We start from the raw sequence: 72,089 nt of genomic DNA on the forward strand, positions 1-72,089 counted from the left end.
TTGGAATGAAAACTGACCTTTTCTAGTCCTGTGGTCACTTTTGAGTTTTCCAAATTTGCTGGCATATTGAGTGCAGCACTTTAACAGCATCATCTTTTAGGATTTGAAATAGCTCATTTGGAATTCCATCACCTTCACTAGTTTTGATCATAGTAATGCTTCCTAAGGCCCCCTTGACTTCACAGTGCAGGATGTCTGGCTCTAGGTGAGTGATCACACCATTGTTGTTATCTAGGTCATTAAAATCCTTTTTTTAAAGAGTTTGCCTGTGTATTCTTGCAATCTTTTCTTAATCTCTTCTGTTTCTGTTGGGTCCTTACTATTTCTGTTCTTTATCATGCTCATCCTTTCATGAATTGTTCCCTTGTTAGCTCTGATTTTCTGGAAGAGATCTGTAGTCTTTTCCATTTTGTTGTTTTCATCTATTTCTTTGCTTTGCTCACTGAAGAAGACCTTCTTATCTCTTCTTGCTGTTCTCTGAAATTCTGCATTCATTTGGGTATATCTTCCCCTTTCTCCTTTGCTTTTCACTTCTCTTCTTTCCTCAGCCATTTGTAAAGCCTCCTCAGACAACCACTTTGCTTTTTTGTATTTCTTTTCCTTTGAGTCATTTTTGGTCACTGCACCTGAATAATGTTATGGACCTCTGCCCATAGTTCTTCAGGCAATCTGTCTATCAGATCTAATTTCTTGAATCTATTCATCACCTCCACTGTATATTCATAAGGGATTTGATTTAGGTCATACCTGCATGGCCTAGTGATTTACTCTACTTTTTCAATTCAAGCCTGAATTTGGCAATAAGGAGTGCATGATCTGAAATACAGTCAGCAATTCTTGCTTTTGCTAACTGTATAGAACTTGTCCATCTTTGGCTACAAAGAATATAATCAATCTGATTTTGGTATTAACCTTTTGGTGATGCCCATGTGTAGAGTCCTCTGTTTTGTTGTTGGAAAATGGTGTTTGCTATGATCAGTGAGTTCTCTTGACAAAATCCTGTTAGCCTTTGCCCTGCTTTATTTTGTACTCCAAGGCCAAACTTGCCTGTTACTCTAGATATCTTCTGAATTCCTACTTTTTTATCCCAGTCTCCTAAGATGAAAAGGACATTGTGTGTGTGTGTGTGTGTGTGTGTGTGTGTGTGTGTGTGTTAGTTCTAGAAAGTCTTGTAGGTTTTCACATATTGCATAGTTTGCCCTGGAAACAAATTGAGATCATTCTGTTGTTTTTGAGATTACACTCAAGTACTGCATCTTGGATCCTTTTATGACTATGAGGGCTACTCTATTTCTTCTTTGGGATCCTTGCCCACAGTAGTAGAAATAATGGTCACTTGAATTAAATTCACCCATTCCAGTCCATTTAGGTTCACTGATTCCTAATATTAGGTAGTTAGAATAGGAAACAGGAGTCCAAAATGGTGATGGCTAAAAGACAAGGAAGGGAACAGCCTGCGAAAATAGAATAAAGGACGGTCAAAGGAAGGTCTGAGGACCGGAGTGAGGACCTCAGGTAGAACAAACAGCACTCCTGGCTAGCCCAATTTACATAGGGCAGGTCAAGGGGGGAGGAAAAACATATAAAAAGAGGAGCCAAAGGGCAAGGGCTCTCTCTTCTCTTCGCTTCTTTTGGGTCAGCATGCCCACACTCCTCGAGGATGTATTTTCCTTTATTTTCTAAATAAAACTGATCTGTCCAAGAACTATAACATGGACTGTCCGAGAGCTGTGATATGCTGAGGGCTTAAACATACATTACTTCAAATCTTTGCTGTGACGAGACAGAACCTAGGTGATTACACTCCCCTGACCCTAAGATATGTATGTTCACTCTTGCTGTATCCTGTTTGACCATGTCCAATTTCCCTTGATCATGGACCCAGTATTCCAGGTTCCTATGCAATATTGTTCTTTATAGCATTGGATTTTACTTTCACCACCAGGTATAACCACAAGTGAGTGTCATTTCCACTTTGGCCCAACTACTTCATTCTTTCTGGAACTATTTGTAATTGCCCTCCACTCTTCCATAGCAGCATATTGGACATCTTCTGACCTGGGGGATTCATCTTCTGGTGTCGTATCTTTTTGCCTTTCTGTACTGTTCATGAGGTTTTCATGGCAAGAATACTAGAGTGGTTTGCCTTTCCTCTCCAGTGGACCATGTTTTGTCAGAACTCTTCACTGTGACCTGTCCATCTTTGGGGGCCCTGCATGGCATGGCTCATAGATTCACTGAGTTACACAAGCCCCTTCACCACAACATGTGGTGTGATCCATGAAGGGTAACCTCCCTTTTACTAAGGGACTTTTCAGAAACTTGATGTTCAGTGTGGTCCTTTGTATGTGTGTGTATGTTAAATTGCTCAGTCGTGCTCAAGTCAAGCAGGAGGATTTAGATGAAGTAACTTGATGTGTGAGCATGTGCATGTAAGCACGCGCACGCACACACACACACACACACACACACACACACACACAGAGTACCAAAAAATCAAACCACCCCTGTGCAATAAACTAATTTATCTTTGTTATAAGATGCCAAAATATGACTGTAACAGCAGTCAGGAAAATCAAATCTGACTCCATGTCTGTCTCTTTTACTTTAATCTTTATATTCCCTTGCTTTTGCTACAAGTTAATTATTAAAGGATCAAGACCATCCCCATGGAAAAGAAATACAAAAAACCAAAATGGCTGTCTGAGGAGGCCTTACAAATACTGTGAAAAGAAGAGAAGCAAAAAGCAAAGGAGAAAAGGAAAGATATTCCCATTTGAATGCAGAGTTCCAAAGAATAGCAAGGAGAGATAAGAAAGCCTTCTTCAGTGATCAATGCAAAGAAATAGAGGAAAACAACAGAATGGGAGAGACTAGAGATCTCTTCAAGAAAATTGGAGTTACCAAGGGAACATTTCATGCAAAGATGGGCTCGATAAAGGACAGAAATGGTATGAACCTAACAGAAGCAGAAGATATTAAGAAGAGGTGGCAAGAATATACAGAAGAACTGTACAAAAAAGATCTTCACAACCCAGATAATCACGATGGTGTGATCACTCACCTAGAGCCAGACATCCTGGAATGTGAAGTCAAGTGGGCCTTAGAAAGCATCACTACGAACAAAGCTAGTGGAGGTGATAGAATTCCAGTGGAGCTATTTCAAATCCTGAAAGATGATGCTGTGAAAGTGCTGCACTCAATATGCCAGCAAATTTGGAAAACTCAGCAGTGGCCACAGGACTGGAAAAGGTCAGTTTTCATTCCAATCCCAAAAAAAGGCAATCCCAAAGAATGCTCAAACTACCACACAATTGCACTCATCTCACACGCTACTAAAGTAATGCTCAAAATTCTCCAGGTCAGACTTCAGCAATATGTGAACCGTGAACTTCCAGATGCTCAAACTGGTTTTAGAAAAGGCAGAGGAACCAGATATCAAATTGCCAACATCTGCTGGATCATCGAAAAAGCAAGAGAGTTCCAGAAAAACATCTATTTCTGCTTTATTGACCATGCCAAAACTTTTGACTGTGTGGATCACAATAAACTGTGGAAAATTCTGAAAGTGATGGGAATACCAGACCACCTGACCTGCCTCTTGAGAAACCTATATGCAGGTCAGGCAGCAACAGTTAGAACTGGACACGTAACAATAGACTGGTTCCAAATTGGGAAAGGAGTACGTCAAGGCTGTATACTGTCACCCTGCTTATTTAACTTATATGCAGAGTACATCATGAGAAACGCTGGGCTGGAAGAAGCACAAGCTGGAATCAAGATTGCTGGGAGAAATATCAATAATCTCAGATATGCAGATGACACTACCCTTATGGCAGAAAGTGAAGAGGAACTAAAAAGCCTCTTGATGAAACTGAAAGAGGAGAGTGAAAGAGTTGGCTTAAAGCTCAACATTCAGAAAATGAGGTTCATGGCATCCGGTCCCATCACTTCATGGGAAATAGATGGGGGACAGTGGAAACAGTGTCAGACTTTATTTTTCTGAGCTCCAAAATCACTACAGTTGGTGATTGAAGCCATGAAATTAAAAGACGCTTACTCCTTGGAAGGAAAGTTATGACCAACCTAGACAGCATATTAAAAAGCAGAGACATTACTTTGCCAACAAAGGTCCGTGTGGTCAAGGCTATGGTTTTTCCATTGGTCATGTATGGATGTGAGAGTTGGACTGTGAAGAAAGCTGAGCACCGAAGAATTGATGCTTTTGAACTGTGGTGTTGGAGAAGACTCTTGAGAGTCCCTTGGACTGCAAGCAGGTCCAACCAGTCCATCCTAAAGGAGATCAGTCCTGGGTGTTCATTGGAAGGACTGATGCTGAAGCTGAAACTCCAATACCTTGGCCACCTGATGCAAAGAGGTGACTCATTGGAAAAGACCTGATGCTGGGAACGATTGAGGGCAGGAGGAGAAGAGGACGACAGAGGATGAGGTGACTGGATGGCATCACTGACTCGATGGATATAAGTTTGAGTAAACTCCGGGAGTTGGTGATGGATAGGGAAGCCTGGCGTGCTGTGATTCATGGGGTCTCAGAGTCAGACATGACTGAGCAACTGAACTGACTATCTTTTACTTAACCTCTTTACCTCCTCCTCTTCATTCTATAAAAGAAACTAGCATCCCAAACCAGGGCGAGATGGTTCTTTGAGACACTGGCCCAACATCTTGATCCCTGCTTACTCTGTGAATAAGAGTATTAACTCGATTCCTTGCCCCAACAACTTACCTATATTTATTGGCCTGTTTTGTGTTGAGCACTACAAGCTTGGACTTGTTAACATAATTATAGTAGGCATAGTTATAAAAACCTACTAATTATTGAAAATCATGTTATCATATCAAATTTCACCAAGTACATCACTATATATAAGATGTTGTGCTGCATAATTTTAAAGCTACAAAAAATTATAATATTTGGTCTCTGACACCTAGAAGTTTCAACCAAATGTAAAGACAGAGCATATACATATTTACAAATAATTATAATAAAAAGTCAGATAGTAATAAATAGTATAGGAATCAGGGAGAAGATGGAGAAATTCTAGCAAGTCAAGGAGTCATTAAAGTGTCATAGAGATGCAAACTTTAAACTGGGCTTTGAAGAGTATATAGAAGTTACATAGATATTGATGTGGGTAGAAAGTTGTAAGTAGGAAGATGGCACATGCTAAATGATGAAGCAATGGCAATGGGAAAAGTCTGCTTAGGAGACGGATGTGACTGGAGTGAAAGTTCTCTGTGCAAAAGTAGGAAGGAAGTGGGTAAGATGATTGGTGAGCACTGAAATAGAGTCAGTCATTTAGACCTCGCTCCATTCAAGAAATGTTTGAATTATATTTTAGGAAAATTATTGGAGGAGGAAAGAGGCAATCCACTTCAGTATTTTTGCTGGGAAAAATCCCACAGATAGAGGAGCCTGGTAGGCCACAGTCCATAGGGTCACAAAGAGTAGGACATGACTGAGTGCACACACACACACACACACACACACACACAATTAGGTAAAGTAACCTGGGAGCTACATGCAGTATAAATTTGAAATGTGGTGAGGATTGGGGAAGGCAGTTGGAGTGAGGTCAGCAAGACCACCACATGCATTTATCCTGGTTGTGCACAGAGCATTTCTAGGGTACATTTATGTAGACTGCAACCTCTGTTCAATGACTTTTCAGATGAAAGGAAGATAACAAGTAAATAGTATCAAAATGGAGGACAGAAGGTAAAGAAATATAGGCCAGAAATGTTTGAATTAGTGCACAAAATTAGAGTCTTAATTAGCAAGGTCAAATTATTTTTCAGAAGAGGGAAATGGTTCAAGTTCAAAGAGAAGGAGGAAATGGGAGGCTGATTAAAGATAAGATGCACTTAAAAGAACTGGTTTCTAAATAGACTGGGAATAAAAGCCCAAATAGTGGATCTGGTCTTTGATAACATTCGTATACTTTCCCTTTGAACCTAAATAGAGGAAATAAAGATGGAAACAGATCATCATTTCATCATTATTTCTTCCAAGTACCACTATGAGCCACAGAGGTGATTAACAAAGCTATGAAATAAAATTACAGAAGTCAGGTGATTCTGGCATACCAACTGTTGCTATTCTTCCACCCGGGAAGGTTGAGAAAAGGATTTCATTTAATCTTGGGGCTAAGTGGTTGTACCTGTCACAATGTTGAATTTAACTATCTGGCATTTTAGGGCTTAAAAATAAACCCTAGTGTGTCCTCCAGACCATACAGGTCTCTATCAATATTTTCAGGGGGAGGAGTGAGGTGAAACATCTATTTTACTCAATAAAGTATTCAATGAAGATTTTGTTTATGCCTTATGTTTTTAGGTCAGTTAATATGATGATATATTTAATTACACAACCTCCATTTCATCAATTAAGGTTATGCTACAAATCAACAATTATTTACTTAACATTTTACAATAATCAAAATATTGAGCTGGCATTTAGAGGCTACATAGAGCTATAAGATTTCATTATTATCCTCAAGGAGGATACCATGTAATAGTTGGAAAGACCACACACATGTACACACACGAATAATAAATGTCAGTATAAAACTCACAAGGCCACAGAGTCAGACAGGACTTTGAAATAGGACAATAACAAAATAAAATATCAAATGGTTGGTAAAGCTAGCAATAATTGGGGATGCAGAGGAGAGATCAAATGATCACTGGGGGGCAAAGATTTACAGAAAAGCATGGCTGTCCTGTACCCTGTAAATTAAGTAGTGATACCTATTATACAATTTAATTTAAATGTGTGTTCTTGTTTAAAACCAAAGGGACAAAGTAATGCCAGGTACATTTACTGTAATTTGTACTGCATATTATATTCATGAGTCCTGTTTTATTCATAGCTGAATCATCACTTTGGACTGTCATAGCCTCTAACAATAGACATTTTTTTCCCCCTAAAGTAATGCACGATTACAGTAGGGATCCTGGAAAATATAAAGAAGTATACATATTAATATGATACACTGAAGTGTAGATAAAACATGATCCCACCAGAGATAAATACTATCAGCATATTGTCATGTCTTTTCAAGGCAGGAAGAATATTTTAATGTAGCCTTATCTTGGTCTGTCTTGCATTTCTTGACTAGATTCTTCTAACAGAATGTCTGTCCCCTAAGTTCAGTAACAGGAAATTCATCTTTTTATCTATTGAGCAAACCACCATTTTTTCACACATATGTGACAAGAAATAGAGATCACTGTCTGCTTTTCACAGTAGACCAGTAAATTCCTGCCTTTTATATTTAAATTTTATGTAAATAAATGTTTTGCCATTCACAACTTATGTTCAAACCTAAATCTGAAGAACATTTCTTATATGTATCTTATTACAGCTAAAAGACCTCTTAGGTAAAAATTTCTCCTCTTTATTATAAATGATGCTTAAAGATTAAATAATTTTTCTTTGTCCCCCTTCCTAAGTCCCCCTTCCTACCCTTTTCTCTAGGCCACATATGAGATGTTCTTTTTCAGAATTTTTTAGATTTCTGAGATACTGATTCATTCTGCAATCATGTGCTCTGCAATGGGATGAAATTCTGAGAAATTGTTGGCAGCTGATTTCTGTGTAAGAACGCTCTTAACTATAATAAGCACAGAATGATCTGTTCTAGTATTCTTTAATTCAAGTTTAAGAATCACAAACAAGATTTTGAACATAAAGTTGGACTTCCCAATAATTGAGTATTTGTTTTGTTGCCCGTGATTCAAGTTTAGTTTTTTAAGTTTTAGAGAAAGAAATTAGAAAACAAAAACAAAAAACTAGCATAGTGACATACCACAGGAAACTATGTTCAATGGCTTAGGCTTATGGGAACTTGCTAGACCTATTAATGGAAGTAGCTCAAATCTAAACAAAGAAGCATGATAGCTAGGACTATAACTATTTATTCCTTTAAATTTACTTTTAGAATATATTTATAACTGCATTTTTGTTGAAAAAAGTAATATGTGCACAAGGTAAAAAATTCATACTGTTCTATAGACCTGTCTATAATAGACCTTGAGTCTATTATTAGTTTTATTGTATATTCTTCTAGCAATTTTTTCATACACTCATGCATATTTAATCTATTTTTCCCATAGGTGGAAATAGAGTGTTCATACTGTTCCACAACATATTTATTATCTCTTACATCTCTTACTCTTACTTATCTCCTACTTCCATCTTTAAAAATGACTTGAATAGTATATCATAAAAATTAAGCTACATCAACTGTGTGCCAATGTATATGTGTTGTTTATTACTCTATATATTTTATATAGATATTCAATTTATTTATTCTGATACAGATGATTATTCAAGTTACTTCTGTAACTTCGGTATTTTAACACTCTTCCAACAAATATTCTTTTCTTATCTTCTCAGGTATGTGAAATAATAGCTCTAGAATAATGCTTGTAGATGCTACAGAAAAAGAAGACTAGGACACAAATTCATGACTTTTTGATTTGATACCAAGATGGGAAATCTTGGAGGTTTAACTCCAGATCATAGAAAATGAATTTAGCAACATTAAAAACTTCTTGATCAGAACATTTTGCTTAAGGAGAAAGAGCTGGTCAGCTGCTTGGGTTGTGGATAAAAAGCCTTTAGGGATAAAAGCTCTGGCTGTAGTTCAAGTACTTATGTATTTTGGGAGCTATCCCGAGTACTGAAGAGATGCTGCAGGAAGCAGTCTGTGCCACTGGACCAGAAACCACAGTCTTCAGATTTTATGTCCCTCCTGCTTTGAATCTTGCCCTTGAGATTTTAAACACTTCCTGTATCAGCTGTCACCCATCAGATTCTTCTTTCTCTGTCCTTAACTCACCCCATTCTCCATCTGTCTCAGTCCAAGCCTATTAGTTCTGTTTTCCCAACAAACCCAGCTATGACCCACTCCTAGCATTTGGTATTAGGATTCCAAGAGAAACAAACTAAAAATGCAGCAGTACCAGCACATGAATATGACTGGCTCCTAATAATAGTTTTAATTTTTACAGCTATATACAAGTATCCAATAGCCCTCAAACAACATGGGTTTAAAACTGTATATACAGGTCTGATTGGTCATGCATTTTTAAATAAATATAGTAAATATTGTATTTTTTATTTTACAGATATTTAAATAAACTAATGCTGGGAAAGATTGAAGGCAGGAGGTGAAGGGGACAACAGAGGATGAGATGGTTGGATGGCATCACTGACTCAGTGGACATGAGTCTGAGCAAGCTCCAAGAGTTGGTGATGGAAAGGGAAGCCTGGTGTGATGCAGTCCATAGGGTTGCAGAAAGTTGGACATGGCTGAGCAATTGAACTGAACTGAAATTAACTAAGTATGGGGAAAAGTTTGTGTTCAATTAGAGATCACAATATATGGGATTAAAAGAACTAGCATTTGAGTCTTGATTCAATACTAGCTAATTTTGGCTTCTTGCCCTCAGAGGAGTCACTTACAGTTCCTTCATTTTTGAGGCAGAGACATCAGTATGAGGATTTTCCACTGTGTGAAGAGGGGGTCATGTCCATGCCCCTAGGTACATCAGAAGCTAATGCCAAAGTATCTTGGAACTTACTATTGCTCATTTTTGCTCTCCTTTTCAATATAGAGAATGAATTTCCTAAAATAATTGAATAACTTATTTACTCACGTAAATCATAACTGTTTGCAAATTTCTTCTGAAGCAAAGATTTTTTTTTCCTTTCTGCTGAAGACAGCACAATGTATAACTTCAAAAAGCCAGTATTTTCTGTTTCAGTGTTACATTTACTTAGTTTTGATATATGAACCTCTTAATACATGGAAATATCAGAATTTCTAGAACTTTTCAGCTGGAAAATGTCAGAAAAGATATTTTTATGTATTTTTTTGTTTGTTTTACACATTGGAAATCCTCTCACTGAAGGACTCAGGTTATAAGGGATAAGAGAAGGGGAGGGTGTGGTATAGTTTCTTCTTCTGAATGTGAGACAGAGACAGGGAGAGTGAGGTTCTCAGAAGTATGAGAGTATAGTCAAAGTTGGCCTAAACAAAAGAAAGTTGTTAGTTAGTGTGAATGAACAATTTAAAAATGCAGCTTGATCCAGAGGCCTCAGTTACCCACATCACATCAGTTCTCTATTTTTGGCTCTGCTTCTTCTGTATTGACTTCCATCTCAAATATACGGTCCCTAGATGGTAGTATGGTGATTCTAGAAGTTTCAGTCCTCCCTACTCCCAGATTCAAATTCAACAAATCCCCTTTCCCAGTCACTCCAGCAAGAGCTTAAGATAAATTCTCATTGTTCTGATTAATTTTGTTTTTAATCACATTGTCTTTCTTCAAACAAGCATTATCCAGAGGCATGGAATTTGACAGTCATCCTTCCACCCTGGACCTGATACAAAAGTGGATTAGCCCACTTAGAGAAAATTCAGGGAATTCTTACCAAAAGAAATGGAATGAATAATAACAAAAGCAAAAATAAAATAAAATAGAAATTTAAAATATGTTATATAATATGAGAGAGGTGGGAAATATATATTTAAGGGGGAAACTAAGGAATAGCAATTATTTAAGAATAGTGTTTTTAAAATTAACATTTATTAATGATTATATATGAATGTGCCAATTGATTTTAATAAGAAACCTACTATATAGTAGGTAATATTTTATAATTTTGATAATTATATGTAATTATAAAAATTAGACTTTTAATAAGTGAAGAATTATATCTTATTCACAATTATCTCTCCCATTTCTCAAACTGAAGGATTTATTAAAGGGGGTAAAAACTCTTCTAGAATCTTATAAAACTTTATAAGTTTTAAATTCCACCTTTGACTATGCTTGGTCATTCATGATAAAAGAAGCAACCTACACATAATTCATTTTCAGGATGTTTGACATTTTATTTGCATTGTTTCCAAAGGTAACCTTTCCCTTCATATTACCCCTGGAATACAAAAACTGTCAATTCCTGCATGTGGCTCTTGGACGTCTGGTGCATACAGTAAGTTATTTTATATTACTTGTCTGTTCTTGATTCTCATTTATTTGTTCCTACTGTACTATTCTCATTCTTTTCTTGATATAACTCTGCAAACAATTCTCTTCTTTAGTTTCATAACACAACCAATAGGCTTAGGAATGATGCTTCAGAAAATTCTTATCCTTATTTCATAACACAGTGATAGTATTTTTGAGGTTGCTGATTGTCCAAAGTTTTCTTAATGTATCCTTTCCATTTCATTTATGGTGTACTGATGCTTAATATCTATCTAGCATCTATACTCATCCATTTCTTATCTATATAGCAGCTTTCAAGTTAAATAACTATTATTTCAATGAAAAACTCAAGCACTAATTTGGTTTGCCTGAGAAAAAAATGAGCCAAGATACAAAACTAATGATCAGCAATTAGAATGCTCATCTCTTTCTTTGAGTTATATTCTTAAACAATATGTATGTATTGCCCTTTTGTGATGTTTTCTAGACAGGCTCACAGACACTCAAGGGAGACCTTCAGTGGCAAGTAAAATTTTTCTGCTTATAGCTTTAAAATAAGTGAAAAGATAATGCGAATTTCCCAGTAACTTACACTGAGACTATATTGAATATATAGGAACTGATAAGGTCACCAAATTGTAGGCTATAATGCAACTGGAAGAGAAGAAACCTTTTGAATTCTTCTGAGAAGTGATTAGAGAGTTAGCAAGAGCTTATAGAACATATCTATAGTTCTTTAATTATTCCAAAGTTGTTAATCTTTATCTCTCCACAAATTTGCAGTTTCTTTGAATATTAGGGACCACAGAATTTGCCCTTTGAAATTTTAGTTTCTTTCAATGTGAATATTGAGCTTAATGAATTTTGAATACTAAGACTAGGAACATAGCCAGTCAAACTAAAAGAAATAGAAAATATCTATATCCATCCACCACAGGAAATCAAATTAGTCTCACCTATAGCCATTTAAATTGTTTATGTGACTGTGACAGGATAGCATTTATTAATATCCTCCTTTATCTGAATCATCAAAGAGAATCCTGCACTTCAAGACGCACCTTCAGAGGAAAGGACTGCGCTACGGGGGCAGTAGAACAGATCGGTTAATTACACAGGCTCTGGGGCCAGACTCCCTGGTTTAAAGTTCGGCTTTGTTGCTTACCCACTGTGGGAACTTGGACAATTTACTTAACCTCTTTATGCCTTTAAACCAGGGATAATAAAGGAATTACTCCTACAGGGTTATTTTGAGAATTAAATGAGTTAATATAGTAAACTGTATAGACTAGAGACTGAAAGATACAGAACATTAAATAATACGCAATGATTACAGGTAGGAAGAAGGAAAAGGCTTGGCAAAGACGTTAACATAATCTACAAAATAAATAACAGAGAAAGAGATAGAGGCAGAGGGAGCAGGAATTGAAGAAGACTGAAGATAAGGGGGAAATTTGGTGAATGATGAAATCTGAAGAATGTGGGGTTCTCCAGAGCAGAAAAGCAGACAAAGGAGAGGTAAGAGGTATGGAATTTCAGGATTGATCATGAATTATCCTCTCTTTAATATAATCTGAGAGCCATGAATAAAAAATGGGACTGCGTTTTATTTATTACTGGGAGGGAGAGGATTTGTGTAAATTGGATACCATTTTAGGACTAAGTCACATAATCTTCACTTTTATAGGTTTTATTCATGTGTTCCTTCATCTTCCGTCTTTTCTGCCCAACCCTTCTGGTTATTGAGTTAAAAGCATACTCCTAGACAAATATAAGTGAAGACAGAAATGCAAAGTTTATACTCCTAAGGTTCATGGTAGAGAGAGCACATGAAGACAAGGAACATCGTAGTCCCCTCAAGCTCATAAATGTCTAGCAAAGGGAATTATAGGCAGGTTTTACCATGATCACTTTCATTACAAGAAAAGCATCAGGCTCACCTGAATCTGAGGATGCTGAGAGTTGCTTTTTCAATTGTTTATGTTTGATACTGATTACCATAATTAGCAAAGAAAATCAATTTCAAAAAGGAGTGTAACTCAATACAGTGCTTATGAAAACACAAGTTTTTATGGCTTTTGGGAAAGTAAAATAACAATATATACCTTAAAATTAAAGATCCACATATACTTTGACCCACTGATCTGATATCTGGGGATCAACCCTAGAACAGTAAGAGCTCATTAGATAAGAATCTGAACACACATACATGCAAATAAGTTAGAAACATATTTGTGTATTTTATAGAATGTCCTTGATGTATCATTAAGTGAAAAACATTAACAGGAGCTTGTATGACCCCATTAGGAGCAGAGAGATAAAAAAACAAAACCTCTATCAAAATACAAGTATACAAGTATAATATTGAAACACAGAAACAAAAAATGAATCATATTACTAATGTTAATATGTTAAAAAATGAATATTCATTTGAAGGAATAATCAACAAAATGAAATGCAACCTACATAATGAGAAAAATAATTGCAATTCATACATCGTATAAGAGGTTAATACTCAAAATATATAAATAATTTATATAATTAATAGAAAAAACCCAAATAACTTGATTGAAAAATGGGCAAAGGACCTGAATAGACATTTTTCCAATTTTGGAAATATACATTTCCAAAAATGTCCTATAGACATTTTTCCAATAGACATTTTTCATTCATTCCAATGAAATGAATATCATTTTCATAGATATTCAAGAGAAGAGATACATGAAAAGGTGTTCAACATCACTAATAATTAGGAAAACACAAATCAAAATCACAATGATATATCACCACATGCCTAATAGAATAGCTATCATCAAAAATATATGAGATAGCAAATGCTAACAGGAATGCAGAGCAAAGAAAATCCTTGTGCACTGTTGGAGGGGAAGTAAATTGGTATAGCTTTATGGAGGGTCCTCAAAAAATTTAAAATAGAACTACCATATGATCCAGCAATTCTACTTCTGAGCATATACTCAGATGAAATGAGATAACTATTTTGAAGAAATATCCTCACCCCTATGTTCATTGCATCATTATTTACAACAGCTAAGACATGGAAGCAACCCAGGTATATGAAAACACACACATACACACACACACACACACAGTGGAATACTATTCAGCCATAAAAAGGAAATTCTGCCATTTGTGACAACAAGGATGGATCTTCAGAGCATTATTCTAAGTAAAATAATTCAGATAGAGAAAGACAAATCCTATATGATTTCACATATATGTAGAATCTAAAAAATGCCTAACTTACAAAAATAGAGATCATATTTGTGATTTTCAGAGGTATGGAGTAAGGGTGGAGGAACAGGATAAAAAAGTACAAGCTTCTTGTTAAACATGAATAAGTACTGGGGATGTAAGTACAATGGAATGACTATATTTAATACTGCTATATTGTGTATTTGAAGACTGCTAAAAGAACTGATCCTAAAAGTTCTCATCAAAGAATAAAATTATCTTTGTAACTATAGGAGGTAAGTGATGTTAACTGAACATACTGTGGCAATCATTTCACAATATACGTTTGTTACATCAGTATGCTGTATACTTTGCACAGGGCTCTATGTCAGTTATATCTCAATAAAACAACAAGATAAAAAAAGAATGACAGTAAAAAATTACTTTGAAATCTTAAAGATGTAAATTAACACAAGGTGAAAACTAATGAAAAATATTTTAAAAAGAAGCTAAGAAAGGAGGTGCAGCTAATAATTATGCAAGAATATTGCAAACTGGGACTGTCCCAGGCAAAGAAGAACTTACAGTCAAACTTCTTATAATTCACCCAAGTTTGCATGAGTATTCAAATCCCATATAATGACCAGGACCACTGAATTTTAGTTTCTTTGAGCATTTCAGAAAATCATTAAATCTGATAATTGGTAAGAAGCTGAAATATTTTCTAGTTGAGTTACACAAATCTATAGAAGAAAAAATGAGTTATCCATTGCCACACAATTTTTTGGCACTAAAGTTACCAAAATCACTGCAGATGGTGATTGCAGCCATGAAATTAAAAGATGCTTACTCCTTGGAAGGAAAGTTATGACCAACCTAGATAGCATATTAAAAAGCAGAGACATTACTTTGCCAACAAAGGTCCTTCTAAACAAGGCTATGGTTTTTCCAGTGGTCATGTATGGATGTGAGAATTGTGTGAAGAAAGCTGAGTGCTGAAAAATTGATGCTTTTAAACTGTGGTGTTGGAGAAGACTCTTGAGAGTCCCTTGGACTGCAAGGAGATCCAACCAGTCCATCCTAAAGGAGATCAGTCCTGGGTGTTCATTGGAAGGACTGGTGTTGAAGCTGAAACTCCAATACTTTGGCCACCTCATGTGAAGAGCTGACTCATTGGAAAAGACCCTGATGCTGGGAGGGATTTGGGGCAGGAGGAAAAGGGGACGACAGAGGGTGAGATGGCTGGATGGCATCACTGACTCGATGGACATGAGTTTGAGTAAAATCCGGGAGTTGGTGATGGACAGGGAGGCCTGGCGTGGTGCAGTTCATGGGGTCGCAAAGAGCCGGACACGACTGAGCAACTGAACTGAACTGAACTGAAAGTTATTTATAGAATCCTAGAATTTGACTCCCAGTGCAGAATTCTTGGGCTTCCCTGGTGGCTCAGCTGGTAAAGAATCTGCCTGCAATGTGGGAGACCTGAGTTCGATCCCTGGGTTGGGAAGATCCCCTGGAGAAGAGAATGGCATTTTTTCTACTATAACAATTCTATAAACAGTACAAATACTAGTATTTTCCTATCCAATAGGTTAGGTTTTCTTGCTTTGAGGCAAATGGTGTTTTCACATCAGGACTCAAGTAAAAATGCTTTTGTTAGAAAGTCATAAAGATCAAGCCAGAATAGAGTTCAATTATAAACCTGATTATGAAAATAGGACACATGAGTTTTTATCGTGGGTTATCCATCCTCTTATAAAACCTACATTTTTCCATTTGCACGTCAATATTAAACTCTGATTTAAATAGTACAATCTATAAAGTACCAGTAGTCAGTTCACACGGTTCCTACTGACTCAGACAATGTATGCTTATGTTCTAAAAGTATCACAAGAATATACAAACCAGGTGTCATGGAGACATTGGGTTCTTCTGGAGACACTGACTATGGCTCACTCAGGATCAGTCTAGAGGAAGCTTCCAGAGAGAAGGCTGTGGCTTGGGATGCCCAGAGTGTAAATGATTTAGCCTGGGTCCTAAGGGAACAGAGAAAGGAATAACATATTTTGGTGATCAGGAGTGCTGCAATTTTAAGGGGGTTAATCAGTGTAGGCCTGTTGAGAAGGTGACATCGTGGCAGTTTAGGAGAGGTGATGCAGGATAAAGGAGAGGGTGGAGGATGCAGGCTATTCTCCATGTCCTGTCATTTGACTTTGTGGGTGAGAGTGTGGGTTCTAGAACCAGATGGGCTGGGTTTGAGGTCTGAACCCACTGCTTCTAGACTGCATCGCTTCGGAAAACTTAAACCTTTGTGCCTAGTTGGCATCATCCATTAAATGGGGTATAATAATTTTCTTGTTTTTAGAAGTTTTTGTCCAGATGAGATAATACTTGCAGCATACTTAGAATAATGCCTAAAATGTAGTAAGCAGAGATTACATATTAGCTGTCACTATTACCGGGGTTCCCTGGTGGCTTGCGTTCAATACCAATTTCAGGCCAAGCAGCACGCCAGAGACGAGGACTGGGAAGGCTGGTATATGGGCTGCTTTCTCAGTCTAACTGAGAAAGCTGGAATCAAGATTGTTGGGAGAAATATCAATAACCTCAGATATGCAGATGATACCATCCTTATGGCAGAAAGTAAAGAACTAAAGAGCCTCTTGATGAAAGTGAAAGAGGAGAGTGAAAAAGTTGGCTTAAAGCTCAACATTCAGAAAACTAACATATGGCATCTGGTCCCATCACTTCATGGCAAATAGATGGGGAAAAAGTGGAAACATTGGCAGACTTCATTTTTTTGGGCTTAAAAATCACTGCAGATGGTGACTGCAGCCATGAAATTAAAAGACACTTGCTCCTTGGAAGAAGAGTTATGACCAACCTAGACAGCATATTAAAAAGCAGAGACATTACTTTGCCAACAAAGGTCCATCTGGTCAAGGCTATGGATTTTCCAGTGGTCATGTATGGATGTGAGAGTTGGACTATAAAGAAAGCTGAGCACCGAAGAATTGATGCTTTTGAACTGTGGTGTTGGAGAAGACTCTTGAGAGTCCCTTGGACTGCAAGGAGATCCAACCAGTCCATCCTAAAGGAAATCAGTCCTGAATGTTCATTGGAAGGACTGAATTTGAAGCTGGAACTCCAATATTTTGGCTACCTGATGCGAAGAACTGAATCATTTGAAAACATCCTGATGCTGGGAAACATTGACGATGGGAGGAAAAGGGGATGAGAGAGGATGAGATGGTTAGATGGCATTGCTGGCTCAGTGGACATGAGTTTGAATAAACTCCGGCAGTTGGTGATGGACAGGGAGGCCTGGCGTGCTGCTGTTCGTGGAGTCGTAAAGAGTCTGACACGACTGAGCAACTGAACTGAACTGAACTGAACTGAACTCAGACTAACAGCCTTCAGTGCCACATCATCTTTAGGGTTCCTAAAGTGAGAGAGACAAAAACTTTCCTCTGTGTTTGCCATCTATCAGTTAAGAGACCTAAGAAGGGAAAATTATTTATGTATGTCAAGGATATTTGTGTGATATAGCTTCTCTTAGTAATGACAAACTCCTTGATGTTGGAATCCAGATATCTTGGTATTTTCACAGTACCCAGAATAATTCTTTGCCCACAGTGGCAGATTAATGTATACACATGTCAAATGAGCAAATCATTGAGAGATTACAAGGATGGGAATAAAACGCAACAGGGAGCAAGGCTTGCAAAGCATGATCTGGTTAATTCAAAAAATGCATTGAGAACAAATCTAAATTATCAGTAAGAGAAAGTGAAACCATCTGGAAAGAAGGAACTGAGATTTGTTAGCCTAAAACAAGAAGGGTGCCTGGAGTGAGGAGGAGATAAAGCAAAAATAGTAGAGAAACAGAATAAAAAGAGACAAGGAAGATAAGAAGATGGAAAACAGGTATGAGAGGCAGTCACAGAGTTTTATAGGAAAATAAAAACAGTGGTTTGAAACAACTGGGTTTTTGGCAACCAGAAACAGATGATAACAGGCATGACAACCATGAAGCTGCAATGAGTGTCTGTTCACAGACTATTTGTGATTCACTGATGCAGCTATTTCACAAGAGATTTGAAAAACTCCTTGAGAGAAAATTGAGGATATTGTGCATATAAGACTTTTTTATGGTTCCTCATGATTATTTACTTTTTTCTAATAACAAAAAAACTACTCTAAACTATGGCAATAATCTCCCTTGAAATTTTTGTGTAAATTGTTTTATTCTATATAAAAAGCACATCAGATCAGAAATGTGGGGAAGGGAGGCATCTCAGCATTCAGTTTTATAGCCCTGAAGCTAATTCCACTTCTATGCCAAGTAGATGTTGGAAAATTTCTGTTGACTATTACACAAATTTCAAAAAGGCAAGCCATTGAGTCAGAGGATAGTTTATGGCCCATTAACAATACATTGACTTCTCAGAACTGTAAACACGGCCTTATGGATCTTAATGTAATTGTTTAGGATGAGTGTGTTGGCAAGAAGCATTAGAGTCTGTTAACACAGTCTGGAAGGCAACGTGTTTTAAGCAAATCTGCAAAATGTTACCAACTCATTAAGCTAAGAGCTTTATGGCTCAGTGTTCTAAAATGATTCTGTGAGACACTTCCGAATGAGGCTGTATATCCATTTCTGGTTCTGCCATGATTGATGTGTGTATAAAAGGGGCTGACTACATTTCTCACTGCATTATGCTGATGATGTTTCAACATGAGTTTTGCCTTTTTTTTCTTAAACCTTATTCTTTTATTCTGTTATCTAACTAAAAGAGTGCAGAGAAGTACTTATATATGTTCTATGGAATAGATTTTGCTGTATTTAAATACAGTATAGGGGATGCAAAGGCGTTTACAAGGCTGTGTTCCACAGATGCAGTACTAGTGCCAATGCATCCCCCTCTCCCGATGCTCCTTTAAAGTTCACTTTACCACAGACACTGGGAATTGGAAGAGATTTAGATATCATGTAGTCCAACCTTGTACTTATGGAAGCAAGGATTTCTAGAGCATCTCTGTTGGATAGGCTAAAATTCCGTACGTTTCAAGGGAAACAGTCTTGATTCAGTGCAAGAGTTTTCAGTTGCAGACAGAAGAAACATAACTCAAACAAGAGGAATTAGCTCTCAAGACTGAAAAATTCAGCAGTGTTTCTCATTCACAACATGGGTGGTTTGAAGGTTTCAAATAATATTATCATCTCTCTTCACTTCTTCATCTTGCTTCCTTTTTTTCAGATGAATTTCTTTCCTGTAATCTCTTTGTGGTACCACAAGGGTTATATCATAATATCTCTATGGCTAGAACCAAGAGAAATTGTTTCTAATAGTTTGAGTCAGAGTTCTAGATTTGAGTATAGTAGACTAGCTTGCATCACAGACTCACCTTTAAGCCAAACACAGGGCCCAGGGAAAAAGGAAGACACGGAGTCCTCAAGTTAGGTCATGTACTTACACAGAAGTAGCTATCAAACCAGGATTTGGTAATTTTATTGATCTGACCTGGATTGTTTTTAATTGTCTTCTTTCTCTCATTCTCAACAACACAGTGAGGCACAATTCTTTCTCCTACCTCTTCAGTCAATTTCCTTTCTTCTACTGACACTGATACTTGTTTCAAATTGTCATTAAGGCTTTCCCTAGGACAATAGTTATAGACATCTCATTGTCTAGTCTTCTCTCCATTTTTTTTAATGTTGTTGCCACAGTGATCAACTTTAAACACATATTTAAATCTCTATTGCCTCACACCAACTCATTCACCCACTCCATTAAGATCTATCCATTCCTTTTCCATCTCAAATTCTTTCTAAAAGTTGAGCTCAATAATTTTCTCTCCTATTATCCCATAATTTTCTCTACTTTCATTACATAGTCTGTCTTTATGTTAGGTCTTAGATGCTGGAGTCCTCTGTTAGATTATGAGTTTTGCTATAAGGCTTGAACCATATTTTATCCATCTTTGTATTTCACAGAAGTACTGAGAATGAGGTCTTGCCCAAAGTAAGATTTTTATAAATGTTAGTCAAATTTAATGAATGAAGTGCTGAACTGTCCCATATAAACAATAAGTGTTTTAAGAGTCTTATCTAGGCCAAAGTACATAAGGAAAGACACATATATTCCTATGTAAGATTTTGCAATCCTATTAAGTAGGAGCCAAAATTAAGTTTCTGGATTTGGTCAATATCAGGACCAGTGTTCCATGGTTCTCTTGTATTTCTGTAAATCTCGCAACTGAAACACTGTTTTTATTGTTATCTATATTTTCAAAGATATTGCTAATGAAAATATATTACCATGGGATACCAAGGCAATGTCTTCCTCTAGAGCAAAATGTGTATTTCCCTATATGAAAGTGAAAGTCACTCAGTTGTGTCCAACTCTTTGTGACACCATGGACTATACAGTCCATGGAATTCTCCAGGCTGGAATACCAGAGTGGATAGCCTTTCCCTCCTCCAGGGGATCTTCCCAACCCAGGGATTGAACCCAGATCTCCTGCACTGCAGGTGGATTCTTTACCAGCTGAGCCACCAGGGCAGCCTGTATTTCCCTATAGTCCATTGTAAAAGGTTCAAGATTCCTAAGCTTAAGGTTTCTGCCCTATAATACAACCTACTACTTGTACAAGCGAACTTCTCTGATGGCCCAGAGAGTAAAGAATTCACCTGCAGTGGAGGAGACCAGGTTTGATCCCTGGGTTGGGAAGACCCCTTGGAGAAGGGAATGGTTACCCTCTCCAGTATTCTTGCCTGGCAAATTCCATGGGCAGAAGAGCCTGGTGTGGGCCACAGTCCATGGGATCACAGAGTTGGACACAGCTCAGTGAATAACACACAGACATACACACACACACAGGCCAGTAGCACCTGACTTGTCTCTTTTCACAGAATCCTGTCAGAATTGGGACTCAGGAAACTAATGTAAAAAAAGTACTATTCTGACTACTGCTACTGTCAAGAGTTACAAACCCTTTGCTCTTGACTCCGGTTTCTCATGCTTTCTGCCAGCATTCATGAAACTCAGGCAGGCTAACTTGTTAATTTGCAAAGGAAAATCTCTGAACCTTCACAGTTATTAACAGTCTGTGCTAAAATAGGTTCTAGGTTCTAGATGTTCTTATTTACTTATGAGACTTTGGTTTTTTACAATGGTATACTGCAGCAGTGATATCCCACCAATGTTAGACCACCGATAGAATTGTAGTTGTGGTCTTATATGACTTCATTGGATATTTTAAATATCTAGGAGTAGAGAAACAACATTTTGTTTATAAAATCCTTAAAGTATAGCAAGAGGCGGTAAATTGACAAATTATTGCTACATTTGTTGATCACCTATCATGTACCAAATATGTTAATTTATTTTATTCTGTGTTCTATATATCAGTGAATAAATATGACTACTACCCAAGGAAATCAATCCTGAATATTCATTGGAAGGACTGGTGCTGAAGCTGAAGCTCCAATACTTTGGCCACCTGATGTGAAGAGCTGACTCATTAGAAAAGACCCTGATGCTGAGAAAGATTGAAGGCAAGATGAGAAGGGGATGACAGAGGATGAAATGGTTGGATGGTATCACCGTCTCAATGGACATGAGTTTGAGCAAACTCTGGGAGACGATGAAGGATAGGGAAGCCTGGCGTGCTGAAGTCCATGGTGTCACAAAGAGTCGGACACAACTGAGTGACTGAGCAACTACCCACTTGTATAAACAGAAACTCTGCATGCTTCCCTGACTTGTCACTCTTGTTTGCCTCTAGACATAAGTAGACTTATGTATCTAGAGATCTATTATCTTACAAGTTTTTCTGCTCCTTTCCACAGCCAATACTTCTACTGTAACCTCTCCCTCCAATCAATGAAGTAATCCCCTAAATCTTCTTTCTCCTTCCCATCTTGTGATCCCCACCATCAATTCTGTAGGCTGAACAAGAGTCAACATTCCAAAATGGACATATGACAAAATTACTTTCTTTAAAAACCTATCACTGACTCCCATTGCCCTTTAGATATAACCTATACTCCTAAATGACAGTGGTGTCTAACAGAGACTCTAGAGGACAGTAGATTAAACAAGACAGAAGTGTATTTCTCTTCCAGATATCTGTTGGACAATAAACCATCAAGTGTTGATTTGCTCCTTGAAGTTATCATGAAATCTATGCTCCTCAAACCTTGTTGCTTTACAATCCTTAAGGTTGTCCCTCATCCACAGGGTCTAAGATGGCTCCATACCAAAATTATGTTCCAAGAGGTTTGATAAGGAATGGGGAAAGGGATGGGTGTCCTTTCTCTATAAATAGATAACTAGAAATTTGTTCAGATCTTTTCTGTTTATATTCTATTAGTCAGAATTTAGCTCTATGTCCACACCCAGCTGCAAGGGATGCTTAGAAATATAGTTTGCAATCTGAAAGACCATATGCCCAGCTGAAAATCAGGGCTTTAATTATTATAAAGTGGATGGTGGATGACCATCAGATTTTTAAATCTCACTCCCTCAGTTGGACTATGAGCTTCCTAATGACTAAATCTATGCCTCAGTTCAAATTCCAACATTTAATAAAATGCTTGCATATAATAGTTGACTAAAAATAGCTGTGTGAAACAATGAACGAGTGTTATGTTCATGACATCACTACAAATGTGAACATTAACATCTGCCTTTTAGATATGAAGAAGCTTGACTCATGAGATTTGATAAATTGATCATCACAGAGATGACTTGCTGAGGAATAAAGCTTAGATCTTGAATCCAGGCTGTTTTTACTCCACTCCACTGGTATCTCTTTCAATCTTCTAAAGTTTCAAGAACATTTCAAAATAATCATGATTTACTTCAGTTGTATAATTCTGGATAAACTAGTTTTCTTAGTCTCCCCTCTCCCCATGAAAATATAGAGTGGAAAGCTTTTGAGGGACATACTAATGCTATTAGGCTGCTACAAATGTAATTGTGATTTCAGACCATGAATTTTAAATCATTTATAGCTAGGTTCAAGCACATCTTTACTAATCAAAATAGGAACCATTACAATCGATACTTTTTTTTTGCCAATGAGAAATAAGTTTGTTTATTCCTGTAGCATAAAAATCTGTATTTTGGGATTTGACAAACTCTTGGAAAGGATTTTCTGCCTCCTGTTGGTTGTGGAAGCATTTTCCCTACAAAAAGTTGATGAGATGCTTGAATGAGTGGTAGTCAGTTGGTGATAGGTCAGATGACTATGGCAGATAAGGCAAAACTTCATAGCCCAGTTCGTTCAACTTTTCAAGCATTGGTTGTGCAATGTGGGGTCAGGTGTTGTTGTGGAGAAGAATTTGGCCCTTTCTGTTGGCCAATGCTGGCTGTAGGCATTGCAGCTTTTAATGCATCTCATTAATTTGCTGAAAATACTCAGATGTAATGATTTATCTGGGATTCAGAAAGTAGTAGTGGATAAGACATGCAGCAGACTGCCAAATGATCATGATCTTTTTTTGGTGCAAGCTTGGCTTTGGGAAGTGCTTTGGAGTTTTTCTTGGTCCAACTACTGAGCTGGTCATTGCCAGTTATCATATAAAATCCACTTTTCATCCCATGTCACAATCCATTCGAGAAATGGTTCATTGTTATTGCATAAGAGAAGACAACACTTTAAAACAAATTTTTTTTTTCAGTCAGCTTTTGAAGCACCCACTTATTGAGCTTCTTCACCTTTCTATTTTCTTCACGGGCTGCACTCAATGTGCCAGCAAACTTGGAAAACTCAAAAGTACCATAGGACTGGAAAAGGTCAGTTTTGACTCCAGTCCCAAAGAAGGGCAATGCCAAAAAATGTTCAGACTACCACACAATTGCACCCATTTTACATGCTAGCAAAGTGATCCTCAAAATCCTTCAAGCTAGGCTTCAACAGTACGTGAACCAAGAACTTCCAGATGTACAAACCGGATTTAGAGAAGGCAGAGGTACCAGAGATCAAATTGCTAACATTTGTTGAATCATAGAAAAAGCAAGGGAATTTGAGAAAAACATCTACTTCTGCTTCATTGACTATGCTAAAGCCTTTGACTGTGTGGATCACAACAAACTGGAAAATTCTTAAAGAGATGGGAATACCACACCACCTTACCTGTCTCCTGAGAAACTTAAATGCATGTCAAGAAGCAAAGTTAGAACTGAGCATGGAATAATGGACTGGTTGAAAATTGGGAAAGGAGTATGACAAGGCTGTATATTGTCACCCTGCTTATTTAACTTATATGCAGAGTACATCATGTAAAATACTGGACTGGATGAAGCACAAGCTGGAATCAAGCTTTCCAGGAGAAATGTCTATAACCTCAGATATGCAGATGACACCACTCTAATGGGCAGAAAATGAAGAGAAACTAAAGAGCCTCTTGATGAGGGTGAAAGAGGAGAGTTTAAAAGCTGGCTTAAAATTCAACATTCAGAAAACTAAGATTATGGCATCTGGTGTCACCACTTCATGGCAAACAGGTGGGGAAAAGTGGAAACAGTGACAGATTTTATTTTCTTGGGCTACAAAATCACTGCAGATTATGACTGAAGCTAAGAAATTAAAAGATGTTTATTCCTTGGAAGAAAATCTATGACAAACCTAAACAGTGTATTAAAAAGCAAAGACATCACTTTGTCAACAAATGTCTGTATAGTCAAATCTATGTTTTTTTCAATATTCATATATGGATGTGAGAGTTGAAGCATAAAGAAGGCTGAGAGCTGAAGAATTGATACTTTTGAGGTATGGTGCTGGAGAAGACTCTTGAGAGTTCCTTAGACTGCAAAGAGATCAAACCAGTCAATCCTAAAGGAAATCAACCCTGAGTATTCATTGGAACGGCTGATGATGAAGCTGAAGCTCCAATAGTTTGGCCACCTGATGCAAAGAGCCAATACATTGGAAGAGCCCCTGCTGCTGGGAAAGACTGAGGACAGGAGGAGGAGAAGGCAACAGAGGATGAGATGGTTGGACGACCTTACCAACACAATGGACATGAGTTCGAGCAAACTCCACAAGAGAGTAAAGGACAGAGAAGCCTGGCGTGCTTTGGTTCATGGGGTCACAGAGCTGGACAGAACTCAGTGACTGAACATTTGATTCAAATGCTGAACAACCGTAGAACGTTTGACATTTAGTTCCTTGGCAACTTCTTATGTTGTTGGAAGAGGATCAGCTTCCACGATGCTCTCAGCTGGTCATTGTCAAATTCCGACGGCCAGCCACTGAGCCCTCATCTTCAAGGCTCTCGTTTCCTTTGCAAAACTTCTTGAACCACCACTGGCCCTGTAGATTTGCTAGCAGTTTTTGGGCTGAATGGATTGTTGATCCTTTGAGTTTTCTCCACTGCTTTATGATCCATTTTGAACTCAAATAAGAAAATTGCTCAAGTTTGATTTTTTTTCCAACATTATTTCCACAGTCTAAACTATCAAATACACAGCAAGTAATGTCATTAGCAAAGAAAAAAAAAAAAGAGAGAGAGAGAGAGAAACGTGCATTAAAATGATGTATAACATAACCACATTGATTCTTTATTTTTAAATAAATAAATGTGATTTATCAATTGGCAAAGTTCAACAATGCAAAACCACAATTAGTTTTGCACCAACTTGATATCTTTCTTTGATTATAAGAAATATAATCATGTAGAAATTTAGTTAAGAGAAAAGAGTTTTTTAATTTTCTTTTTATTGAATTCTTTTCAAGTGGCTGGACACATCTGTATCTCTGTGTCTTTTAATCAAGTTTAATATTAGTTGACATTTTTATACTGTATTGAATGCTTAATCCTATTCATAGTATTTGTGAAATCAGGAGGAGTATGAATATATATATACAAATATTTTCAGGCATTTCTTGAGGATAGTATTTGCTCTTAGCATCCTTAAGTGGTTGATCATAACAAGGGCTCTTTCTAATCTTTGCTCAGAGGTTATGCTCTCAGAAGTAATCCTTGATATATTTTTATTAAGAAGCATTATGCTCTAACTATAAAAATGATGGTACAATTTTAAAAATTAAAACTTGGTATGTAATACCTGGTTAAAAATGGTGGTAGTGGGCTTTAAACACAAGGGAAATCCTAGATATTCATTACTTTTTATTCTTTTTAAAAATATTTTACTTGATATACCTGCTATCCATTTTTTCCTCCATTATTTCTACAGAAACATGGAATCAGAAAACTGAAATTCCAACTACATCTAGTTAAAATATTTATGATATATATCTATCTTCAAAATGGATATATGAAGCTTGGATCAGTTCAGTTCAGTTCAGTTCAGTCACTCAGTCATGTCCAACTCTTTGTGACCCCATGAATCACAGCACGCCAGGCCTCCCTGTCCATCACAAACTCCCGGAGTTTACTCAAACTCATGTCCATCGAGTCGGTGATGCAATCCAACCATCTCATCCTCTGTCGTCCCCTTCTCCTCCTGTCCCCAATCCCTCCCAGCAACACGGCCTTTTCCAGTGAGTCAACTCTTCGCATCAGGTGGCCAAAGTATTGGAGTTTCAGCTTCAGCATCAGTCCTTCCAATGAACACCCAGGACTGATCTCCTTTAGGATGGACTGGTTGGATCTCCTTGCAGTCCAAGAGACTCTCAAGAGTCTTCTCCAACACCACAGTTCAAAAGAATACATTTTTCAGCACTCAGCTTTTTTCACTTGGATAGAAAGGTATAAATGAAATTACATCTTAGAAAAGAACTAGGAACTTATTAAACTTCAAAGAAAGTATCTTGTACAGGAGAGGGTACATGTTTCCACTGAACTTGAGGTTATAGAGAACAGTGTTTTTATATCTTTTCTTCCAATTGTGAAAACAGCCCATGGTGTATGATATATTGACTTTGGCAGCTTCTGTACACCTAGTCTTGCCAATACAGTTATTTGAAATTAAATTGACTTTCTTTGAAATGTTTAATTGGAATCTTTGAATTGCTGAGCAGACACACAGGCCAATTGATTGCCTGTTTCCCAAAGGGCACCTCTTGGCCACAGACCTCCAAAGTGTTAATTGCTTTACTGTCCAAAGCACTAAACACTGAAAGTTGTGAACTGACTTGATGCCTAACTCAGTTATTCATTTACACTATATTTACATCATACATTATTACACAACAATCACAGATGCCCTGGCATTCAATTCAGAATGTCTGCCTTAATTAATTAGTCCCAACATTTAGTTTAAGGTTAAATGACTTTCCTTTTTCCAAAATCTTTGAAATCTGGAAAGTAGGGGTGATGGCAGTCAATAGTGATATATGTTGAGTATAAGCCCTGGGAGCAATGCTGACAATAAAGTTTTTGAGTCTAATTCGGGAGATATTTGCATTTTTCTCACTTCTAGACTTTCCTTTGTCCTTCTAGACATTGTGGATTGGGCAAGAGCACAACATAATACATAATCACTTTTGAAAACTGACCAGGCATTCTGAGCCTCTAAAACAAGATGTTGCATTTTACATCATTGAAAGGTTATTTGAGAGCTTATTTATATATTTACTTATTGAAAGTGGATAAAATGCAGGATATAGCATCTACCACAGAATTTCTAATCAAATGGAAAAGTATCTCACAAAAGAAAAAATGCATGGGAAGCAGTCACAGTGGATTTTTCAATTATGCCAGTTAGAAATAAGGTCTTCTTCCTTAAAAAAAAAAAAAAAAGGATGGGAAAAACAGATGTCTATTTTTATTTTTACTATCTACTAATTTCAAAAGCAAAATCCAGTGTAATGATTTGTGAGATAAAGACTTACTTGAGGCATGATGAATTCATTTGGCTGGCTTATCACTTTAAATACTACTCCCAATACATTTTATACATTGTTATATTTGTTTGCTTGTCAATCAGAGGAAACTGGCTTCATTTGTTTTTCAATATTGAGCATAAAATGAAATTACCAATCAAATTTCAAATACCTAGCAAATCAGAGGGATCTCCATTTGGCTCCAACCTTGAGCTTATTGTGCACGTATGCTAAGTTGCTTCAGTTGTATCTGACTCTGTGACCCTATGGACCATAGCCCACCAGGCTCTTCTGTTCATGGAATTCTCCAGGCAAAAATACTGGAGTGGGTTGCCATGCCTTCCTCGAAGGGATCTTCCCAACCCAGGGACTGAACCCTGCATTGGCAGGTGGGTTCTTTACCACTAGCACCATCTGGGAAACCCCTAGACCTTATTATCTCTACTACTTATTCCAATGTATGCTCTGATAAAACCAAATAGAACCACTCACTCATCTGTAGTTACCTTAAGCTTATTCACTTCTATGTCTTTGTTAGTGCTAGTCTGCTGTTTAGGAAAATAATTTTTCTAACTTTCCAGAACAAAAAATTTAAGGATCTTTGAAATCTGCTTCTAATGGCTCTTCTTTTTCATCACTGATCTGTGTTGGGGAAGAGGAACTATGTAAGTAAGTTCAGAAGAATTTATTCTTCCTGTTCTGCAGGGAGTTTTAGGGCAGAGGTAGAACAGTTGTGAGGCTCTATTGATGGTCTAAGGGAGAGATAATAATGTGACTCAGAGTAAAATAATGGAAAAGGAGAGAAATAGGCATATTGTATGTACATAGTTTGGAAAGAAAGCGAAAGTCACTCAGTCGTGTCGACTCTTTGTAACCCCATGGACTATACAGTCTCTGGAATTCTCTAGGCCAGAATACCAGAGTGGGTAGGATTCCCCTTCTCCAGGGGATCTTCCCAACCCAGGGATCAAACCCAGGTCTCCCGTCTTGCAGGTGGATTCTTTACCAGCTGAGCCATAAGGGAAGCCCAAGAATACTGGAGTGGGTAGCCTATCCTTTTCCAGGGGATCTTCCTGACCTAGGAATCGAACCAGGGTCTCCTGCATTGCAGGCAGATTCTTTACCAACTGAGCTCTCAGGGAGCCCAGGCCCATTGTGATTCATGAGTAAGGCCAGTTGATTCCAAAATAAGTATAATCAATTGGCCTTACTCATGAATTGGAGGTAGACATGAATAAATAGGAGGAATCAAACAAAATTCTTTCTCTCTTTCTTTATTTTTGGCTTGAGTCAAAAGAGAAAGGCTAGGAAAGACAATATTTTATGGTAAAAGTCAAGAAATCATTTAAGGCCCTATTAAGTTTGAAATGTCTATTAGAGATTCAGATTAATGGAACAGGAAGGCAACTGGGTATGAGCTGGGATCTCAGAGGAGAGAATCAAAGCTTGAATTATAAATAAGGAAATTGATCTTATGTAAATAATTTAAAAATCCATGAGAACAGAGACAATCACATAGGGCGATATGTAGAGAGGACTCTGAAAAGACCTGAAAAGTAAGAAGAAAGAAGTTTGGTTTTGTAGAGGAAGGAGTGATTGCTAACTACTGCCTAGTGTGCTGAGAGGCTAAGAAAACATGAAAAAATATTCACTAATTTTGGCAACATAGAAATCATCTGGTATCGAACAGGGAATGTTGAGAGTGGAAGCAAGATTCTAATAGAAATATGAATTGAAGATCAGGAAATGAAGAAAAAATTAAGTTTATACAGAAAATCTGAAAAATTGGCAGAAGTTAGTGGACACTGTTGTACTGAGGGAGATTTCTCTTTTATAATATGGGAGCACATATATTAATAGAAATGATTCCGTCAAGGGGAAGATCAATGATGCAAGGGGAAAGGAGGTGGCAAGGCAGCACAGCATTCAAAAAGACTCTAAGAGTTTGCCCAGAGGATAAGAGGTAAGGAAGCCTGAGACAGGAGGAAAGGCGGTCTTCCATTTTACTATGAAGAAAAGATGCATATGTTTTACAGCATATTCTTGGTAGAAGGAACGTGAGATACCTAGAATCCAATAGCTTCCTTGTCAATGAAATGCTAGTTTCAGTGTGAGAAGTGCAGAAAGTAGACCTCAAGACTGGAGGAGAGAGAATTGACATAAGGATTGTCTCTGAAATTGGGAAACTGAGCTTATCACAGAAACAGATCATTTCAAGGGGCAATACTCTATGCCTATTGAGATTTGAAACAGAAACCTCTCCATTTGATCCTGTGATTTTCTTCATTTACATTCAACTGCATCTGGAAAGATGCAGAAGAAATCAGATGACTTTTAACTGTACTATACAGTTAACTATTTATATATCTTTTATTTATATAATAAAGTAATAAAGAAACAATATGGAAAACAACATAAAATTCCCATCTGTACTCCCCAAAGCACTCAGCACATTGTAATCCTTTTGTAAATTTATCAAAGCATTTTGGAATGAATAAACAGTTTCCTTGCTATCTTTATAAATTCGGTAAGTTTTTTTTTTAATTTTGAAAAGCGAACTACCATTATTAATCATGATAAATGTAAAACAGAAATGTCAGATTTTTAAAATAAAATACAATGGTTTTCTTTTCTTTTTTTTAAGTTCATGTCTTCCAAGAAGCTTAGAGAACATATCATATTGAATCTTCCAAAATAATATCCCAAGGTAAAGAAAAGCAAGAGTGGCAGAGAGGTAAAAAAAAAAAGTAGAGATGCAGAACATTTTAGCAAAGCCTCACTGGACTGTGAGTGCTGAGGCAGTAAGCTAATGCTCAGTGGTGGGTTGGGTTTCTTGCTAGTAATGCTGAACTGAATCATATAGAGCTGAAACTGTAATGTTTGCTTTTCAAACATATGTGACCTAAAGTTAGCCTGGATGTGGAAAACCTGTTTGCATATTAGCAGAAACCCTAACACTTAAAAGTAAATTGCTATTCAACTTTTAGTGTAACTTTTAGTTAAAATATTGGCATGTGATTTTAACATTTAGTTAAAATCATAGTAAGCATAATGGTCTTAAGAAAACATATTTTCCAGACTTATTGTTTTAAAACAAAAAATATGTATATATAGTCACTGTAAACACCACAAAAAACATAGAACTCTGACCTGTTACTTTGGAAAATGAAATCTGGAAGTTGTTATGTTTGCTTTTAATTTGCCTTAAAGCAATCCAGGTGAGTGACAGTGTCCTCAAACATTCATGTACTTGACAGTTTGTCTTTATATGAAAAAAAAAAATGAACTGAAGTAAAAGATGCAAAATTAAATGATGAATGGGAAAAAAAAAAACTTGCTGAGAAATATTTGGGGGAAATATTTGGCTTTTCTTTCTTCCATCTTCATGGCCACAGAGAAATAGAATACATTAAGTAATTAACTTTGATCCTGATAAAGGAAACTTCAAAGAGAAAAATTTGCAGCAACGTAGATGGATCTAGAGATTATAACACTAAGTGAAGTCAGAGAGAGACAAATATTACATGATATTACTTATGAGTCAAATCTAAAAAGCAATAAAAATGAACTTACTTACAAAGAGAAACAGACTCACAGACTTAGAAAGCAAACTTGTGGCTACCAAAGAGGAAATGTGTGGGAAGGGATAAATTGAGAGTATGGGATTAACAGATATACACTAGTCTACATAAAATAGATATAACAACAAGGATTTACTGTTTATCACAGGGAACTATATTCCGTATCTTGTAATGAGGTATAAAGGAAAAGAATAGAAAAAAGAATGTAGGTATATAAATATGTATATGAATAACTGAATCACTTTTGCTATACACCTGAAACTAACATATTATAAATCAACCATTCTTCAATATAAATAAATAAATAAAATTTAAATGTAAAAAAAGAATTTCTTTGCTTATGAAAATATCAGTTGAGTTCTTATTTATACACACAAATCAAACACCATCATTCATTCAATGTATGTTTACCAAGTACCCATCATGTGACTGGCAATATCATGGAGATGTAAGAATATATAAAAAACAAAAGGTTATATAACAATAATGACTGATAATGTTTAGATTGGATGGTCTATTTGGATCTTCTGTTTATTTTTAAATCAAGTTATTTGATTTTTTGCTGTTGAATTTTATGAGTTCTTTGTATACTTTAGATATTAACCCCTCAGATGTGTTTTTTTCTGCATCTATTGTGACTCTTTATTATTTTTATTCTTTAATTTGCTAATGTGGTATGTCACACTGATTGATTTGCAGCTGCTGAAGCATCCTTGTGTTCCTAGGATAAATGCTACTTGATTATGGTGTATGATCCCCTTAAAATATTACTGAATTCTGTTTGCTAGTATTTTGTTGAAGATGTTCTCATGTTTATCAATAATTAAGTGCTCCTTCCTCTGCAATTTTTTTTGGAATAGTTCAAGGACTCATGATTTCTTTTCTCTAAATGTTTGACAGAATTTACCCATAAAGGCATTTGATCCTGGACGTTTGTTTGTTGGGAGGTTTTTAAATTACTGATTCAATTTCATTATGGGTAACTGGTCTGTTCATATTTTCCATTTCTTCTTAGTTCAGTCTTGGGAGATTGTACATTTTTAGGAATTTGTCCATTTTTTCTAGGTTTTCCACATTTTTGTCATATGATTATATGTAGTAATCTTTCATGATCCTTTGTATTTCTGTGATGCCAGTTGTAACCTCTCCTTTTTCATTTCTGATTTCATTGGTATGGGCCCTCTTTTTTCTTGATCAGTCTGGCTAAAGGTTTATCAATTTTGTTTATCTTTTCAAAGAATTAGCTCTTAGTTTCATTGAAATTTTCTGGTTTTTGGTTTCTATCTCATTTATTTCAGTTCTGTCTTTACGATTTCTTTCCTTTTTCTAACTTAGCATTTCTTCTTGTTTTTCTTTTTATTGTTTCTTTAGGTATAAGTGAGATTGTTAGAGACTTTTCGTTTTGTATCCTGAGGTAGACTTGTATTGCTATAAACTTCCCTCTTAGAACTGCTTTTGGAGCATCTCACAGATTTTGAATCACTGTGTTTGCATTTTTATTTGTCCCTAGGCAGTATTTTTATGTGTATCTATTCTAGATTTTTTGTTTGTGGTTACCGTGAGACACATATATAACTTAACATAAATGATTATTTTAAGTTGCTTTCTCTTAAGTTTGGATATATTTTAACAATCCTGCATTTTTACTCCTCCATCATCTTAACTTGACATCATATTTTACATATTTTTTTTTAATTTAACCTTAAACTACTTATTGTGGATACAGAAGATTTTACAACTTTTGTCTTGTAACCTTCTTACTAGCTTTATATAACGGCTGATTCTCTACTTTTACTGTATATTTGTCTTTACTGATGGCATTTTTACTATTGCAATTTTCATGTTTCTAATTATAGTGTTATTTTTGCTTGGAGAAATTCCTTTATTTCTTGTAAAACTGGCTTCAAGGTGCTGAACTGTTTTAGCTTTTGTGTGTCTGTACATCTTTTATCTCTTAATCAAATCGGAACGAAAGCCTTGCTAGGAGAGTATTTGTTATAGGTGTTTCCCTTTCCTTTCATCACTTCAAATATATCGTTCACTCCCTTCTGGCCTTCAGAGTGTCTGCTGAAAAGTCAGCTGATCACCATATGGGTGTTCCCTTTATTAGTAATGTTGTTTTTCCCTTGCTGTTTTTAATATTCTCTTTTTCTTTAATTTTTGTCATTTTAATTACAGTGGGGCCTTGGTGTGGTCCTCTTTGGGTTGATGCTGTTTAGACCTCTATGCTTCCTGGAACTGGAAGTCCATCTTTGCCTTTTTATTTTTTTTTCCCGATTTTACAGCATACAAAAGCTTTTAGTCTATCTTTGTTCTAAAAAATAATCAACCCTGGCACTTTGAGTACTTTGAAGTAGTTTGAATCAAAGAAGTAGTGATTTATATTTACTAACAGTGATACGCTTATCTTTTTACAAACCACAGGTAATGATATCATCAGAGTTTTAGAACAAATGGTGCTAACAAGATTTTAATTCGGTGATAGTTATCTTCTAGAGACAGAGATAGATCAATAATAAACATGCTTATTTTTCTTCTCCTTGGATGTTATTATGTTCATATATATATTCTGTTGTAAATAGACATAAAAAATTCTTCATTAACACTCCTTATCCTTTGTTTTGAGGGAGTTAACCAAGTTTGGAAGTGGATATTTTTCCTAACAGTTAGATAAAAATTTCCCCCAGAGGTAAATTTTAAACTGTGGCACCCTGTTGCTGTTGATAGGCACATTTAAGTTAACTCCAGACCAGAAAAGCTTACACCCTAAGGGAGTCGCTGTGGGGTTACATTGAGTGTATAGCCACATGGAGGTTCATTAACAACATCTGTTATTTCCATTCAAGAAATCAATAGAAGCTCTGAAACCTCTGTGACACTAATCCTTTCTATCAGGAACCACAGGGTAGAGCATATATAAAGTACTTTTTCCCTCTGGGGAGAAAAGTTGTTAAGTGGGAGACATTACATGACTTTTAACTGGCAGCTTTCTGTGGTGGCCACATTGATATTTGGGCTTGCTGTAATGGAATTTTCTATGATGCTTCCAGGCACAAATGATATTTAGACATAAACTTAATCACCAACCAGTTCTGCTTTCACCAAGGAAATTTCCCATGGGAAATGAGAGATTTGGCCTCAACTGTATTTTCTTCTTTCAGAGCACTTTAATTGATGGAAAGCTGCCTGCTTGTAGAGAGACAGTTCATTCAAATAGGGATGCTACTGAGGACCAGAGTTTGGGACCTAAGCCTCACATAGAACTTTATTTGAGAGATCTCAAACAATTTATTTAACTACTGTATCATCACAGGAAATCAGTCTTACTCATATAAATATGTAACTAGTACATTGCTTTTCCTCAAATATCAGAAATAAGTCATTGATTCTCCAGAGAAATTCAGTAGTAACTTTCTTAAATAGCCTAAGGTAGCCTAAAGCATTTCTTCTAAGTTTTGGTCTTATAGTTGAATTTAAAATTGTTATTAAGATCTATTAACTTTCTCCCTAAAGTCAATTATACCCATGTAGGGGCAAGTGAAAAAAAAAAGTTTTGATTTTTGTAAAGGTATTCTGTTGTTTCTTTTTCTATTTTCCCAAAGTGAGCAATAATTTTCTCTCCTGGTTCTTAGCTTTGTTGAGGTTGATAAAGAATGGAACCTTCCATGTGTGGCAGGGATAATCAGTGAAACTTCCTGGGCTCATAAACCGAGCAATAGAGTAGTTTGTTTGTTCAAACATTTTATTTATTTATTTTACTTATTTCATAAGTAATGATGGCTAGAACCTGAATTAAAAAAGGCATCTATCTAGGGCCCCATCACCTCCATGTATTTATGGGATATCTAGTACCTTTGTCCCTATAGTCAGGATCCCCTCTCTTGACAGATAGATCTTATTCAATATTATGTTAATAATTATAATATTACATTAGTTACTACTTACATTGCTACTTTAGTCTTCAATGTGTACTTAACATTTGTAGTTAAATTCCTCTCTGTCACCATTTAAAGAAATTCCAAAGGAGACTTCACACTTTAGAATGTTTTGACTATTGAAATATCTTCCGGTTTCTAAACTTTAACACCAGGTTTTCATATGCATAAACAGTATTTTCAGAGCACTCTTGAACTGGAGAATGAGTCATTACAAAGTATTATGGGAAGAAAAGGTGGGGGAGGAAGACCTATTCTCTGAGGTGCTGAGAATTAACCCCCCAAACCCTATAAATAAATATATATATATATATATGTATATATATATATATACAGTTTTTTTCAAGCTTGAGAAACGTACAGTGATTTGAACACTCCTGAGCAATAAAATTAAGACATATAAGAATGATTAATAACAAACTACTTATCAAATGCCATATTTATTCCAAGTTAGCTTTCTTTTTTCCTTCATTTCTCCTTCCTCCTTTCTTTGCTTTATAATTTTTGCTCATCTTCACCTACATCTGTAACCTTAGGTCACAAGCCTAATCTCATGTTGCCTGTTCCAATACAATTCACTCTCTAAAAAATGGGAGACTGACTTCAAATTCACTCATATTTTCAGCTAGGTTTTCAGAAGTTTATATATATGACAATCTTCCGTAAAGAAGTGTAATAAAATTCTTGCAAGCAACTGTCCTACTTTTGTTTGAAATTTGGCAACCATGTTTTCAAGAGTCAATGTTAACATGTATAGCACAGTTGGGTTTATGTAGTTAAGATAAACACCACCCATAGCAACTCCTTCCTTAAGTGTCTTCCATATGGTTCAACAGCAGGAGTGATCTTTGTCCGATTCAATTTCAATATATTTATGTTGCTAACTACTCAACATTATGTCATCACACAGTTCCTTTCCCTCTAATTTCCTCAATTTATTTAATCTTTTCCAGACATTTATCTGACTATACGAGGGGATCTGTGATCAGGATTACTTATGTTTTAAAATTTAGAATTTATGTTGAATGAAATTCTTATAGTTACACTTCAAGCAAATAAAAACTGTAGTATATATAGTTATACTTTTTTCTAACAATAGATATTTTTCAAATCTCTGTCTAGAAACTGGATTTTAATTCACATCATGAAGGATTTTATTTAGAATCCTTTTAGTGATCAGGTAGAATTCTTTTAAAAGGTTTTTGATTTCCACATTAATTTAATGGTGACACAAGTGTATAAAGTTACAAACATCTATATCAAGCTTCTAATAACACAATTCAATGATCTTTCTCCTCTAAAGTTTCATGATACTTACTGTCTGTATCAAATGGTATTTAAAAATGTAGAACTATACTGTCCTTTAGTCATTTCACTTACTCTCAATTTTAATTCCAACTTGATCCCACAATGCTCAACATACTTCTGGGAACTTAGTGGATACTTATACACTCCCAGTATACTGATTGATTGAAAAAAGAAAAGACCCGTACTTAAAGATACTAGGTCTCCTAAAATAAATCAACTAGAGCCAAAATTGTTGAATGTGGTGGTCTACCTTGATCAAAGTAACCAGGTAAATACTAAATCTCATTCCCTTCACCTATCCACACAGCATTTTAGGCAATTTTTACTGATGAGAAAGAGACAAAAGCTTTAAGATAATAAAGCAAACACTTTGAATTGTACAGTTCTTTAGAAATTCAATGCCTATTATAGTTACCATTTGAAAAACTAATGCATGCCAGGATATAGAGCAACTGTTTCGTATATTTGTATCCTTTGTAAAATTGCAGAATTTGAGATACAGTGCTCAGGTTTAGATTCCAACTCTCAACTCCACCACTTACCAGCTGTGTGATCTTAGGCAAGTTAACTAATCTCTCTGTACCTCAGTTTCTTAACCTGTAAAATAGAGTAATAGAACAGGCTTCAGAAGGCTGTTGTGAGAAATAAACAAGATACTTAAAAACCAAGATATTAGCCAGCATTCTGTGTGGCACATGTAATTGCTTAATAAATGTTACCTTTGGTTTACATTGCTCCTGACAAATACCTTGAAAAGTAAGGGTTACTTCTCCAAATTTACAGATAAAGAAACAGGCTAAAAAAAAAGAAAAGATACACACACACACACACACACACACATATACCTACAAACCACACACACACAACACGGGTTTGAACTGTGCAGATTCACTTATACACAGATTGTCTTCACCAAATGGCACTATAGTACTACACAATCCACAGTCGGTTGGATCTGAGGATGTGAAGCCATAGATAAGGAGGGCAGAATATAAAATTAGAGACAAATTTTCAATTATGTGAAGGTTCAGTGCCCCATCCCTCTGTTACATATAGCATACTTACACTGAGCTAACTGATGAAGATACAAACATAACTTTTATTTATTGCGACAGCCTAGATTATGCAATGTAACATAAAATCTCAAGATCTCAATGACTTAGAGCAACAAAAGGTTATTTCTGGTTCACCAGATCTGACTATTGTGAGTTGGCAGGAAGTTCTGCTCCTATGTCATCATGGTACTCACTCCAGACAGGCTGATAGATTTCCCAAATACTCACATAGGCTTTTGCACTGACATGAGATGTTCTGACCCAGAAGTGACACATGCTATTATTGCTCACAACTGTTTGGCAAAACTAGTTATATGGCCATATCCAACTACAGAGATCCAAAAAGTTCAATTCTATCACAATCACTAATGACTATCATAGATCTCATTATTCATTCATTCACCTTAATTATTGAATTCTTATAATATGCCAGTCATTTTACTGGGCAATAGGGATATAGCAGGGAACAGACCAGGTATGAAAAAAACTCCCATGAAGGTTACATTCTAGTACAGGGACAATAAAGAGATGAAAGAACGAATAAATAAATGCATAGATAAATTATTAAATAAGAAGAATCAGATGTTAATAACTATGCAAATAATCATAAAAGGGTAATTGCATAGGAAGCAATTTACTGGTTACTTTAGACAGATGGGCAGAGAGAGTCTCTCCAAGGAGGTGACTTTTGAAACAAGACCTGAATACCCATTAAGAAGTGGTTATGTGAAGACTGGGAAGAAGTACTCAGAGCAGAGGGAGCAACAATGCAATAATTCCAACAGAGAAACACATTTGTTGTGTTTGAGCAGAAGGAAGCCAAGTGTGAAGGAAATATGATGGTTGGGGGAAAATGTTATGGGACAAATGGAAGAGGTAAGACAAAAGGTAGAGGGAGAAATTTTGCATTTTGTTCTGTTTGAGGGAAGCTGAAGGGTAAAACATTGAATAGTAGCTGGTTTGTAGTTTTTAAATATTTTATTGAGTATTCTGTAGAAATGGAGTATGGAGGGCCAAGAGAGGACACAGGGAGGGGACAGAGATGAAGTATGTTTTTAGAAAGGTCTATAGATCTTACTAATGGATTAAATGGGGGTGTAGAAATAAAGATGAACCAAAAATGGCTTCTCAGAAGTTCTGGCTTGGACAGATGTTTAGATGGTAAGTCAGTACTAAGATGGAGGGGGGAGACTGGAGAAAGAAGCATGTTTTAGGGGTGAATGGGGTAGGGATAAGTTCTATCATGATAATGTCAACTTTAAGATGCATATTAACACCAAATAGAGATGTTAAAAAGGCAGTTAGATAAATGAGTTTGAAGACTATATTTATTAATAGACTTGAAACAAATTGTTAACCAGAGAAGACTTTAAAATCATGGTACTGGATAAAAATAACCCATCTAGAGAGTGTGTAGATAGGGAGACAAAATTACCCAGCGTTGAGTCCCAGACCACACCGAAATTTCACTGATTTAAGCAGGAGGAGGAAGCAAGAGACTGGGGGAGTGACCAGTGAATAGGAAAATAATCCCTCAGTGAAGCTAGGAGGAAACAGCATCTAAGGAAGCAATCAGTTATATTAAATGTTCTTGAGAAGTCAAGTAAAATAAGAACACAGAAGTGTCCATTGGGTTGGGATTGACAATATGGTGGTCACTATTTACCTTATCAAGAGCAATTTCTGTGGAATGGTATAAGGAGAAGCCTTATTGGAGTGAGTTGGAGATTGTAAGGTGAAGAGAGGAGACAGAACTTTTAATATGAAGAACATAAATGTAGGGTGTCAATTGAAGGAGGGTCAGTGAAAATATTATTTTAAAATAAGAAATGATAGATATAAGCAGAGTGAAAAGGAAGGAAGGAGTTGAGAGAGAGGAGAAAAGAGAAAATTAATGGTCTAGGGAAATAATAATTTCCTGAACAAACATCTTGTGAAAAAGAGGGTGTCTGGAATCCAAAAAATAAATGGATTCCAGCAGGGACAGTTTATACACAATTATAGGAAGAAAGTATCTGTGCAATTGTAATTTTATTGGTAGATTTGTGGAAAGAAGAGGAGAGACTACTGGGTCTTTAAAAATTTTAAGCCCAAGGTAAGACTATCATCTGGATATTAGGGAGGGGAAAGAAAGTGGCACTTCTGGGAGTGAGTCTGAGGTGTGAGATAGTAGGTTTGAAGAATAGCACAACAAAAATAAGAAGAAAGTACAAAAAATACTGCTGTGTTGTGTTGAGTGACTGGATTGTATTTGTGTTCATGCATTTATAGTGAAATCAGTTAGTCCTCCTGATTTTAAATTATTCTTTAGCAAAGTTCAACTGCTATGGGTACAGGCATGGGAAGGAAAGACAGGTAAGTTTAACCAGAGGGAAGCTTAGCAAAGAAAAATGGAGGGAGAGAGGCATGAAAGAAATAATTGTTGTAACAGAATGATTATAATGATAGATAATGAGTTCTAAATTTGGTCCACAGAGAAGTGAAGAAATGACAGGTTAGAGGGTCATACTTAATGGTGAAAAAGTGGTGTGGTGTTGGATTAAAAACTTACACTTTAGGGGTAGACAGGCATATAAATAACTGACTATAAAACAATGTGATATATCCTATCTTTGGGCAAGTTTAGAGTCCTATGGGAATAATTAATTCTGCCTGGGGGCAGGGGTTGGGAAATATATCTAATACACTCACTTCTCTCTAAGAATTATGCCTAATCTTTACAGCAGAGGTGGTCCTTTTACTACCTAAGTTGTAAATAACCTTTAGAATTTGAAGAGCTAGTCACAGGCTGTGTTGAGAACATAAGCATATTTTTTTCCACAACCCTCTTTTATGCTAGAAACAGAGATGTCAGTTAGGAAGCTATTATTGTAGTCTGGGCACATGTCGGTGTTCTAAATCTTATCAGGTTCTCAAGTGAAAATTGAAATGAAGAAATAATGCCCCGTTGAATGGTAGATCAAGGAGATAAAAAGAAGGAAACATTAAAGGGGTAGTTCAGGAGACTGGAAGAAATAGCAATACCATTGTTAAAAAAGAGAGCCTGTCTTGGAGAAAAATGGTTGACATTTGGAATGAGGGATTTGAGGTGTTAATAAAACATGTTTTGGGATAAGGTGAAAATATGAGGTTTGTGTGCTAGGACTAGAAATGAAGACTGAATCACTAGGATAGGAGTAACTGCTATTGACCACATTCATCAAGATGCTTCTCAGTCCAACAACCTGTAATGATTACTTGATTTTAAAGTTCCCAGAATCTGTTCCCATCTAGGCATCAAGTTTTTCCCTTTCCACTTCTCCATTCAGCTCAGACACATAACCAGTCTTCATATATTCATGCCTATATCCATAACTTGTATTTGTTTGGCTTCCTTTGTCTGAAATTCTTCCTTCTTTCCTTGGCATATGTACAAGGAAATATTCACCCTAAATTCCACTTTTACCATAAAACTCTGCTCTAGACCCAAGTTAAAGATACAGATATATGCATTCTTTTTACATTTAGGGTTAGCACTTGATCTTGCATTAACTATTAATTCTTCTGTGTGGTTAGTTTCATCTTCCCAAATGAATGTGTTGGCAGTCCTGGTGGAACTGAAAGAGCACAATTTGAAATCTCAAGCTCTGGCTTCCAATCAGCTTTGGCTACTTCTAACTTCACTGTGCAGTGCAAAACATTGCTGATCCTAAGCTGATTTTCTCATATATAAAATAAGGATTGCAATCCTTAACATGCAAGTTTATTGTGAGGATTAAGTAAAAAGATGTGTGATATTATAGTCTTCTTTCTATTATGGACAACAAAATCCACTCTAACTAGTTGTGATGATTAACTCTATATATCAACTTGGCTAGGCTATGGTACTTAGATATTTGGTCAAACATTATTCTAGATGATTCTGTGAAGATATTTTTTAGTTGAGATTAACATTTAAATAAGTAGACTTTGAATAAGGCAAATTACTGTCCATATTGTGGGTGAATCTCATTCAAAAAAGTGAAGGGCTTAATAGAAAAAGAATAACCTCCCTAGAAGAAGGGAGGATACAGCCAGCAGGAGGCCTTTGGACTAGAACCACAACTCTTCCCTGGGTCTCTATTTTGCTGGTTGACTCTATAAATCTTGTCTTTCTTAAGCTTCCACAATTCTATGAGCCAATTCCTTAAAATAAACTTCTTTTGTTTTCTATCTCTTGATAGACATAAATACATCTGTATAAATGTGTGTGTGTGTATCTTTTTGGATCTGTTTCTCTGCAGAACCCTGACTAATACATTAATTTAACCAGGAAGAGATTAAACAGAGTATTAGCTAGAAAAAAGTCTTTGGCAAGTCAAAAGAAATAATTTTATATGCTACATGGTCAGGATAAATAATGATGCCAAAAAGACCCTCCCAACTATACACCTACACATTCCTAACTATAAAGGAATGAAGAAATGTAGATTTTAGTTTTCCAGATTTTGTTGAGCATGAGAAAGGCATGCTCAAAGGGGATTGCAATGCAGTTGAGTGAACCAAATGGCAGTATCTATGACAGATGGCACATAGGAAAGCAATCAACATCATGCCTGACACTAGTAAAGCCCGCCTGTGCCTACAGAACTGCAAACTTCTTGAGGATAGAGGTCAAGTGTTATTCTCCTTTCATCCCTAGAGCCTCAAACTTTTGATGTTCAGGTCACAGATTCTCTGAGAAGTCATCATCATTTTTGTTCCAAGTTCCTCTTATCTTCCTGCAACATGCTTCTGTCACCATTTTAAAATTTAATTTCTCCCAGGACCAATTCCCATTTATACCTGAAATCATATTTTAGTCACAATTTAGGTAGTGGGTCCGCTTGTTTTCATAACAATTCATGTAGCAAATGTTTGAATTAATTTAAACTCTGGGTCAGTTGGTTAAAAGTGTGGAATAGGCTGATGCAGTAATTCTCACAGTACCCTGTGCTGGAGACTAATACTGGTAAGTTTGATAATTCAGTTCAGTTCAGTTCAGTTCAGTCGCTCAGTCATGTCCGACTCTGCGACCCCATGAATCGCAGCACGCCAGGCCTCCCTGTCCATCACCAACTCCTGGAGTTTACTCAAACTCATGTCCATCCAGTCGGTAATGTCATCCAGCCATCTCATCTGTCGTCCCCTTCTTCTCCCGCCCCCAATCCCTCCCAGCAGTTTGATAAGTAGAAAAGTATAAAAGGACTAAACTTGTATTTTGATTATCAACATTAGCTAAGTTTCAAAGCACAGAGAATGAGCTCTGTTTTAAAACTTCAACTCAATTTTGTGTGAATTTTCTGTGGGAAGATAAGTCTCACTTAAAACTGATTTGATTTTGTGGGGTTTTCAAAAAATTTTTGAGTCTTATTAGAATTTACATAAAGTTATATTTTTTAAGAAAAAAATCAGGGTGAAATGAAGTCTGAATCTAAGTTTTCCTAAGTATTAAATATATATCATATACCTTACCTTATGTTAGGTACTATAAAATCTATAAAATGGATTTAAATTCTCCACAATGATATGAACTAGAACAAAATATACCACAAAGTGTATTATTTGTTTCTCTCTTAAAAGGTCTTATATTTTCAGCTCCAATAGTGTTGGATTTCAAAATTAAAGTCTGTGTGACTAAAAATGGGAAGAGACACTCAATTGTTCTCCATTCTTTTTGTCCTGGGAGATTAATTATCTATCATTTCCTCTGAGAAGTCTACTTTGTTTAGACAATCCTAGCAGAAGTAGCTTAATGGTAAGGAAAGCAAAAATCTTTCACAAAAGTGGTATAGAACCTCTATCTGTAAATTATATGGTTATTTGCAATAGCTGGTCATTCTTTGTGTTTTCTGAAAAGAAGCACGGGAATGAGGAAGAAGAGCAACTCAGACCTGTGAGTCCACTGCTTTTAATATTGTGTGTAAGTTGGACATTGAGGTTCTGAAAGTACCTTATAAAGACACACTTCAGTACGGAATATAAAAGGAAACAGAATTAATCTCTAGAGAGCAGGTCTCACCGTTTAGTTGGCTTGCCAGAATGGACTCAGATATTATACAGGTATGCTGAATGAAGTACGGGGTGTTTGCCGATCTTTCAAGCTGAATTTTCTAGCCTTTGGAAGCAAAAGTCTTTTGTGTATAGGGCTTTGTTCTTTTCAGGGTCCATAACCCTGTTTTATTAGCTATCTGTGCTTCAGCAGGAAATATGTCTGTTAATTTCAGAACATGTACAATGATAACGTTGTAGGGAGATGACACAGAGCAAGAGTAATTGACGTGGATTTTCACATTTTTAAACCACAATAAGGAAATATTTTGAAGCTTATCTATGAAGATTCCATATGTTCAGTGTTATAACATTGAACTCCTACATGGTTTTTAAAAACATATCCAATGTAGACTCACCTGAAACAGTAGGAGAGAACTGATTTGACCTGTTTTAGCTATGGGAAACTCAGGGAAAGAGGTCAGGTGACTTGCCCAGGAGCTAAATGGAAGAAACCCAAATACTTTGGAACTTCTGACCTACTGTTATTGATCAGTGTATCTACCTACTTGTATATTATGATACTTTAAGTATAGAGCTAAAATAGCACACATTTCATCTCTAGAGAGGGTAGCCCCTCAGAGTAAGCCTAATGAGACTCACAGGGGCTGGCATTCTGAATGACTGTTATGTTATGCACGTTATGTTGGTAGGAAAATGGACGGGAGCCAGCCGTTCTTTCCAGGATTAACTCATAATACTCAGCATGAAAAGTAAGGAAAGTGTATTCCTTATCTCTCTTCCTGAGTCCTCATCTCCAGTCTTGTTTTCTCTACTCTTCCTTTTCAGTCTTCCCCAGGAACTTAAATCCTCATGCTGGAACCTCTATTATTAAAGGCTCCGGCCTGAGCTGTTTAACTCATAGACCTGAAATCCTAGCCAAACATCTTCCATGTTTTGGTCTTTACTCCCTCTGCCATCAATACTATTCAATCTGTTCCCTCAGGATATTGCTGTGTAGCAGGTGGACTAATCTGCTAAAAGTGTAAATGGATTTTAACAGCTATCAAACCACATCTCTCCTCCCACAGGCTTGCATGTACATTAACAAGCCCAAAGGTTAGACCTCTCTGTTGATTTGATATACAAAGTTTGAAAATGCTCCTTTGATATATAAAATATTCAATTAGCCCCTTCTTTTATCTTTTCAATAATTTCTAAAGAAAAACACCATCATAATAAAAACCATGAAGGATAATTGTTTTTGTATTCCTTGGGAGCACAATTAATAAATACATTGGAACGACAGATATAAACTAGACAGTTGGTGGAAGCCAAGGTAAATGGTTATCTTTTCAGATGCATCAGGGACAATTTAGCAGCATCCACACGGAGAAGGCAACCACTACCAACATTACTTAAGGTAATTTCATGAGAAATGTGTTCTGCTCTTGCAGTATTTGTATTTAAGCCCGTTAGTTGTTATTAAAATGTCTTTATGTATGTGCACAGCCCTGATAAGTCTATATCTGTTAAAATGCTCTGAGGAACACTGCAATATCCTGAGTCCAATACCCAAGACACATTGTAACACAGTGGAAAAGAGAATGAGTCTTGGTTTGAGAACTGGGCTTGAGTGTTTGATTTTCCCCTTACAGTTGGGCAATTTTTTCCTATTAGAGCCTGTGAATGTAAATTTTCTCACCCATTAAATGGGAGTGATAACTAATATTTGACTTTCCAAGTTGTCATGTGAATTAAATGAAACAACACAGAAAAAGTACTTAGCAGAGGACCCAGTGTGGAATAAGTGGCCAATATGTTAATGTTGGCAGAGGCAATTGTCATGGGCTTTGAGTGGCTCTACAATGGACATGAGTTTGAGCAAGCTCTGGGAAATGGTGAAGGACAGGGAAGCCGGGCATGCTGCAGTCCATGGGGTCACAAAGAGTCAGACATGATTGAGCCACTGAACACAATAATAACAACACTAGCTCTTACTGAGTGTATCCAGATTGCAAGATCTGACCATTCTTTGCATTTCAAAGTGGAGTATAATGAACAACCTTGAGGAAGGACAGAAGTAGCAGGACAAAAAGCAGGCTTCTTACTACTTGCTCTAAAATCAATTTCCTTCAAATATTCCTCAGCTGCAATGCAAACCTAGCCTGTGTGAGCAGCATTCATCTGGGCCCTCTGCATCTTCCCCCAGGAACTTGGCATTAAGAGGAACCAAAGCAAACATGCTGATGTTCATGGCACTTGCTGTGCTGTGAGTAATAAAGTCTTTGTCTCTGACCCAAGAGTCTTGTGTCTTGTTGCAGTGTCCTTGCAATAGTAACAAGCTAACCTATTAGCTTGTAAGGAGGGTAAAATAAAATCTTAGGCTCAACAGTTTTGATGACAATGATAGGATATTCAAAGACTTATGGCTTTTTGGTAGAGAAAGGACAAAACCCTGAATGTTGGGGTCACGGGAAAGAAGGGCCTCCTGGGATGTTGTTGCAAGTGCTCTTGCTAAAGTCATAGGTAAGGATTGGGTTAGAGCACAGTCAAGGTCCCTCCTTGTCATACCTGTTAATAAGGCAGGTGATGAGAGGTAAGGTTGAAACAAATGGCCCTAAAGGTGCCTTGGGAATGTGACCATAACAACAGGGCCATAAGCCCCAAAGCTCTGGCTGAAAGGCAAATTGGTTGTAGTTGTGGAACTAAGGAATCTTCAGAGTTGGAATAAATGGTGTCAGCAATGTCAACCTTGCTATTTGACAAAGACCTTTGGTTGAACCAAAACTTGAAATTTGTTTCATCGATTTGCAAATGAGATGAGGGTTAAAACTCAAGGTAAATGCAAAAATGCTGATTCTAACGCATAGAGCCAGCTGCACTTGTATATCTGCTATGGCCCAACTTGGCTGACAACAAAGACAGAAGGTGAGTCTGAGGAATATAAGGTTTGGAGCCACAGTAGTGTGATCAAGCACATTTATGAAAGTCAAATCTCACCTTTTCTAAAGTATAGAATTTATGATTGTGAAAGTGACATATTGAAGTTGGGGAACGCTGTTCTATTATTATTTACCCAGAATCTCAGAATTAGTGGAAGAGAACAGCTAAGTAGTAGACTCACACACCTTAAGATGCTTACACTAAGGCATGGAGAAGATTATAATAAAATAAGGATTTAGTAATACATGGGATTTTAACTAGGTACAGATTTGGTAAGAATTCTGCTTTTCAAAAGGAGCTGCTCTTCTTACAGTTAAGATTGAGCAGTTACATGTGCGATTTTGAAAGAAAATAAACACCAGACAACTTGAAGTCTTGAAAAATGTTTGAAGTGCTTGCTTACTGCTGTGAAGGCTGTGTGGTCTCACCCACCTGCTGTTCACCACCCACTGGTCAATCAATTATGGTCAATCAGCAGAGAGAAGCAGTAACCAACAGCAGAGCTGAGAGTTTAAACTGCCAGCCTGTGAGACTGTCTATGACAGGCACAGCTCTGAACAAATACATATTTTATTCCTACCTGGATTCTGTGATTCTCCATCAAAAACATCGCTTAAAGGATTCAATTAGAGAGGGACAGATTTTGCTTTTACTGTGTTTTGAGAATACACAAGTAAAAGAAAATTGCTTGATTTAGGTGCACGGTTCAGCTCTATTTCCAAAATTTCCTGAGTCTCTCTAAGCCAAGAGATGATAAAGGCTTGCTTCATTCCACTGAACAGTCAAAATTCTTTGCTCTGGTTCTGGGGTGAAATATTTATTTTCTTATTGATTTTCTCTAGCTCTGCCTGACATTTGTGAAATAGTAACTTGGTTTGACACCCCGTATTTGAGGTACAGAATGGAAAAGGGGACATTTGAGCTCTGAATCAATAATCACAATGACCTGCTAATGGATGATAGATTTAAATTTCCCAATTCATGATCAATAGATTCAGTAACTTGCATATATAAATACATACATGCATGTACACACACTCACACATATTCCTTTATTTTACTTCCATATTGTTTGATGAGCTTTTATTTGTACCTAAATATTAGATTTTTATTCATTTTATTATATATCTTATTTGAATTTCTAAGAAATATATTTCAAAGGCCACTACATTAATTCATTTCTTAATTTGTTTTTTCCTTTTATGCACTAAGTGCAAACTACTATGCCATGCATTATGCAAAATATAATAATAATTACCAGGATCTAGGATTTTACAAAGAGGAAAGAAAAATAATACATGCATACATCCCAAGTCAATGTCAAATGTATGTATACTATAATAGAAGATACCAACAAAAAAGTAAAGTCTTTATTTGACTTACTATTAAATCCCCAAAGAGATAACAGCTATCTAGAGCCTAACAACATAAAATAATTTCACCTGTTTTTTAATTTCCTATGAATAGAGCATTTGGCATCTTTTAAGCAACATTTTCTCAATACTGCCTTACTCTTGTTCTTTTTTAAATTTCAGATAAATAACCAACATATTTTAAAAATTGAGATCTAATTCATATGCCATGAAATCCACCATTTTAAAGCATACAAGTCAGTGTTTTCAGCAGAAGACCTGTATATGTTGTGACCTGCAACTTCCTGCTTATGCAGAGACCCCAAGTCAGTAGAGGCGAGAGCTTAGGACCTTCCATTGTGCCCAGCCTTGGACCAATGCACAGTCCTCTGCTGGTATGTGGCCTTCTAGATTCCTAGAAATGTATCAGAACTTTCCAAAGCTTCCAAAGGATACCACTTCTTTGCTTTTCCTTATAAGCCTTTTGGTTGGCCTATTGTTTTACCCAGTTGTAATACACAGCATCAGGCATCCTTGGAAAAAAAAGTGAAAGTGAAGTCACTAAGTCGTGTCCGACTCTTTGCAACCCCGAGGACCATAGCCCACCAGGCTCCTCCATCCATGGGATTTTCCAGGCAAGAGTACTGGAGTGGGTTGCCATTTCCTTCTCCAGGGGATCCTCTTGATCCAGGGATTGCTGTTCAACAATCACTTCTGATTGTTTTTAATAAGCACCTATTTTTACCAGGCAAGCTCCCACCAGATAACAAAAAGCCAGTCTTGTGAGTAGATTCTTCCAGGGAACCATCAGAAGAATCAAACAATGACAATACTCTGGGAAGAGGTTTGGAAGAATTCCACCCTCCCTGAGCCCCTTCCAGCAGTGGCCAGTGTCCTGGATTCACCATGATTCTGGCTGTGGGTGCGAGTCTACTACAGAAGTGGGGCAGAGGGCTAAGACTAGGATAAGCTAAAAAAGCCACAAACTTAACTGTTTTTACAGAGATTCAGCCAGATCCTTGGCTTGCCAAAAGCCTTTCTATAGTTTCCAGAGTTCTGAAAACTTGACTGTGACAATTTTGCCATTTTAAAAACTGCTTTTATGGAGCAAATGATTTTCAGAAATTCTTACTCTACTTATTCCCTGGCAATACCTCTACATCTGGTTATTTTATTATTTTATATAGTGTAACAATTTTAGTCTCTTACTGAAGCAATAGTTACCACCCACTAAGTGGTTTCATGTCTTACACATGGGTTGCATTCTGCAGATTTAAAAATCAAGATTCTCGTTATCTAAGGGCATTTACATAGTTTTAGTGTCAAGAAGTGTACATTTCTTGTACAGCACAAAAATGAATGTAACGGCCACAGAGAGGGCTGAAAAGAATGTACTAGTTAAAAAAAAGAATGTACTAGTTTAAGTTATTATAGGATAACTTAAACTCTTAACCAAAATATTTGTCTCAATTATTGTGAAGCAGCAAGTAAAAATGAATTTGACTCAAATTATCCATTTGAGTTACCTCAAGTCTCTACTTCAATTTTCATACATAGATACTGTTATGGGCTGAATTGTGCCCCCTCCCTCATTCCCACATTTATGTGTTGAAGTCCTAACCCCAATACCTGAGAAAGTGACTATTTAGAGTAGGAATCTTTATAGAAATAGTTAAGGTAAAATGCAGTTATTGGATTGGGTGGGCCCTGATCCAATATGACTGGTGTGTTTATAAGAGGAGGAGATTTGGTCACAGACAAGCTACCGCCAGAGGAAAGACAAAAGATGGAGAAAGTAGCCATCTGCCAGCCAAGAAGTGAAGCCTTGGAAGAAACCAAACTTGAGGACAACTTGATCTTAGACTTCTAGCCTCCAGAGCTGTGAGACAGCCATTTTCTGTTAAGTCACTCAGTGTGTGGTACTTTATTATCATAGCCCTAACTGATACAGCTATGTGTATATAGCTAATTTGCTTCTGCCTTTTTATTATTTATTTTTCCACACTTAATCAAAATAACAGTATCTTCAATGAAGTAATACATATGAGAGACACAAAAGCCTAATCAGCCCCCACCTCCCAGAAAACTATTTAGTCCATGTATGGTGATAATTTTCAGTTTTAAAATGACCCTTTGATCTACCCATTTGTTTCCTTGAACATTTGAGGTTTCTTCAAATCCTAAGTAAAATGTAGAGTAAACAACAAGATCAGCTGAAATAAACATGTTCTTCTGGCTCCTTGTTTCCTGTCCTATGAGACAGCATCTACCAACATATTTTCCTCTTAGGTTAGTCTACATGTTTCACTGTGGAAGGACATTGTTGTAGAGGTGTGATGCCATTTTCTCTGATTGATCAGGACTTATATGTTGCTGAGCCTTAGAGCCCCCAATTCTAAGCCAAATTGGATGTTTGAAGAGGGGATCACTCCCCTGGTTTGATCTGCTCAGAAGATTTTAACCCGATGTGAGTAGTGAGGCTGCTCATTTGGGTTTAAACCATGTGCTCCACTGTGGAGAGAAGACCAGATGAAGTGAAGATTTACCCACTTTTTACTGTGACCTGCAAACTGCCAGTTTATTCTAATTGAGTATTCAATAACTTCAAGGTTTTAAGATCTATAAATCTCAACAATGGAAACAGCAACAGACTTTATTTTCTTGCGCTCCAAAAATCACTGTGGATGATGACTGCTGCCATGAAATTAAAAGACGCTTGCTCCTTGGAAGAAAAACTATGACCAACCTAGATGGCATATTAAAAAGCAGAGTTATTACTTTGTCAGCCAAGATCCATATGGTCAAAGCTATGATTTTCCAGTGGTCATGTATGGATGTGAGAGTTGAATGATAAAGAAGGTAGAGTGCCAAAGAACTGATGCTTTTGAACTGTGATGTTGGAGAGGACCCTTTGAGAGTCCCTTGGAATGCAAAGAGATCAAACCAGTCAATCCTAAAGTAAATCAATCTTGAATATTCATTGGAGGATCTGATGCTGAAGCTGAAATTCCAATACTTTGGCCACTAGATGCAAAGAGCTGACTCGTTGGAAAAGACTCTAATGCTGGGAAAGATTGAAGGCAGGAGGAGACGGGGACTACAGAGGACGAGATGGTTGGATGGCATACTGACTCAATGGACATGGATTTGAGCAAGCTCCAGGAGATGAAGGACAGGGAAGCCTGGCATGCTGCAGTCCACGGGGTTGCAAAAATGTGAGCGTGACTGAATGACTGAACAATAACAAAATCTCAACCACAGTATGAAGAACCACATCTTTGCACAATCTTCACACACAGCCAAGTTTTACTGATGTTGAAATTTGTTTAAACATTATTTCAAAGAGGGAAACATTTAAACAATATTTTCATTCTCTAGAACCTTTTCTTCAGCTATTTGTTTAGGATCTTTCAGTGGAGAGGACAAATTGTTTCCTTGTTGCATGAAGCTGATTTTTTCCCCTTCGTGTCATCTTAATTTATGGGACTTTTTTCTTCCTAAACAGCCTAGACAAGTTATGTTCAGGGGATGTAACATTTTGGCAGTGTTTAAAGGACAGCATTTCCACATGTGTCCAGATAACTCTGGAAATGAATTGCACCAAGAAATTGGAAACAAGCATGTCCGCAAACTATTAAGCTTTTATTAAACACTCTAAAACTTTATGTACTTATTTATAACATTTGTATTGAACATGTGTGAGCTATTGGTCTAGGAAGTGACATTTACTATTATGGTTGGCTATGACTATGTACCAAAGAGAGAAATGACTTGGTTTAAAGTATCTCTTATATAATTAAATTTTGATTTAAAAAAACTGTTTAAGATGTGACATGAATAAATCAGTAATAAATAATTTTCTCTATAATACAAAACCTGGGACTAGGAGATGATTATTTTCATTACCCCAGGTAATATAGATGGAGTGGAGTTTCAAATAGTTTTGTCCTGAAATTGACGGAAAAGTGGTATAATGGTTTTAATGGGTCATTAAGACTGAAAGAATAACATGGCATATGATTGCCCTATTACATGTAGGAGAGCATCTATAAAACATCTCACATTATTTTGCTCATTTATTTTTAAATTTCACTTTTATCAGTGATCCTCAGCGGATTGCATTCCCTTCTCAACCTTCTAGGCAATAAGGAATTCTTGAATGCTGTTTCTATGAAATGTAAACTATCACAGGAAGGGAAGTATGATGCTGCCATGCTGGGAATCTTCACAGTGGCTGAACATCAAATTCTAAAGATTCACAGGCATCTGATTTATGTTTAGAGGCAGTGAACTGAGTGTTAACTTGTGCCTTTTTGCCCTTTCTGAACTGGGAATATTCAGCAAATTTTTAGCAGCTATGGGAAACCTGCCTTTTATTATGAGTATATTCTCAACCTGTTTTGACCTGTTGTGACCACTTGGTAAAAATAAGATACATGAAAATCCAAATTTGGAAAGAAAATAAATGAGAGATTGGGTATTTAAATCCTCAAATAATATAGCATGAAGTTTCTTGAAAGAATGAGCCCAAGTGAATTTTTAAAATGCAACTTAATTCAGTTTGTATTCAGTTCACTAGTGTACTGGGCATCAAAGAAGTTCCCAAGAAGTGGCAGGCAAGGTTGAAGAGTTTTCACTCTAATGCAGGGGGTAAGGCAAGCTTAGCAATCATCAGAGAGTCAGATAAAAAGTAAAACTGCACAGAGTAGATGGTAAAGTCAATTTAATTCAGGAAGACTCAGTTTATTTATCTGATGAGGCAGTTGGGCCAAAAGATTTTGAGATGTCTTCAAGTTCTTACATTCACAATTTACTGAATATGTGCACTGTAGATATTACAAAAAGGAAAAATAGTAGTTATCTAAGGAAGTTTACTTATGTGATTTTAACATGGCTGAAGGGCTCAATTTGGACTTGAAGTAATTGCAATATTTGGGCTTGTGTTCAGGGAGAATATATAGTTGGATAAAATGAAAAGACAGAAATTATTCCACTTGCCTATGTGGAAGGTTGAGTGTTGAGGAGAGGTTAGTGGCGAAACAATGTGTTTCCAGATATTGAGGAGGGTTACATGACAAGCAAAGGAACTTGACTTGATTCCTATAGGAAGTCAAGTCCTATGGCAGAAACTTTAGCAGAAAAGGAGGGCTACACGTGGTAAACAAGGTTAGTGAAGGATCATGGAAGTGTTCACTGGTCAGGAGACCAGTTAAGAAGTTACTGCAGACAGGAGACTCTGAAGCTAGATTCAAGTCTGGGGCAATGGGAATGAAGAGACAATGCCAAAGATGCACCAAGGTGCTATCAGAATATGGAATCTGTTGAAGAATTTTATTAATAATAGTATTCCAACTCTGTTCAGGTTCCTTAAGGCTTTGAATGACCAAACATCTACACAAAGTTTCCTTTGTTCTGTTTCTCCAGGTAAAAGTTGTAGGTTCAAATTGAGCAAGGTTTTAATTTACAAACAGAACAAAGTGACCATGGCTATAAGTCAGGAGAGAAATTTAGTGACAGGATATTGCATAACCCAGAGAATTTCTAGGTAATCTAAAACCAGGTGAGTGATCTGCTAAGAAGGAAGAAGATATGGTAACAGAAACTAGCTAACGGAGTAAGTCTTCCTTTTTTCTAGGATTGTTTATTTCTCATATGTTCCACTGACAAGCTCAACTCCTGGCTTAGATGATCGAGTGTAGGAGCTGGCTAATTAGTGTTCCTTTACCCTCAAGAGAGACAAAGCAAGGAGGAAAGCATGTGATTCTACACAGTTCTGGGAACTGGACGTGACAGGCAAGTGGACAAGCAAATGAAGGGCTCCACACCTTCTCCAAGAGCCAGGGAACCAAGTGGTTTAGTGTCCTTTCCTCTGTCTGGAAGTTTGAAAAGAGAAAGAATTTTTAGAGTTTGCAGTTCCAGATTTGATGGACTTTATACACACAGTTTGCATAAACCCGTGTGCCACAGCTGGTCTTTGGGACATCTATGTGGACAGTAACTTTCATGGGGAGGGCAGGAGGCGCTTCCATCATTCCCTTAGTAATAAAGACCTTTGCTACCCTAGTTTTTCCATCTTTACTGTGGTACAATGGACAAATAAAAAGGCAATATTTAAGGTACACAGCGTGATATTTTGATATACATTATAAAATATTGGGCTTCCCTGGTGACTCAGCTGGTGACTCCTGCAATTCAGGAGACCTGGGTTTGATCCCTGGGTCAGGAATATCCCTTGGAGAAGAGAATGGCTACCCACTCAAGTATTCTTGTCTGGAGAATTCCCTGGACCGAGGAGCCTGGTGGGCTATAGACCATGGGATCTCAAAGAGTTGGACATGACTGAGTGACTAACACACTTATAAAATGCTTACCACAATCAAGTTTACTAGCATACTTGTTACCTTACGTTACCATTTGTGTGTATGTGTTGAAAACATTTAAGATCTACTCTTTTAGCAAATTTCAAGTGTATAATAAATTATTCTCAACTATAGTTACCAAAGGTGGGGGGGAACTATAGTTACCATGTGGAACATTAAATCTCCTGAAATATTCATTTTGCATAATTGAAACTGTGTACCCTTTGAACAACATAAGCTCCATCCTCCAGCCCTGGTAACCACCATTCAACTCTGCTTCTATAAGTTTGACTGTTTTGGATTCCACGTATAAGTATTTATTTTTCTGTGCTTGCTTTATTTACCTGACTCATGTTCTTCTGGTTCATCCATGTCACAAATGATAGGATTTCCTTTTTTTTTTAAGGGTGAATAATAGTTCTCTCTCCCTCCCCCTTCCCTCTTCCCACCCTGTCTACATATCTCTCTCAAAATTTCTAAGTTCATCCATAAATAGACACTCAGTGAAGTCGCTCAATCGTGTCCGACTCTTTGTGACTCAATGGACTGTTGCCCGCCTGGCTCCTCTGTCCATGGGATTCTCCAGGCAAGAATACTGGAGTGGGTTGCCATTTCCTTCTCCAGGGGATCTGTCCAACCCAGGGATCGAACCTGGGTCTCCTGCATTGCAGGCAGATGCTTTATCTTCTGAGCCACCAGGGAAACTTTCTTGGCAATCATGAATAACATTGCAATGAACATGAGTGTAGATATTTCTTTGAGATACTAATTTTATTTCCTTTGGATATATACTCCAAAGTGGGATTGCTGGATCATATAGTAGGTGTACCTTTAATTTTTTTGAGGAATCTCCAAATTCTGCATTCTTCATTATTTCATTATTCAGTGTAAATGTAACTTCTTTCAACAACATTCCTCTAACCACTCCATCATTCCCCCGTCCCACTAAATTTAAGCTAGATGACCCTTTAGGTACTCTGCATAGTTTGCTGTACCATGACATTAAAGTACTTATCTCTGGAGTATTCTTGCCTGCTGATCTGTCTGTATCTTTTTTAAGCTCTAATCTCTTTCAGACGCTAATGTATAAAACAGGAATGATGATATCTATTTTGCATGGTGGTTATAATGACTGAATGCGGAGTGCAGAACCTGGAATGTAGCAACTACTTAATAAATAGTAGCTAATACGACTACCATCACTGCTACTGAGATTTGCTGTTTGGTTTGATTGTATATGGAGATTGTCCTCTCCCAGGAAATAGTGCAAGAGGATTTGGAAACAGAAGGTAGAGAATGAGGAGTAAAGAAATTAACTGAAATAAATGGAAGGGTTGGCTATGGCTTCTTCAACTGCTTCTTCCATATACTTCAACCAGTTGATAGAATTCAGTGCAGCAAAAACCTTGTCTCCATCAGGATGCATCATTTGGAGATGTTGGGCTTTCCAGCCCAGCCTGATATGGATGTCTCACTCCTGCGTCATGCCTGTCCCCACCCCTGTTTAGAAACAAATCACTTCACATTCTCTGGCTTTCAACCCTTGCCATAGGGAATGATGGATGTAGGACAGAAATGACCCACATACAATCACAAAGAGTAAGGCTGAGGATAACACTAGAGCAAGTAATTAAAAACAATCCTGCTCCCTTGGAAACCATCAGCGGCCTCCCATCACCCTGGCCTCTTTATCTTGGCACTGTCAGCTCGCTGGCGGCTCTCGCTGCCAGCTCACTTTGGCTGGCACTGGCACAACACGCATCTGGCCGTCTTTGTCCCTGTTACAGAGCTCCTCTTCGGAGCTGCCAGGCTGCAGACAAATGCTGCAGGGGCACTTTGAAGCCCTTCCAGACATTTGGGTTTTCAGTTGGGAAATTGGCTTGTTATCATTTACACTTAATCTACTTTTTCCACCCCCCGACCTGCTGTGTTCTAGTTGTTTTTTTAAAATTTTATTGGGTTAAAAAAATATTTTTTTGATCTGAGAAAAAAATTTGTCCCTGTAGTACACTGATGTATATCCCTAAAAGGAATAAGGTGGGCATATGTAAAATAGATACAATTTTAGCTACAGATACCTCCTGAAACAGTTATGCAGAGAAGATTAAAACCAAATAGCAAAAATGTCCTGTTATACATGTAGTTTCCTATTTGCAAGCTGGTTTACAAATGTTGTTTTAATGTTGTTTTCCACAGTTGTTTGGAAAATAAACCAGTAACTATTCTCTATAAATAACACAGTCTGCCTCATTCTCCACTGCTGGCTTAGTCCCAAATATAAACCCTTTAGGACTGACAAGGGGAGAATCTGACTCAGGCAGAAAATTGAACTGGTATTTATCTGCCATAGCACATAGCTAACTCCTTCCCTTTTGTTGATTTTCCCTCGAACCTGGGAGCCTAGTGCACAGTGTGGCTGTCCAGAAGCAGTACTGCCCAGAGGACAACTGGACTCAGTGCTTCCAAGCCCTCTCCCCTCGACACCCAACCAATGACCCTTGCACTTATCAGCATTCTCTTCCTCCATTCCTGAACCAAAGCCCCTTATCTTCCTGGGGGCTGCGGGCTTGGTTCTGTGTGTCAACCCATTTGTCAATGAGATGCCTCCACTGTCCTTAGAAATGTTATCTGGTCAATTTTGAAAGTATTTCAGGTGGGCTTTTCTATGAGTCTGCTTTAGACAGCTTCTTCTTTGAGCCCAAGCAGTTTTCAGGTAGCCAACTTCCTCACAAATCACAGATCAGTCTGGGGTAAATTTTCAGGCTTATTCCTTTCACATTTATAGTACGTTATGACTGATTGTCACAGCATGGGGCATGATCTGTACACAATTGAGGCACTTGGGAAAGCTGTTAGGGGTTGTTGGGTTTTCATTTTAACTGTACCAATGTAAGAGCACACTTTTAGCAGTTGTCTTTTATCAATGATATTCTCTCTGTTATCACAGGACCCTGCATACTTTTCTATTTTTTCATTTTGTAATTTACTGGTATAAATAAAATGATAAACTCCTTGAAAATAATGACTTCCCTTTTCGTTTTTATTTCTATAATGCTTGGCACATAGTAGGTACATAATGAATTTTTGTTAAATGAACGATGAAAATCACAGCAGCATGAAGCCCCAAATAAGATCCAAATGACGACACAACAAGTCCTCCCAAAGAAATAAAATCAAGTCACCCACAGTTCTCTTACATACTTCACTCTGAGAATGTTAGTGTAGAGCCTGTTTTAAGAATGACTATAAACAACTCCCTGCTTTCATAATATTTTCTCATTATTTATAAGATGCAGCCCTACACTTCTTAGCAGACTGTGAGTTATCTTTGTTTAAACTTCTGGCAACTTATTTATGACCCTTCTTTTGAGAAACAATTGCTATTGGTTCTAAACTGGAAAGAAGATGAAAGAAAAACTGTCTGAAGTATAAAATAATTGATATATGACTACCTCTAAGATTGATTGTAGTGGGGAAAAAAGCTTAAATTTATAGGAAACTGACTTAATTGTACTCTTTCACAAAGTTTAACAATCTGACAAATGGCATCATTACAGCACAGTGCTACATTAAGCTTCCTTCACCCTCCAGAGCTGGCTGAGAGACCTATATAGAAAATGGGCTCCATGCAATAAATGTACAGATGCGTTTAAACATAAGAACTGCATCTGTTCCAGGCAGAAATCTCTGTAACAGTAATTGGCATATAGTTGGGACTGGAGTAGCAGATGTTGCTTTGCAGTTTGAGAAATCAGCTCTAAAATTTGCTGAAATCAGGAACCTTACTGCAATGGCTGGACTTTAAGTACCTGGCCAACTCAAATAGAATCTGAAAGCTCTGGTCCTCTTTTTAGGTCCACCCATATATCTCTAAGACAGTAGTCTGTGGGAATGTGCTGTTCTTGGCCTATAGGGCTTTGAAACAGAATTAAATTGACAAAATTTATTTTTATGTAAATGTGGGTAGGGTATGAAGATATAGCTTGATTGTCTCACCATCATCTCTGAATGAATAAAAACAGAGAACAATGTGATGCAATATAGAGATAACTCTAAAGACTACCAAAAAACTGTTGGAATAAATGAATTCAGTAAAGTTGCAGGATATAAAGTCAATAAACAGAAATCTGTGGCATTTCTATATACTAATAACAAGCTATCATAATGAGAAATTAGGAATACAATGCCATTTAGAAATGCATCAAAAATAATAAAATATTTAGGAATAAATTTAACCAAGGAGGTGAAAGATGCTGAAACCTATAAGACAATGATGAAGAAACTGAAGAAGACACACATGAATAGATACCATATTCATAGATTGGAAGAATCAATATGGTTAAAATGTACTACCCAAAGCAAGCTATAGATTCAATGAAATCCCTATCAAAATGCCAATGGCATAGTAGCAGAACTAGAACAAATACTTCTAAAATTTATAAAGAACCACAAATAATTCTGAAGAGCTGAGACAATCTTGAGGAAGAAGAACAAAGCTGGAGGTATCATGTTCCCTGATTTCAAACTATACCACAAAGCTACAGTAATCAAAACAGTTTGATACTGGCACAAAAAACACATATAGATTAATGGAACAGAATTGAAAGTCCAGAAGTTAAAACATTTATATGGACAATTAATTTACAACAAAGGAGGAAAGAACACACATTAGAGAAAAGATAATCTCATCAATAAATGATATTTGGAGAACTGAACTGTCACATCAAAAAAATGAAACCAAACCACTGTCTTACACATATCCAAAAATTAACTCAAAATTGACTTAGTACTTGATTGTCAGACTTGAAACCACAAAATTCCTAGAAGAAAACATAGGTAGTAATACACTGATGGACTTCCCAGGTGGTGCTAGTGGTAAAGAACCTGCCTGCCAATGCATGAGACGTAAGAGACGTGAATTTGATCTCTGGGTCAGGAAGACCCCCTGGAGGGGAGGGTGTGGCACCCACTCCAGCATTCTTGCCTGGAGAATCCCATGGAAAGAGGAGCCTGGTGGGCTATAGTCCATGGACCACAACAGTCAGACACGAAGCAACTTATTATGCATGCAACCACATTAATACCATTTTTAGCAATGTTTTTGTGGATCTGACTCCAAATATAAGGGAACCAAAAACAAAAATAAACATAGGATTTCCTCGACTTGAAAAGCTGCTGCACAGCAAAGGAAACTATAATAAAAATGAATGGGAGAAGATATTTGTAAATCACATATCCTAAATGGATTAATATACAAAATATACAAAAACCTCATACAACTTAAAAAATAACAAAAGTAAACAGCATGATAAAAATGAATGGAGGATCTGAATAAATATTTTTCCAATGAAGACATACATATCCCCAATAGGAACATGAAAAAATGTTCACCATCACATATCATTAGGGAAATGCAAACCAAAACCACAGTGAAATATAACCTCACATCTGTTAGAATGGTTATTATTGAAAAGACAACAAATAACAAATGTTGGTGAGGACATGGCAAAAAGGAAACACTGTTGTGGAAATTGGTACAGCCACTGTGGAAAGCAGTATGAAGGTTCCTCAAAGAACTTAGAACTACTGTGTGACCCAGCTATTCTACTTCTGAGTATTTATCCAAAGAACATGAAACACTAATTTGAAAAGATACATGTACCCCATGCAATCATATATTGCAGCATGTTTTATAATAGTCAAGATATGGAAACGAATTAAGTGTCCATCTGTGGATGAATGTATAAAGAAGATGTAGCATATACACACACTAGAATATTAGTCAGTCATAAAAATAATGAAATTTTGCCAATTTTGACAACATGGATGGATCTTGAAGGTATTATGCTAAGTGAAATCTGCTAGATGGACAAAGATAGACATCATGTGAGCTCACTCACACATGGAATCTAAAAAAAAAGAAGACAAAATAAAATAAAAACAAACTCACAGAAGCACAGGTCAGAATAGAGATTACCAGAAGGAAAGCTGGTGGTGGGGGGAAATGGGTAAAATGGGTGAAAGGGGTCAACTGTATCAATAAATGGTAACTAGACTTGTGTGCTGATCATTTTGTGTTGTATAAGAATGAATTATGACTGCACACCTAAAATTTATATTAACAATGACAAAAATGAGTTCAGGCAAGAATAATACACATTTCCAGCACCACTTTGGTTTTCTTCTTTCATTCAGGAATTAAACTTTTTAAAATATATTTTAAAGTTGCCTCTTATTGCCCAGATGGAGAAGGCAATGGCATGCCACTCCAGTGTTCTTGCCTGGAGAATCCCAGGGACGGGGGAGCCTGGTGGGCTGCCGTCTGTGGGGTCGCACAGAGTCGGGCACGACTGAGGCGACTTAGCAGCAGCAGCGGCAGCAGCTTACTGCCCAGAAAGTTTCCCTTCACTTGCAGCACAACACACAGGGTTCCAAAATGTTAACTTCACTGTGGGAGAGCTGTGGGATCAGCATTAAGGGAAAGAATCACAGGAGGCTTTTGCCCAGCCCTGCCTGATAATGTCACCCGCCAGCACCTATGGGAGCTGGAGGTGGTTTGTCCAAAGGAAAGTTCCAGGCTATAAAACACCTCCAGCATCATTGCTAAAGTTATACCACCAGGATTCTCACCTCCAATTCATTACGCTTTATTTGGGGAAAAAAAGACCAAACTATCTGAAAAATGATTAAATATTGAATAATAGACATAGTAATTACATCAACTTCTATCATTTAACTCTCCAATATTCTCCTTTTACTTAGGTCCTTTAATTTTTTATTACATTTTTCCACGTGTTTTCACGCGAATTATTAATTTTCTCAGTAGTCTCTAGAACTGTTATTACTCTCATCTTGTGATGTCATTATAGACCAAAAATATTAAATGATTATCTCAAGATCACACAGAGAAGCAACAGAATCAGAATAATAAATACAGACCTCCAATAATGTCTGTTTATATACCTTCTTCCTCATTTTCCTCACCCAAAGTAAGCAACTTTATTATATAAGATATAGATATTACATGTTTTATTGTTTCATTGTAAAGATTTCTAATTGTCTCAGAGATTACAGATTTGAATTTGGAAAAAATAAAAAAATAAAAACTTGAAAATTTCTAGGATCTATGTTATCTGAGTTCTCTGTTTCGTTCCATTTCATTCCATTTCCTCCCCTCATTCCCACCACCAAATATTTCCTCTTTGCCTGTAAACTATTATGCATTGGTCAGATCTTCTGATCAACTGACAGTGTCATTTTGCTATTATGGAAAGATAAGACAGGAATTTTTACAAGAAACAAAGAGGATGAATAAATCACAAGAGGGGCACAAAGTTACCACTAAACTCAAAAGATTCCTTCTTTGTTTTAGAGATGACAGTCTTCATTGTAGAATAAAACAGATAAGCAGAATACAGGAGAAATAATAATTGATATATGGCAACAATATCTCATTCTATGACACTCTGATTCCCCGAAGGACAAGTTGGCAGAAGTTAAAGTAGAATAAGAAAGTAGAGGATAACCCTGCTGAGGTGGGGATGGGGTTGAGAAGGTGCCCAGGAATAGTCTGGGGATAAGGGCTTCAGAAAGAATATTAATCACTATGCAGTTGTTACTCAGATATATATCTTAACTGTAACTCCCTTTAGTGATGATAAAGGGCCAAACTGACCACCTCTGTCTTTGTTCATGACTTTTTTTCACACTTCTATACTGCAGTAGTAAAGAATCCACACGCAATGCAGGAGACACAGGAAATGTGGGTTTGATTCCTAGGTTGGGAAGATCCCCTGGAGAAGGGAATGGCTACTCTCTCCAGTTTTTCTTGCCTGGAGAATTCCATGGGCAGAGGAACCTGGCATGATATAGTGTATGGGGTTGCAAAGAGTTGGACAGGACTGAGCACGCATGCACTCCCTTCCCTTTTTTCTCTATCAGCACTGGAAGATTTTCCTGGGAATGATTAGGTCATCTCTTTTGTTCCTGATCACAAGACTGAATCTTCCTGATGCTTTTTCTACTAAGCAACTCTCCTCCCATGGGAGTACAAAGGTAGAAGTTGCCCCCAATCACCTGGAAATAATCATATTCTCATACATTTTGTTCTACCTCTAAACAGAGCCCAGTGGATAAATGAATAGGAGGACAGTGAGCTGTGACAGTGAACTATAGCTCTTTGCATCTTTTACTTGCTGCATCATTACTTGTCATAATTCACTACTATAATGCAAATTCTATGTAGACAGAGGCACTATCTCTCATGTTTTCTGTTTTATTCCCAGTACATAGCTCAATGCCCATCAGAGAATAAGAGAGTAAATGAGTGAATGAATGACCGAGGGACATAACAGAATATTCTATGGGAAAAATCTATAAGGATCTGGGTCATTCATTCATTCATAATTATATGCCTTTCAACTTAGTGAAACATTTTTTCTATCAAGGATCACAGTTTTGTGACTAAGCATTGGCTTTCATAATTTGTATGTGGAGCTCTCTCCCTTCAAAAGATCCAAAGGCCAGTCTTGCATAAAAGCAATCTGTCAGCTTGCTGATGACTTTTGATCAGTTCCAGCAATACCATTGGGCTTCCTATTTTGGTAAAATATGCCTTTCCTAAATCATTGTGACAAGCCTTCAGTGAGAGTGTTTGCTGCTAACAAAGGAACAGTCTCCAAGACAGAGAGGGACTGTGCAGAGTGGAGGAGAATATTTGCATCCCAGGATCAAAGCCAATAGACTGTAACCGTACAATCATCTAATCCACAGAGCAGGACAGAGGTCACCTCCAGGGAGGAAAACTTCCTTCTCTGACAATTTCAGGGGCAAGAGTCACTAAAGTGCATATAAGAACATGATTGTGGAAGAAAAATCACTCTAGAAATTGGACAATGGTCCTAGAATACTCAATTACTACATATCAAATTTAGGGAGCCAGAATGTTCATTTTATTATTTATTTGTACACTTTATCTGGCTTCTTACAAAAAAAGATTTGTTAGAAAACTTTCATATCATGAGTTGAAAATTGTACCTGTTAGTACAGGAAGACAAAGACAAGGCTCATATTTGATTTTTCAAATGACTTGCATTTATGTCCTATTTTATTTTATTTTGTTGGCAAAGTAATGTCTCTGCTTTTTAATTTTTTTTGCTTTTCTTTTTTTCCCATTTATTTTTATTAGTTGGAGACTAATTACTTTATAATATTGTAGTGGTTTTTGCCATACATTGACATGAATCAGCCACAGATTTACATGTGTTCCCCATCCCGATCCCCGCTCCCACCTCCCTCCCCATCCCATCCCTCCGGGTCCTCCCAGTGCACCAGCCCTGAGCACTTGTCTCATGCATCCAACCTGGGCTGGTGATCTGTTTCACCCTTGATAGTATACTTGTTTCAATGCTATTCTCTCAGAACATCCCACCCTCGCCTTCTCCCACAGAGTCCAAAAGTCTGTTCTGTACATCTGTGTCTCTTTTCCTGTTTTGGATATAGGGTTATTGTTACCATCTTTTAAAATTCCATATATATGCATTAGTATACTGTATTGGTCTTTATCTTTCTGACTTACTTCACTCTGTATAATGGCCTCCAGTTTCATCCATCTCATTAGAACTGATTCAAATGAATTCTTTTTAATGGCTGAGTAATATTCCATGGTGTATATGTACCATAGCTTCCTTATCCATTCATCTGCTGATGGGCATCTAGGTTGCTTCCATGTCCTGGCTATTATAAACAGTGCTGCGATGAACATTGGGCTGCACGTGTCTCTTTCAGATCTGGTTTCCTTGGTGTGTGTGCCCAGAAGTGGGATTGCTGGGTCATATGGCAGTTCTATTTCCAGTTTTTTAAGGAATCTCCACACTGTTCTCCATAGTGGCTGTACTAGTTTGCATTCCCACCAACAGTGTAAGAGGGTTCCCTTTTCTCCACACCCTCTCCAGCATTTTTTGCTTGTAGACTTTTGGATAGCAGCCATTCTGACTGGCGTGTAATGGTACCTAATTGAGGTTTTGATTTACATGTCTCTGATAATGAGTGATGTTGAGCATCTTTTCATGTGTTTTGTTAGCCATCTGTATGTCTTCTTTGGAGAAATGTCTGTTTAGATCTTTGGCCCATTTTTTTGATTGGGTCATTTATTTTTCTGGAATTGAGCTGCAGGAGTTGCTTGTATATTTTTGAGATTAGTCCTTTGTTTCTTCATTTGCTATTATTTTCTCCCATTCTGAAGGCTGTCTTTTCACCTTGCTTATAGTTTCCTTTGTTGTGCAAAAGCTTTTAAGTTTAATTAGGTTCCATTTGTTTATTTTTGCTTTTATTTCCAATATTCTGGGAGGTGGGTCATAGAGGATCTTGCTGTGATTTATGTCGGAGAGTGTTTTAACAAAGGAAGGACTGAGCAATTCCAGAGAAGAACTAGCCAGCTCTGGACCAGCCCATCCCCTGCCAGAGGCAGGAGGTGGGGGGGGGCATGGAAGGGGCAAACTCGGCCCCAGAGAAATCCCCTGTTTTGGTAGGCATCCCCTACCAAATGGCAAACAGCCTCCTAGTTTCTAACCAAAGACTTCCTGAGATTCTGGATGGTTGACATCGGCTGGGAGGGTCGTGGCTAGAGACCAGCTCCCCAGAACAGACACAAGGCGCACCCGACCGGGGGACAGCAGAGGGGATAAGGCGCGCTGCACCTGGGGAGAGTGCGCTGGCCAAGCTCCTGGCTGCCTGAGCTGCTCAGGCCGGCTGGAACCACATGCCACTCAGGGCCCGCTTCCTATAGAGCAGCCTGGAGCCTGAGCAGTGTAGACGGGGAAGCACACACCCAGGAGCAGGGTCAAACCCAGTGTGGCAGGAACACTGCGAGTGCTCCCCACACAGGCCAGTGACATTTGTCTGCAGCGCCCCTCCCTCCCCGCAGCAGGACTGAACTAGCAAACCTAAACAAGAGACCACCTCCACCCGCCTGTGTCAGAGCGGAAATTAGACACTGAAGAGACCTGCAAGCAGGAGCCAAATAAACAAAGGGAATCGATTCAGAAGGGACCGGTGCAACAGATTAAAATCCCTGTAGTTAACACCGACTACACGGGAAGGGGCCTATAGATATCAAGAAGTGTAAGATGGAACAGGAGCTATCTGAAACTGAACCAAACCCACACTGCCCACAACAGCTCCAGAGAAATCCCTAGATATATTTTTACTATTTTTAAAAAAATTTTTTTCTTTTATTTTCTTTTAAAATTCCCTATTACTCCTCTATTACTCCTTAATTTTCATTTTCTCTTATTTTCTTTTAATGTCCTCTATTACTGCTTAATTTTCATTTTCATATATTTTTACTATTTTTTTAATTAAAAATTTTTTTCCTTTTTTCTTTTTTTTTCCTTTAAAGCCCTCTATTACTCCTCTACTACTCCTTAATTTTCATTTTCATTCTCATATATTTTTACTATTTTTTTAATTAAAAAAGTTTTTCTTTTTTTTCTTTTTTTTTTTTAAAGTCCTCTATTACTCCTCTGTTACTCCTTAATTTTCATTTCACTATAACTTTGCAAAAAAAAAAGAAAGGACCCTATTTTTAAAGCAAACTTCATATATATTTCTTAAAATTTTTGTGTTTTTGTTTTTAATATTGTATTTTTAAGAGTCTAACCTCTACTCTAGATTTTTAATCTTTGTTTCTCAGTATTTGATATCAATTTTGGACATTTAAGAATCCAATATTCAGTACCCATTTTTACTCAGGAGTGTGATGATTACTCTCTCCCCCCTTTGACTCACCTTTTTCTCCCCAGATCACCTCTATTTCCTCCCCCCACCCTTCTCTTCTCAATCCACTTCTGTGAATCTCTGTGGGTGTTCTGGGCTACTGAGAACACTTAGGGAACAGAGTACTGCATAGATCTGTCTCTCTCCTCTTGAGTCCTTTTTCTCCTCCTGCTCATCTCTATCTCCTTCCTCCCTCTCCTCTTCTTCATGTAACTATGTGAACCTCTCTGGGTGTCCCTCACTGTGGAGAAGCTTTTCACCATTAACCTAGAAGTTTTATTATCAGTGCTGTATAGTTGGAGAAACCTTGAGGCTACTGGAAGAATAAGACCGAAAGCCAGAGGCAGGAGACTTAAGCCCAAAACCTGAGAACACCAGAGAACTCCTGACCACAGGGAACATCAAGTAATGAGAGATCATCCAAAAGCCTCCATACCTACACTGAAGCCAACCACCACCCAAGAACCAATAAGTTCCAGAGCAAGACATACCATGCAAATTCTCCAGCAACACAGGAACATAGCCCTGAATGTCAACATACAGTCTGCCCAATGTCCTGTTTTAACATAGTTCATGTTTTAGAAGTGCAGAACATCTCAGCATGAAACCACAGTGTGAAGACCTATACCTATCTTCTGATTATAATTCTTCCTGACTCCCATAGATTTCATGAACTTTCATACTTAAGCAAAGTATTAGCCCAAGATTAGCTATGAGATTTAATATCTCAATAAGAAAGTTCAATTACTTGAATTGTGAAAAAGAATTGTTTCAAAAAATAAATAAGAAAAAATGAAAAATTATGTATGTTTAATAAGCTAATAGGGAAAATATTTTAAAACATTAGCTGAAATTACTGAATCAGTATTGTGAAATGTTTATTGTAATTTGAATCAATCTACCTTTCATTAGTTTATTGTGCCCATACACATAGATAAAACCTCTTTTTGTCATATACCAAATGTTGTGTGAATCATTAGATTTTTATGAATGATATATGACTTTGATTTCCTAAGTAAAAAAGATTACTAAAAATATTAAACATATAAATGCAGAGAAAAAATAAGCCAGATTTTTCATAAAATCATCAAGCAGATTCAATGGTTTTTATGATTTTGCCTTATCTGCTTTAACTCATCTCCCTTCAATTTTTTCTAAAGTTTTTTAAAAACAATCTCTACATCATGTCATTTTATCACTATATAACTTAATATACATTTGTTAAAAATATGGAAAATTTCATATATAATTAAAGTCCTAATAAAATTAATAGTAAACTATTGGCGTTACCTAAGAGTCTCTGTTAAAATTTGCTTGTGTAATTACTCTTCAATATTATTTCAATTTAAAACTTTGGGGGAAAAGTAATTTAAATAAAGGCAAGGATGGCTTTTACCAACACAAAAATTACTAAACTTTCTTTTAAGAAATTTCTGTTTGAAAACATGATGAAATTTGTTCTCTAAGAATTAGTTAATATGCCTTTGGGTCAGTATTTAAACCAGGTATCTTCTTAACAGTGTTAATATTTGGCTAGTTAAATGCCAATTATATCAGTATCCAGATTGTGTGTGTGTGTGTGTGTGTGTGTGTTAGTCACTCAGTTGTGTCTGACTCTTTGCAACCCCAGGACTGTAGCCTGCCAGGCTCCTCTGTCCATGGATTTCCTAGGCAAGAATACTTGAGTGGGTTGCCATTTTCTTCTCCAAGGGATCTTTCTGACCCAGGGATTGCAATTGCATCTCCTGCATGGCAGGCAGATTCTGTATCACTGAGTCACCTGGTAAGCCCCAGGTGGAACTATGCTATGATGAGAATAATAAAGCATTTCAGTAAAATATGGTTTTATAACTATAACAAATGCTAAGGCTAGGACAGCAAACACTCAAACAATTTGGATTTCTCTGGAGCACCAGAGTTTTAGCTTTGTCTCCTGGTAAAGAAATTCTGTCCAGATTGGCAACTTTGCTTCAAATAAATCAGAAAGCTTTTGAAGACTCAAAAGTAGCAACACTGACAAGTGTTTCTGTGCAAAGTTCATTATAAAATACAGTTCCTGCTTTTAAGAAGCTTAGAATTTTATGGATGATTTTATGACTACTTTATTGTGATTCATGTAGCTATGGAGAATCCACCCTTATTCTACCATGGATGAAAACATTGGGGAAAGGTAAGCTCCATTTTTATCTTAGCATTTCTGAGCTGTGATAGGTGATGAGGTGAAACAAGTAGAAACTCCTTATTGTTAAGACTTCAGTTCAGTTCCGTCGCTCAGTCATGTCCGACTCTTTGGGACCCCATGGACTGCAGCACGCCAGCCTTCCCAGTCCAGCGCTAACTCCCAGAGCTTGCTCAAGCTCATGTCCAATGAATAGGTGATGCCACCCAACCACCGACTCGATGGACATGAGTTTGAGCAAGCTCTGGGGGTTCAGACTTAGACATTGTGAAATCTACCATTTAGGACACCTTTTATAGTAAAAAGAAATGGGTACTTGTTTAGTATATTGGCTTATCTTTATGGTTTGGCAGGCCGTACCTGCACTTGACTCCTATGATATTTAATCATTCATTCACTCAATGTTACAAAGTTCCTACTTTGTCCAGCAACACAAAGTGTATCCTAGGAATACAAATCTAAGTGGTCAAAGTCCCTGACTGCAAGAGGCATAGAGTCACTAATGGAAGACACCTGAATTAAGCAATGGTCATAGAATAATAAAAGCAGGAAAATCCTAATAAATAGTCTAGTTTCTTCACTTGAGCATATTATATTTGAAATAAAAGCACTGGATATAATCTTGTCTTTCAATCTTAGCCTCTCCTGTAATTAATATACAAAAATTTCAAAATGGAAACCTTCAAAAGTTTATAAAACACAGTGAAGGGTATTTGTGGGCTGGAAGTTAGTATGCTTCATCTTTGATATTTCCTGATTCTACACCTGTTTGTAAAACTCTGTCCTTTCATTCATGTTCCTTGCATGGTGTCTGACATTCATTTTTAGTCTTACCCTTCTTGGTTCTGGCTTCCTGTTGTATCTCAGCAAGTCCTTCCACCTACAGTCTAGACATGAACCACTTGAAGTTAGTCTTACCCTTCTTGGTTCTGGCTTCCTGTTGTATCTCAGCAAGTCCTTCCACCTACAGTCTAGACATGAACCACTTGAAGTTACTTCTAATTCTATGATTTACACATTTGGAAAAGAAAAGAGAAGAGCCAGAAGGAGAAACATATGTCTTATATAAAAGTTAAAGTCTGGATATAGTTCTTTGCTGGGGAAGTTTTTATGGAGCAAGTTTGCAAAATTATATGCTGTAAAATGAGAAAATCTTTTAAAAGTTTTAAATAAAAATTTAGAAAGTAATTAGTAACAGTAAAGTCATCAGTAAAACTGACTTAAAACAGATGAGAAAATTCCAGCATTGGGAAAGCTTTGTCTATCTGTCTGTGTCACGGACAGTCTTGGGATCAGTTATATGTATTTTGGCTTCCAATTAGTTTTAGCCCAAAGGCTTAAAGTTTAACAGCCAATTTTCACCATCATAAATTTTTATGACTTCTGTTCATCATTTCCACAGAGTTATGACAGTTTTGTGCTAAATGTGCTTTTTGCTTTCCTTCCACATTTCCTCTATTGGCTTTTTTTTACTATGTGTACTGAAGAGAAGAGAATAAAAATGGACTAATGTGAAATACTAATATTAGTTTGCTACATGGTTAATATGTTAGAGTTTAGTTGTCTAGCATACATTGGATTCAAAAGAGCCAAGAGATTTCCTCATTCACTTCACATTTAAGAGTAATACTGGCAAGCTTTTTTTGTTTTTTTTTAAATAAAAATGGCATCCTGACTATTTTAACCTGGGCAATACAAGTATCCAAAATAGTGCTTTCCTTCATATGTACAAGAAGAGGAGAAGGAAGTAGAAGAGGAAGAGAGTAGAGTTCACAAAGGAATAAATAAATGATAGTGAAAAGCTGGTTATTCCTGAATTTTTTTTTCACTTGAGCATATTATATTTGAAATAAAAGTACTGGCTATAATCTTGTCTTCCAGTCTTAGCCTCTCCTGTAATTAATATACAAAAATTTCAAAATGGAAACCTCCAAAAGTTTATAAAACACAATGAAGGGTATTTGTGGCTGGAAGTTAGCATGAGCCCAGCTAAGACTGAAGAAATCATTCCTATAATCTGGGAAGCTCTGGCTGCTCATTGCAGTATAGATGCTGTGGACTAATTCAAACAACAGCAAAAACACATTCAATCAGAGAAGGAATAATTTTCTAGGTTTTAAAATTAAATCATGATTTAGATAAAAAAAATTCCAACACTTTGGCCACCTCATGGGAAGAGCTGACTCATTGGAAAACACCCTGATGCTGGGAGGGATTGGGGGGCAGGAGGAGAAGGGGACGATAGAGGATGAGATGGCTGGATGGCATCACCAACTCAATGGACATGAGTTTGAGTAAACTCAGGGAGTTGGTGATGGACAGGGAGGCCTGGCATGCTGTGATTCATGGGGTCACAAAGAGTTGGACATGACTGGGTGGCTGAATTGAACTGAATACACATAAACAGGACAGTTCATTCAAAAACAGCAGAATATACAAGTTCACAAAGAAAATTTCCCAGGATAGATCACATGCTATGTCACAAAACAAGTCTCAGTAAAGTTAAGAAGATTTAAATCATTTCAAGCATCTTTTCTAAGATGGTATGAGACTAGAAATCGACTACAAGGAAAAAACTGCCAAAAACACAAACGTGGAGCCTAAACAATATGCTACTAGACAATAAATGGCCACAAAGGAAATCAAAGAAGAAATCAAGAACTACATGAACATAAACAAAAATGGAAACACAATGATCCAAAATCTACTGGATGCAGAAAAAGAAATTCTAAGTGGGAAGTTTACAGTGATATAACGCTACTTTATAAAACAAGAAAAAATTAAATAAATAATCTAACTTATACCTAAAGGAACTAGACAAGGAAAAACAAAAACAACCCAAAGTTAGTAGAAGCAAAGAAATAAAAAAGAGCAGAAATAAATGAAATAGAGACTAGAAAATATCAATAAAGCTATGAAATCTTTGAAAACTGTGATTTCTTTGAAAAGATGAATATTAATGATTGATCATTAGCAAGACTCACAAAGAAAGGAGAGAGAGAGTCTAAATATATAAAATCAGAAATGAAAAAGAAGTTACAAAAAACACCACATAAACACAAAGGATCATAAAAGGTTACTATGAAAACTATGTGCCACTAAAATGGATAACCTAGAAGAAATGGATAAATTCCTTGAAATATATAATCTAAAACTAAACCAGGAAGAAACAGAAAATAAAAAAGACTAATTACCTGTAGCAAAACTGAATCAGTAATAAAAAGCTCCCACTAAATATAAGTTCTGGAACAGACAGCTTCACACCTGTTTGAATTTTCAGTTCAGTTAAGTTGCTTAGTTGTGTCCGACTCTGCAGCCCCATAACTGCAGCATGTCAGGCTTCCCTGTCTGTCACCAACTCCCAGAGCTTGCTCAAACTCATGTCCATCGAGTCGGTGATGCAATCCAACCATCTCATTCTCTGATGTCCCCTTCTCCCCCTGCCTTCAATCTTTCCCAGCATCAGGGTCTTTTCCAATGAGTCAGTTCTTCACATCAGGTGGCCAAAGTATTGGAGCTTCAGCTTCAAAATTAGTCCTTCCAATGAATAGTCAGAACTGATTTCCTTTAGGATTGACTGATTTGATCTCCTTGCAG

The sequence above is a fragment of the Cervus canadensis genome, chromosome 4, assembly GCF_019320065.1.
Source record: "Cervus canadensis isolate Bull #8, Minnesota chromosome 4, ASM1932006v1, whole genome shotgun sequence".
Classification (NCBI taxonomy): Eukaryota; Metazoa; Chordata; class Mammalia; order Artiodactyla; family Cervidae; genus Cervus; species Cervus canadensis.